The sequence below is a fragment of the Chaetodon trifascialis genome, chromosome 23 (genome assembly GCF_039877785.1).
Source record: "Chaetodon trifascialis isolate fChaTrf1 chromosome 23, fChaTrf1.hap1, whole genome shotgun sequence".
Lineage (NCBI taxonomy): Eukaryota > Metazoa > Chordata > Actinopteri > Chaetodontiformes > Chaetodontidae > Chaetodon > Chaetodon trifascialis.
Genome location: NC_092078.1, coordinates 19,210,630 through 19,282,718, shown reverse-complemented (window position 1 = coordinate 19,282,718; position 72,089 = coordinate 19,210,630). Strand labels below are relative to the sequence as shown.

At 40.4% G+C, this 72,089-nt stretch overlaps 2 protein-coding genes and 2 non-coding genes across 4 annotated transcripts in view; 1 reads left to right on the top strand and 3 right to left on the bottom strand.

Moving 5' to 3' along the window:
- Positions 1-4,164, bottom strand: part of LOC139351164 (eukaryotic initiation factor 4A-I) — a 9,411-nt gene extending 5,247 nt beyond the window's left edge. The window contains exons 1-5 of the mRNA XM_070992908.1: positions 4,056-4,164; positions 2,776-2,818; positions 2,485-2,617; positions 1,837-1,976; positions 692-860 (exon numbers count right to left, since the gene is read on the bottom strand). Coding sequence (XP_070849009.1) covers positions 692-860; positions 1,837-1,976; positions 2,485-2,617; positions 2,776-2,818; positions 4,056-4,078 — 508 coding nt within the window. The 5' untranslated portion in view covers positions 4,079-4,164. The remainder of the gene's footprint in view (positions 1-691; positions 861-1,836; positions 1,977-2,484; positions 2,618-2,775; positions 2,819-4,055) is intronic.
- On the bottom strand, positions 269-401 carry LOC139351869 (small nucleolar RNA SNORD10). The gene has a single exon (XR_011603610.1). It is a non-coding gene; the product is annotated as a small nucleolar RNA SNORD10 (small nucleolar RNA).
- Positions 1,295-1,434, bottom strand: LOC139351868 (small nucleolar RNA SNORD10). Its single transcript, XR_011603609.1, has one exon. It is a non-coding gene; the product is annotated as a small nucleolar RNA SNORD10 (small nucleolar RNA).
- A 28,677-nt stretch (positions 4,165-32,841) lies between the features above and the next one.
- Positions 32,842-69,753, top strand: senp3b (SUMO specific peptidase 3b). Its single transcript, XM_070993089.1, has 12 exons — positions 32,842-33,188; positions 34,778-34,903; positions 37,538-38,239; positions 42,997-43,110; positions 44,518-44,629; positions 45,800-45,947; positions 48,758-48,805; positions 60,089-60,166; positions 61,919-62,056; positions 64,180-64,263; positions 64,469-64,519; positions 67,930-69,753. Exons 2-12 carry the CDS (start codon positions 34,816-34,818, stop codon positions 68,038-68,040), a joined length of 1,674 nt encoding a protein of 557 aa, XP_070849190.1. The 5' UTR covers positions 32,842-33,188; positions 34,778-34,815; the 3' UTR covers positions 68,041-69,753.
- The last annotated feature ends 2,336 nt before the right edge of the window (positions 69,754-72,089 follow it).

Sequence of the window (72,089 nt, the reverse complement as noted above, 5' to 3'; positions counted from 1 at the left end):
CAAAATAGTGGATATATTCACAAAAGAAATAAGCTTTGCATAAGTTTTTTTCAGGTTTGGGAAAAAAAAAAAAAAAAAAAAAAAAGTGGTTTAAATGGTGAACCTCTTGTTGCTCTGTTCCAATGCTACTGAAACAAGTTACTGCCATAAACTTCAGAATAAGGATTACTTAAGAGGTGGTCAAACGTGTCTTTGTATGGTTTGACATTGAGTACATCTCAAAAGATTACAAATTACCACACTGTTTTATTTTGTACAGTGTCCCAACTTGTTTGGAATCAGGGTCATATGATAAAGCCTCTGGACCCTGCTGAGAACTCAAGCTAGTAGACTGCCTACCTAAGCAACACCACAGCAGGGTTTATTGAGTCAGCTGACACGCATGGGTTTCATCATTACACAGGAGTTCTTTCCAATTGTACACAAAGTTGTAAGGCTGGTTTAACTCATCTCATAAAATGTGATCAATTCATCACATCTTCCATTTCCCCACTTCATATTCAGTTGAGCACAAATACAGCAAACAACTGCGTAAAAGTGGATAACAGTCTCTGCAATATAGATTCACATATCCATATAAATTTAATTCAACATTCAATATTCTGGAAATTCATCTCAGAAGCAGTTTCACACCCCCCCATCCTACTCACAACTCAGTATTTTCTAGAATTAATTTGCTTTGAAGACTTACAGAGGTTTCTGCGAGTTAACATGTCGAAGACACGGCCAGGGGTTCCCACCACAATGTGAGGGGCTTCAGCCTGCAGCTTCTGAACTTCACTGCGAATATTGGTCCCTCCAATACAGGCATAGCAACTGGCCCCCATGTAGTCACCAAGGGCCAGCACCACCTTCTGGATCTATTACAAAAAAAAAACAAAAAACATTTAATTGATTCCTGTTAAGGACAACTAAAACAGTAAACATCAAAACAAGGCATGTCACAGGCTACATGTTCGCATTTGATTGAGGCAGCATGTGAAATAAGTATATTTGCCATTAAAGAAAAAAAAAATAAATAAAAGGGACATGTTTCGGATTCCAGTAAAAACCTGGTGCAACACAACCAGGGCCCAAAGGGGGGGGGGTTGGGGGTTGGTTTAAAAGTGACCTATTTAGTCATGTCCTATGCATGAAAACAGTGTTGAGAAAGTTAACAATGAAAGAGCACAAATGTCATTGACAAATGTCAAAGACATTCTTCTGATGGAATCCATCAGTTAGTGCTGTGCCAGCACACACACCTTTATCAACATTCAACACTTTATAGCTGACTCCGAGTGCAATGGGTGCTGTATTCAGAATTGGTGATTTCAGATCATGCTGCTGGACCCCTGCTGTGCCAAGGACTCAAGTTAGCAAAACGCCAACCAGAGCAACAACATAACAGGGGTTTACAGAGTCAGCTGACACGCATGGGTTTCATCATTATACAGCATTTCTTTCCAAATATAGGTACCACCATGTATTGGTCTTCATACATTTGTGTGCACAGCAGAGATACACTATCTGAAGTGCAAAAAACTGGGTGCCTGGTTTGATCCATGTCTTGTGGAGTGACTTGAAGTTGATCTTTCTTCCATCTCCTTACTTAATATTCCGAACAAATGGTAATCCCATTCAGATTAATTTATAGTCCTTTAACTGTAGTCAAATATGTGAGACTGTTGCATCAAACCTGCCAAGAGATATGCAATTACATGACACTGCAAGCACATTGATAAAGCCAAATAACAGACTGGGTGTGTTTTGTATCAAAAATCTTGATCAGTTTCACAAAGTGCAAAACCTTCAAAAATACAGCTTCAGTGCAGTTATGTTTGACAGTGAGCCCACCTGCTGAGCTAGCTCCCTTGTGGGAGCCAGGACCAGAGCCTGAGTGTCTTTCATGTCCACATCAATCTGCTGGAGAATGGAAATGGCAAAGGTGGCAGTCTTCCCAGTGCCAGACTGGGCCTGAGCAATCACATCATAACCTAAAACCAAATAGACACATGTCACATTGAGTCAACTACAATGTATCTACACCAAAAACAAAAACCAGGGTCCAAAATTAAAATATTCCAAGCACAAAATATGGGTAATTTTCCATTTAGAGTGGAAATTTTGGAAGGCTATCCACTACACTGTCTGTAGTATTTGTACCATACCAGTCATGTAATATCAACCTACACTGACTTTCTACAGTCTCACACACAGGTTACCAATGACAATTATGTAATATTACAATTAATAAGCACAAATCAGTAATGGATTACTCTGAAGATTGTGACTGAAAGTAACTCCTAACATGCAATAGATTACATTTTGAGTGTACTACTGTGTAGGGCTGCCTCTAAATGTTGATTTTTGATGTGTCAATGGCGGTTTTGCAACCACCCTATAAAAATCCAAAGGAATAATGAAATAGACATGAACACCATGTACAGACATATACAAAAAGTATGAGTTGAGATTTCTTTGGAGAAGGTACACCATACTTACCCTTGATGCAAGGGACAATGGCTCTCTGCTGGATGGCAGAAGGCTTCTCAAAACCATAGGCATAAATTCCCCTGAGCAGAGCTTCACGCAGACTCATCTCATCAAAACTGTCCACGATTTGATTCCAGTTGCTCTGAATGGGACAAGGCAAAAAAATTCAGGCATTTACAAAAAATAAAAAAACTGCTTGTGCTCATGCTTATTTGACACCATGCACTTGAATTTGCATGTCAGTAACTGTGAGATATAAGAATTTTTAAAGAACCAGTAAGGATGCTTTAGGGAACCCACCTCAATGATTCCATCTGGCTCCATGGCCTCTGGGCCATTGTCTCTAAGGATGACAAGACAATGAAGAAAATCAGTGCTGGTATTCCTTGCAAACTTACTCCTTTCAGACCTCAATTTTATATTCCCTGACCTTCAGAAAAAAAAGACTCCTCCACAGACAAAATTATGAGAGTATATGTGCGCGCGTGTGTGTGTAGAAGCGTATGTGTATATCTATAGACAGCGCCAGAACAAACGCATTCTCAGAAGTCCGCCATTTCTACTACATATATTCAAGATGGTCGTTCCTCAGTCAGGGCTCGGAAGTCGGAAGCGAGTCGATGGTAATCACGGCCACAACTAGCTAACATAACCTACGATATGCGACTTTGTTTCCCCTTTCTTAACATGAATGAATAGGGAATGGTGGCTTTAAAGACGTGGTTCGAATTCAAATTGCACAATAGCAATAAGAAAAGCTCAGTTGGTAGTAGTCCCGGCCCACTATAGCCAGTGCCAACAGGCCCTGCTCGTCTTTATGCTGCCTATGTCAAGTCAGCGAAACCTATTAACGACGCGTACACCGCCACGTGCCAGGCTTTTGTTTCACGAGGATAACATATACGTTCACCGCCAGCGGTATTAGGGGAAAGGCTTAAGGGGAAAACAGCACATAGCGGCCTACTCTACCAGCATTGTCTAACCTGCCGCTTAACACTACCACGACCATGTGCGCCCCTTGAACAAAATGAACGTCAAAATGGGATCTTCCGATTTATTCGGCAAAGTCTAAGACATTTCCTCCGCTATATGACAAGCAGCGACTTCCGCAGTTCCGATATGTCCTTAGATTTAAGTGAAGCTTTTCACGACAGAAACATGAAAGCGGAAAAAACCATGAAGGCCTGGACCACGCTCGTTCACGTGCTACCCGAGGCGCCGGTTACCATTTAATTTGCTTAATGTTACGTTCGGGACTAACAACAGTTGCCAATATTCATGCAACCTAAAACAAACGTGTGAGCTACAATTTAGGGAGTTAAGTATACTTTGAACTTGCCAAATCCTGAGTTCACTGTATTCGTATTGGAAATGTGAAGACCTGTGAACGTTAGTCTGAGGCAAACTATCGGCAGGCCTTAGCGTTAACGTTAGACGAGCACATAAGGGGAGCATGCTTTGCTCCCTGTCGAACGTTACATCGCTACAAGTCATCCACAACAAAGAAAACATATCGATGTAAATTAAACTGTAAAACGCTAAATGCGGACAGAATTTAAAACAAAAAAAGTTTTCCTCACCTATTATCGTATTCAGCCGACATTATTCCAAAGAAAGACACTGCGGCAGAAATGTCTTATATACGTTGACAACACACAAAGAGGCTCTCTCATTGCAACAGATCACCGTCATTTAGCTGTAATCCCGCCCACAAATTATCTTGATTGGTCAATTCTTACGCCATGTAAAATGGGCGGATCATAGCGTCCATACTACTGCACGATTGTGTTCCCGTAAGCATGCTAAGAGGGCGGGGTTTACATTTTAGAAGCATACTGTCTGAGATAATCAAGCTCCTTTCACCCGGGCTACGCCTTGGCCATTTACTCAACGTTGCTGCCATTTTTGAGTGGTCAAGAATGATTTCTAAACAAATATTGGAAAACAGGGTAGCTGCTGTTTGTTTTTGAATAATAATTAAAAAAAAAAAAAAAAACACTATAACGTTTACACTTCTAATTTCAATGAGTCATTTTAGTATTCAAGGGTTCATGATTTACGTGGAGTAGAAAAAAGGTTTTATGTCCAGTTTCTCTGAATCTCAGTAGTTATGCTATTATCAACATTAGGCTTATGAACTGAACTACTTAAAGTGGTGGAAAATAAATTATTGTCATAATTAATGATTAAATCCAACGTTTTTGAATGGATCTGGCTTATTTCCCTTGGGTAATACTTATGGGGATTCCCATACATAATATAATGAAATATTCTGGACAGTGCTTTTGCAAAAAGATCAGAAGAGAACAGAACTCTTGCAACATTTGGTAAAATCGTACAATATACACAACATTGTATTTATCACACGTATGTACTGTATATATTACACTATTACTTTTTTTTTGTTACTGTGCTACTTATGCACTACTGTATTATGTTATTATACTACTTAACTTATTATATTATTACACTATTCACTGGCCATAATTTAATGCGCAATTTTTATTTACTATTTACGATAATATACTAAAATGTATACTATTTACTATTATTAATCTGAAATATTATTTGTATTTTATTATTATTACTATTACTATATATACTTTAGAAATACATATACAGTGCTGTGCAAAAGTTTTAGACAGGTGTGGAAAAAATGCTGTAAACTAAGAAGCTTTCAAAAATAGAAATAATAATCGTTTTTGATGATGATGATGATTTTTGATGATTACCAGACAGCAGGACATGAACCAGCAAGGTCTGGTGGGTAACAGTCCCTTGTAGTGCGCTGGCCAGCTGGGTCTGAAGAGAGGAACCGGAAAAATTTCCAGCTGGTGGGCGAGCTCCTCATTCATAATGCTGGCATCAGCCCCAGCGTCAATGAACGTAGCCAGAGTGTGAGCACCTTCCAGGAGGAAGAGTTTGGATTGGACCAGGGGTCATTGAGGACAGGAGGACAGTGCAGAGATGTGGCTCACCAGTGCCTCCTTGGGGACTAGTGAGCCCCTCCTTTTGCTGCGGGACACGAAGTGACCAGCCTGGCCGCAGTACAGGCAGAGGTTGGTGGCGTCACTGTCTCTCCTCAGGGGTCAACCTGGTGCAGCCAAGCTGCATGGGTTTCGGTCCCTGTTGTGGAGGTGTTTGGAGGGTGGGGGAGGTAAATGAAACAGGAGCCTCCCTGGATCTGACCAACTGCTGGTGGACAGATGAACCACGGTGTCTCTCCTGCCGATGCGCCTGCACACGAAGGTCCACTCTGTTGGCTAATTCAATCACTCCATCCAATGATGAAGGTAGTTTGTAAGAGACCAACTCGTCCTTCACATATTCAACTTGCCTGTGCAAAAGCATCTGGAATCACTGTGGAATTCTGGTCATTCTGGTGAATCTTAGTCCGGAAATCAATGGAGTAATCAGCCACCATCTTCCAAGAAAGTCCCACGGACCTCCGCTGTGAATGACCGGAATGAGCTGCAGTCTAGCGTGCCCCTCTCCCATTTGGCAGTTCCCCACCGGCGGGCCCTCCCCACCCCGTATATAAGTGTAGGTCAAATGTGTATTTACAGTAATTTTACAGCATATTACTGTTTTTAAAAAGGGTAATAAAACCTGCAGCTTTTGCAATTCATTTCTATAAATCCCACCATATAATAATAAAACACACACGATAGTATATATTCAATTAAGTAAAGCATTTTATTTTTATTGTTATCCATTTTTACAGCAGTTTGCGGTTTATTTTTATTGTTATACATTTTACAGCTTTTTGAACATTTGTATGAAAAAATGACAAGAACATTCAAATATAGAAAAAAAAAAATACAGGTGAAAAAAACACATCATGCCTCCGTTACTTCCCATTAAGTGATGCTATGTCTGTAGAGGCATCTTAGTTGTGTGGTCTTGACAGGCTGGCTTCATTTTTGTTGTGAAGAGCAGCTGATGCCGTCAAGACTTTTACTACTTCACAGACTTCAACTGCTTGTACTACTATTTTTTAATCTATTTATTTGTTCTTATTTTTATTCATTGTAATGATTTTAGCCCATATATTTTATTTCTGCACACATTTTATTTGTGCTTACTTACATCTATTTTATTTTGTGCACAGATTTTGTGGCTGGAACCTGTGGTAGCTCACACTTTTTGCAGCACATTGTGCTTCCACCTACAATGAAATGTACTATGTAAATGAATTTTTGCTTTTTGGGTTTGCCATTACACAATTATTACGTATTATTATTATTATTATTATTATTATTATTATTATTATTATTATTATTATTATTATTATTATTATTATTGAGTGGCCTTAAGTACTTGAATGAAAAGTTCCACCACTGCTAGGGTGTTTTAGGTAGTTGCTTGAGTGTTTATTATGGTGCTCCATATAGTTGCTATGGTTGCTAGGGTGTTGCTATAGTGTTTTAGAATGTTGCTCTGGCAAGCATAATAATACAAGCGTGAATGTGCAATAGCTGTGACCACAAACACTTGACCTCCGTGGCAAATTTCAATGTCCTAAGGCAAAAACTGTAACCACCACAGGGTGGGAATATTTTGTGGACTGATCAATGAAGTGACTTATAGAGCTGCTGGGTGCAGCTAATAAGGTTTATAAGCAAAGAACAGGGTTTAGTGCACTGTTTTACCAGAACTGAAGCAAGCACATCATAAAGAGATAATAGTGATGATAAGACAGCTGTAACCTACCTAGATGAAGGCCCACTCAAAGTCCAGCAAGCTCTTCAATAGTGTGGCAACATGTGGGTTGACACTTGGCCCTTTTCTGAACCATATATATATATATATATATATATATATATATATATATATATATATATATATATATATATATATATATATATATATGTGTGTGTGTGTGTGTGTGTGTGTGTGTGTGTGTGTGTGTGTGTGTGTGTGTGTGTGTGTGTGTGTGTACATTATAAGATACTGAACCCCAAACTGCTCCTGATGGCTGTGCCACTGGTGTGTGTGTGTGTGTGTGTGTGTGTGTGTGTGTGTGTGTGTGTGTGTGTGATAATTGTCTCATTGGTCTGATGACAGGGAATTTATCTATGATTATTCAGCAATCAGAAAAAAATAAATATCTTACAAACTGCAATATTTTCAGGTAAACCAGTAAAAGTTTCAGAAAAGTCAAACAACTTGGAAGGAGGTGCTGGCTTAAATTTAGTGAAAAACCTTTTTAAGTTCAGATACAGGACACTCATTGGGCTCTATTTTTGACTCCGCCAGCGGGGCAGCCTGCGCCGCTGGCGTAGTGGTAAACCGAGGCGCACAGAGGTGCGCCAGGATGGGCGTTGCAGCGCAGTAGGGCGGAGGTGTTGGCATAATAGGCTCTATTTTAGACTCCGCCGCAGGCGCGGCGCAAAGTCAGGTCCGCTGCGCCGATGGGGCGTGGCGGCGCAGACTTAGGTATTTTCGTGAGCTGCGCCGCCGGCGCATCTCCACCTCCTTCTCATTTCAGTCCCATCCAGCAGCGCAACTCGGAAAGAGGGAGGGGAGAAGGCGTGGAGTGGGTTTGGCACCATAGATATACATAGAAAGGCTAGATAGCTTACAGACGCTGTGAGCCAATGAGGGCTGACGTCGCTACGCAGCGGCCATCTTACCTAGGGGCTGCTGGCTCACTGATAACATTACTGCCTACGGAGCATGTACTATTTAATTAACCATAACTTGCTCAATTTTCAACCGATTTTTAAACCGTTTGATTTGTTATAAACGCCAGAGATGTAGTTATGTTATTGCATATTTACAGATAATTATAACCATGGACTTTCATATTAAATTAAAAAAGTAGATAGTAGACCATTACCTGCCATAGCTGCACACATATACAGTGAAATTAAATCGTCAGTGTTTATGTTAAACGTTTGATATTTTATATTTCTAATTAATACATATATTAAATAAAGGGGTAAGTTGACCCACATGATATTTCAAACTTAACCTGAATAATGTATGTACATTATATGAATTGTGATTCATATTGGCAATTTACCCCAAGGCTTTTGGTTCATCTTGCCCCATGACCATCGTTTTGATAAAACCTAATTAATTTAATGATTCAGAATGATCTTTTGCTAAATGATTCACATAGTTCTATACATTGAATATCACTAACATGCATAATGTATAAGTTTAGACCTGGGTCCATTTGCTTTAGCTTAAAACATAATTATACCACAGAAGTCAAAGAATTCCACAGCCAGTTGGAAATGATGTTTGTGTTCTTATTTTAGAGTCTTGTGACAACTCATGTGTATAGTTTTAAAGATCAAGGGGATGGTTTGTTCATCTTACCTGTTCTACCCTACATATATTTTATTATAAATTTTTAAATAAACACATTCAGTAACATGACATCAAGGTTTCTTTTATTAACAGGTGCGCACAATTACAAAACAATTCAAGATTCACTCCAAACCAACAGTAACACTAAACCATGCAACATTCACTCCAAACCAACATGCACCCAAAACCAACATATTAACATATAACATAGGCCTTTATAGCCTTGGGGCAGGAAGGCAATGCGTACAGGTGGTCAGGGGCCTTCCTCTTCAGGCTCTTTCTACTCTCTCCAATGACTGCCTGAGGCTTTGGAAAAATATATAAATAATAATAATAATAATAATAATAAGGACAGTATTAACGGTAACTTTTTAACAATTCATGTTCACCTATCAGTGCTGAGTTCAAGACAATGCTATGTTCTTTAAATCTACAAAATAAAACCCAAATCAGTGCTCTTGTAATAAATTGATTTTAATAAACTGGCTTGGCTAAAGGCGAAATTATGTTTTGGGTCTCTAGACAAAATTGTCAGTTTTGATTGTAAAGGTTCCCTTCACCTTGTTGTAGTTTGTACATGCTTATTCATAAAAGTGTATGAGTGACATGAGCAAGTGACAGCCTCTGGTTCTCAATCCTTTTAAACAGATTACCACCTCAAATAATATCCGGTTCTTCAAGTAACGCCATCATATCCCTTCCTGGGCACCACTGAGATAAATGATTTAATGATAAGCCAAATGATGCTCTTAGTTGTGTACAAATACTCACATCAGGTGGAGGCTCATCCTGGTGCAGGTCCATGGGCAGGTTTTCTTCTGCTTTTCTAGAGGCAGCAGTGCTTCTTGTTGCTACCAGCTAAAATATACAGTTAAATATTAAAATGTCCTTAATGCACAACACTTTATGTATTCCTAAACTTGCAGAAATCATGACAATACGTATATCACATATTCTTGGCCAATGATACACATGCCCTTTGGAGATGAGCAGGGAAGTTGAAAATGGTTGGCACAACACCAGCCTTAAGCCGGACAGTCTGCCCTGTCCTGTCAAAATCCTCACTCCTGAAATGTTCGCTGCACAGTTTGCAGTTTTTTGATGCAACAAACCGTCCCTTCTTAGAGCAAGTTCCCATTGCCTCCTCTTCTCTGCGTTTTGGGGAAACCTTAAAAACATGAGAAGATACCAAGATATATGAATTATTGACAACATTTTACACCCTTCTTACCTTTAATATTAATGGTAAGGACAAAAATACTGAGCTAAATTATGATATTGTTGGGGTAATTCATGTAGCCTATGCTTGAATGCCATTATGAAAACCTAAATAACAGTAACATGTTAAAAGAAATGTAAAAAAAGAAATATTCAATGATTATTATGTAAACAAATGGTAGAAACATTTCTAAAATGTCAGGGTCAAAATAACTTGTATTATACAAGTACAAATCCATTAAGTTAGCAACAATTATCCTAAATATGTCCCTCAAGTCATTTCTTACGAGTGAAAAGTGATTCCACGGGCTCTTGTTTTGAAGGAACGTTCGTTTGAGCATCCACATGCTGCACAAAAGTGTGGCATCTTGTACTGTAGGGGGGTATTTCTGCAAACACAAAGCCAGCCAGTTACTGTATCACAATAAATCTAAATCGAGGATATATTTCACTAATGAAACAGCTTGGAAATCATGTTAAAACGAAGGAGTAATTATGCCTTTCCCACCTGTACAGAATTAAGTCCAGGTTACTTTGTAATAGTCCAAGTGGCTCACATGTTTCATTCACAACCTCTTGTTTCTTTGCTAGCTAATACCCAACTGCATCCACACAAAATGTCATTTAGACAAAATATCACGGAAACCTATATAATAATTTAAACTCCCAGATTGCAGCCTTGCAAATGGCTGTAACAAACACACAACTATGCAGCGATTTTCGAAAATAAAAACTGCAATTTCAACAGGTCTGCACGGCCTGAATCATAGCCGCGTTAATAAGGTTTTTAATAAACCAAACTGTTTGTAAATCCGTCAAGAATTCAGCAAGTTAAGGGTATTTTTGTTTGTGTAGGTCGCTCACCTTCCATCGACTACGAGAGAGCGCTCCGGAAAAGTCCCCCTAGGTAAGATGGCCGACCGGTGACGTCGCCGGCGAAAGTCCCATCAGCCATCTAGCCTTTCTATGTATATCTATGTTTGGCACAGCTGAGTCAAATCTTCACCAATCAAAGCAGCTCCTTGCCTCACCTTTAAGAAAACCGCTGGCTAGGCACATGGCAAGTATCCAGGAGACTGACGTCACTCATATCTCCTGACATCTGTTTATATTACTTTGCACACCCGTTTGTATATACTGTTTATTTTTTCTCAGTATATATATATATTGTTTTATATGTTTTATATATTTATATTATGTTATATATTTTGTGGTATATCTTGTTTATATATATATTTTGTTTTTATATTTGCTTTTTATGTATATAGTTCTCTCTATTTTCTTTCTTTTCTAATTTTATTCTAATTCTATTCTTGTAAGGAGCACTGCAACAAAAACAATTTCCCCTTGGGATAAATAAAGGATTTCTATGAGGTCCTTAGATGGTAAATCCTCCTCCTCATCATCATCCTCCTCAAAGCAGTGATGTACTCCATCTTTGTAGATAACGTTAAGCATTACAATGATAACATTTGTATTTGGAATGAAATGACGTGGGTAATAGCGGACAACGATCATCACTTACGTTTTTTTCATGTGTCTGTCTCTCTCTCTGTCTCTCGAGTGCTCTGAGATAGATGCAGTATATATGCTCTGTAGGATGCCACGGCTGTTTCTGGTTGGCACAGCGACGTTAACCGATTAGTTCGCATCCCTGTTTCACTTGTGTACCTTCGGTCAGGGTGAGTGACCATTACGCGTGCCGAACGCGCTTGCAATGTCATCAGATGAGATACTGATCAAAATATAGAAATTTAGGTCTGACTCTATGTGCTGACTAAGACAGTTGCATTGAATCGTCACTGTTGCTAATTATTGATCGCAGTGTGTGTTCGATGACTGACCGAGTACTGCTGAAAAGACCGTTAAGACCACGCTGCCGTCTTGTTGACGGTGTGATATATGGCGTCATCACGTTTTCAGTGGATAGCCGTTATCACCTAGCAGCCACCCATCCAGAGGGGTGTCCCCCTGAAAGACTGTAGGGATGCTAGAATTTGCCAGGATGAACGAGTCATGTGCCGACCCGCGGAAAGTGGCATATACGTTTGTCACCAGGCAATTTGAACGCGCTTTCGATGTGGTCAGATGAGATACGGATCAAAATATATAGATTTAGATCTGACTGTATGTGCTGACACAGATAGTTGCATTGAATCCTGGCTGTTGCTAATAATTGATCGCAGTGAACTGCCAGACACTGTGAAAACCTGACTGTGAGGTGTTGGTGACGTGAGCGCACGACTTCGCCAGTTAACGAAAATCCACTTGCGCCGCTGGTGCACAGAGTTGACCAGGTCTGAGGTGGCAAGCTTTCAGCACACTTTTAGGCCGCCGGCGCAGACCAAAATGGTCGAAAATTCCAATGCTGCTCATTATGCCGACACCTCCCCCCTAACGCAACGCCCATCCTGGCGTACCTCTGTACGCCTCGGTCTACCAAAATACCAAATGTGCGCCATGCGCCTGCGCCGTTTGTTGTTCTCCCAATAATGCTCAAATGCTGCTTATTTTTATTTATTTGTTTGTTTGTTTGTCTGTTTGTTTGTTTATAATTTTTGACGCGCCTATTTTTTCCATTATTTTTCCTTGGCTTTATTGCCTCGTCAGCACCATAGGCTGTATAAAACAAGGATGTAGTCTCCTTGACGTTACCCACAGTTTTCTGAAGAGCCATTGTCAGTAATGTCTGTATTTAAAAATGCCTACTATTTTTTTAGTACATACTGATTTGACCAAAATGCAGTATGTGGTATGAAGTATGCAAACAACAGCAAAAATGCCAAAAACACCTTGATGTCATACTTATTCAGCAAAAATGGTTTACTGAGTTTGGTTACTTGGGATGTTCGTTGTCATTTTAGTGTTCCTACTGTAATCTCCACAGTTCACAGTTTATTACTGTAAAATGTTTTATAAAACTGTAGAATTTCAAATGAAAACCCTGGAAATTGCAAGCACAGTAATGTCTTGGACAAGTGAATGCCTTACAAAATTTGTCTTTTATTGAAGTCAATACAGTATCAAACACATGCAGTAACTGACAAATTTAAAACAACACAATCCATGCAAACACCATTCCTCATGCTGAACAGGTTCTCACTTCAAATAATATAATTGTCATAAAACACAATCCACAAGAACAATTAATCATGTCAAATAGGTTCCCAACAATTTGTATAAAACTTCAATCTACCCAACTTAATGTACTCTGCCTTAAGTGTCCACCTTTCATGAGGTATGATCCTGTGCAATAGTGGCAGATATTTGATTGTTTCAGGCACACTGTCTTGTATTTCCATTTTATTACCGTATTTTCCGGACTATAAGTCGCCCCGAGTCGAGTAGAATATATGGTATAGTATATATAGCAGAATATAAAAGTCACGCTGGACTTTAAGTCGCATTTATTTAGAAATTTATTTCACAAAATCCAAGACCCTTTCTCTGTGACACTTCGGCCCATGAGGATGTCAAATGAGAGGGTGACCTCGTCCATGTTGTTCATATGATCACATTGAACACGTTGTGTTCAGTTACCTGCTTTTCAACGAACTCACAGAAACTGTCGATCTTGGATTGGAAGTCTGCTGGCCGTTTCTGACACACCATTGTCCGTGCTCTGTTAGAGAGGCGATTGTGTTGCATGAAGCTGTAAGACCAAGAAGGCCCACCTGCAAAGTCATTTATATTCATCTCCTTTGCAACTACTAGGGCGTGGAGACATTACTGCACCATTGACAAGCCTCTCCTGGCAGCACGTTGTTCAAGCACCCATCGTGGACTCGTTCTTCCAGCTCAGGCCATCTTGCATTCAGCCCGCGATTAGCTTTCTTTGTTTTCTTCAAGAGTAATCGTTGCCTTTCACCTGTCCCTCACAAGTTTCTCACTCACTTCAAACTTTAGTTAATGTTTCAGTTAATGTTTTCAGTGGTACAGGAGCAGCATATAGTTGTCACAAGCATAGAGTGCCTTCCCACGGCTATAGATGGTAATGTTTACTCCTTGGTTCATGTCAGTCAGTATGAATTAACATTTAAAAACATGTTAAATTATATATATTCTGATATGTAAGTCGCACCTGACTATGTCGCAGGACCAGGCAAACTATGAAAAAAAGTGGGACTTATAGTTCGGAAAATACAGTAGTTAATATTTATGGCTAAAATGTTGATAACCCAACCTTTATGAATAAAATAACTAGCTACCCAGTCTAGTCCTCCTCATTCTTAATGTGGGGAGAAATATCTGATTTTATATCTAAAAACGGTTGCATTGACCCCTGGAGCTCTATTTTCGACTCCGCCGCTGGCGGGGTGCAGGCTGCGCCACCGGCGCAGTGGTATTTTTGAGCGGCGCAGGCAGGCACGGCGCATTTGGTATTTTGTTAGACTGAGGCATAGAGAGGTGCGCCAGGATGGGCGTTGCGGCACAGTAGGGGGGAGGTGTCGGCATAATGAGTCGGCGCATTGGAATTTTCGACCATTTCGGTCTGTGCCGGCGGCGTAAAAGTGCGCTGAAAGCTCGCCACCTCAGACCTGGTCAACTATGTGCGCCGGCGGCGCAAGTGGATTTTCGTAATCTGGCGGAGTCCTGTGCTCAGTTCACCAACTGTAACAGGGATACCAGGATCCAAATGCAGCGCCGACAGAACGGAGAAGCACGTGAGTCCCACAGGTACTGTTGTCCAGAGGGGCAAGGCGAAACTCGTAGTCGGGGTCACAGAACAGGGGTCTTTACAAGGAAACAGGAGAGCAGACGAGGTCAAAAACAGGCTGGGTCTAAACCAAGTAATCTGTCCGAAAGCATACGCTGGATAGTCTTGCATAAGGGCTAAGAACAATCTGGCGAAGAGTGAATGTGAGTGAGCCACTTAAGTATGGCACAGATGGAGATTGGTCTCAGGTGTGCACTGGCTGAACAGGTGTGCAGATGAGAGAGAGAGAGAGAGAGAGAGAGAGAGAGAGAGCAGAAAAAGGAGCTGGCTGATGTGACACCAACACCTCACAGTCAGGTTTCCACAGTGTCTGGCATTTCACTGCGATCAATTATTAGCAACAGCCGCAATTCAATGCAACTATCTGAGTCAGCACATACAGTCAGACCTAAACTTATATATTTCGATCAGTATCTCATGTGACCACATCGAAAGTGCGTTCCGCACGCGTAATGGTCACTCAACCTGACTGAATGTACACAGGTGAAACAGGGATGTCTGGTGATCTGTGACTCAAATTGCCTGTTGACAAACGTATGTGCCATTTTCCCCGGGTCGGCACATGACTCGTTCATCCAGCGAATTCTAGCATCCCTACAGTCTTTCAGGGGGACACCCCTCTGGATGTGTGGCTGCTAGGTAATAACAGCTATCCACTGAAAACCCCCTGCAGTTTGCATACAGAGCCAACAGGTCTGTAGACGACGCGGTCAACCTGGCCCTCCACCTCATCCTCCACCTGGACTCCGCAGGAACCTACGCCAGGATCCTGTTTGTGGATTTCAGCTCTGCCTTTAACACCATCATTCCAACCCTGCTCCAGGAGAAGCTCTCCCAGCTGAGCGTGCCTGACTCCACCTGAAGATGGATTACAGACTTCCTGTCTGACAGGAAACATTGCGTAAAGCTGGGGAAACACATCTCCGACTCAAAGACCATCAGCACCGGATCCCCTCAGGGCTGCGTTCTTTCTCCTCTGCTCTTCTCCCTGTACATGAACAGCTGCACCTCCAGTCATCAGTCTGTCAAGCTGCTGAAGTTTGCGGATGACACCACTCTCATTGGACTCATCTCTGATGGCGACGAGTCCGCCTACAGGTGGGAGGTTGACCATCTGGTGACCTGGTGCAACCAGAACAACCTAGAGCTCAACGCTCTAAAGACAGTGGAGATGGTTGTGGACTTTAGGAAAAACTCAGCATCACCTGCCCCCATCACCCTCTGTGACTCCACTATTGACACTGTGGAGTCCTTCTGCTTCCTGGGAACTATCATCTCCCAGGACCTCAAGTGGGAGCCGAACATCAGCTCCCTCATCAAGAAAGCACAGCAGAGGATGTACTTCCTACGGCAACTGAAGAAATTCAGTCTGCCAAAGACAATGATGGTGCACTTCTACACAGCCATCATTGAGTCCATCCTCAGCTCCTCCATCACCATCTGGTACGCTGCTGCCACCGCCAAGGACAAGGGCAGACTGCAGCGTCTCATTCGGTCTGCAGAGAAGGTGATCGGCTGCAATCTCCCGTCTCTCCAGGACCTGTACGCCTCCAGAACCCTGAGGCGTGCAGGAAAGATTGTGGCTGATCCCTCCCACCCTGGACATAAACTCTTTGAGACACTCCCCTCTGGCAGGAGGCTGCGGTCCATCAGGACCAAAACTTCACGCCACAAGAACAGTTTTTTCCCATCTGCTGTCAGCCTTATTAACAAGGCCCGGAACCCCCCCTGACACTTCACACTTCACCTCTGACTCTACTGTCAGTGACATTGCCACAACCATATGTGTTACTTTAACGCTCTACTTGGACTCACTTGAAAAACCAGTCTGTGCCTCTGTTAAAAAAAAAAAAAAGAAAAAAAAAAGACTTGTGTACATATATTTATATTGTGAGATTTTTATTTTACTACTGTTACAGTTCTTCTATTGTTGTATTTTTTACTTATTTTCTTATTTTTATATTATTTACTTACTGTCATATTTTTAACTTTTGAATTGCTTCTTCTTGATAGATGTGTCATGCACCAACCTCACCAAAACAAATTCCTCGTATGTGTAAAATCGTGCTTGGCAATAAAGCTTTTTTCTGATTCTTCTGATTCTGATTCTGAAAACGTGATGACGCCATATATCACACCGTCAGCAAGACGGCAGCGTGGTTTTAACGGTGTTTTCAGCAGTGCTTGGTCAGTCATCGAACCCACACTGCGATCAGTAATTAGCAACAGTGACGATTCAATGCAACTGTCTGAGTCAGCATACAGTCAGACCTATATTTACATATTTTGATCAGTATCTCATCTGACGACATCGCAAGCGCCTTCGGCACGCGTAATGGGCACTCACCCTGACCGAATGTACACAGGTGAAACAGGGATGCGAACTAATCGGTTAACGTCGCTGTGCCAACCAGAAACAGCCGTGGCATCCTACAGAGCGTATATACTGCATCTATCTCAGAGCACTCGAGAGACAGAGAGAGACAGACATATGGAAAAATGTAAGTGATGATCGTTGTCCGCTATTACCCACGTCATTTTATTCCAAATACAAATGTTATCATTGTAATGCTTAATGTTATCTACAAAGATGGACTACATCATTGCTTTGAGGAGGATGACTAGGAGGAGGAAGATTTACCATCTAAGGACCTCATATTTAGACATCAGAATCAGAATCAGAAATCCTTTATTTAGGCCGTAAGGTGAACCCTGTTATCGTTTCATCTCGCTCCGACGTCTGCGAACTACACAATCTTTAGCTCATAAAAAAGAACGACTTCTGTTAAGTATACAACTACAAGTTCGTCGCAAATAAACCTGCCGATTATTTACGGCGAGGCATTTCATGTCGAACTAGCTTCTTCACAGCATAGTAAGATTTTGGTTCGCAAGTGGTGGCACGAGTCGTCACGTGATCGTGCTAGACCAATCGCGTAGCTCCATTATGACAACAGCCCGGAAACATGGCGACGTCCCTAGTTTCCTTCAATGTTACCGATATAGAGGAATTCTACCAAAAGTCCTCTAAAGTGGGCCAAATGGATACTAAACAGTGCTTTATACATAACTGCCTCCAAGAAGAACAATGAGGCAAATAGACAATAAGGTGAAATTTTAATGTTCATGTCGTTTTGATCAATAAAAGGCAATAATTGTAGATCAATGACAAGGACCATTCATTTATTCATTCCTTCATTTATTCGCTCATAACTAAATACAACACTGATCAACCATAAAATAATCTGCATGGAAAACATACATACATATTTACAATATATACAACAGCATACGAAAATGAATGGTAATGTTACCAATGTAATCAATGCAATAGCCTACAATTCTCAGACAATTGCCTACATGCTAGTCCTCACTGTCAGTGTCAGGACAGTAGTCATCTTCCCTCTCCTCGATTTCCTTTGTGTTTGAACAGTTGCAACACCTGCATAAGTCTGTGCAACAGAGTCCTGCAGAGACGCATGAACATCTGCCTGTCTCACAGGCACTCTCTTTGCAACTGCAGTGTATCACATGCAAAACACTGTCAGGGGCTGGATTTTTGTCATCCATGTGACTTGTAGGTTTCGATCTTCCATCTTCCATCTTCCAGAGATCGTCGAAGTCTATCTATCTATCTATCTATCTATCTATCTATCTATCTATCTATCTATCTATCTATCTATCTATCTATCTATCTATCTATCTATGCCATGTCATCCAGCAGGTGATGGAGATAGATAGATAGATAGATAGATAGATAGATAGATAGATAGATAGATAGATAGATAGATAGATAGATAGATAGATAGATAGATAGATAGATAGATAGACTTCGACAGTCGCAGGGCACATACACACAACCATTCACACTCACACCTAGGGGCAATTTAGAGTCACCAGTCAACCTAATGAGCATGTTTTTGGTCTGTGGGAGGAAGCCTTAGTGCCCGGAGAGAACCCACGCATGCACGGGAAGAACATGCAAACTTCACACAGAAAGGCCTGACCCAGGAATCGAACCTGCAACCTTCTTGCTGTGAGGCACGCGTACTACCTGCTGCGACACCGTGCAGCCTGGACTCGAAGTCGTTCTGCTCAATGTTGATGGGATGGCCTTGCTTCTAAAGGAGCTTTCCGTATCATCTCCTCTCTCTCTCTCTCTCTCTCTCTCTCTCTCTCTCACGTGCCAGACACCTTTCCACTTTTGCAATTGCGTTCTTGTCAAAAAACCTTCGATAACATGTAGGATGGAAGGCAGCGTCCTCGGGAATGCTTTCAAACTCCGAATCAAGGCAATGTTTGGAGTTTTCAGCTACGTCTTGGCACTCACCCCTCAACTCGAGCCACTGTCGTAGGCTGTTCCTGTAAGTATTCCACCGTGCGATTGTGAAATCCTGACTTTTTCATGTTTCACTGAAGCTATGTGCATATAGCACTGTTTATGTCCCAAAGATTTCGTTTTTCTACCACTTTCTGGTGAGTTTTCCTCTTCTTCCGTACTACTAGACGAAACTCTGGACGCCGCCATCTTGGCTTGGTGTTGATCTTCTTCTTCTTCTTCTTCTTTTGTTTCTTGGCAGTTTCGATGCTCCACGGCGTATTACTGCCTTCCACAGGTTAGTCCGTGAATCTTATTTCATATTCTCCCGTACAATCTTGTATCACGCAGGAACTGTAAAATTGTTGTCTCAATCTGCTGATGATTGTTATGGAAACCAAATAACGTTCTAACAGAAAATGAAACTAATCCCAAATCTGTTAAGGATTTAAATAAATCTCTCCTCTCAGCACAATAGAGACTACATTCAAGCAAAATATGTTTCACAGTCTCAGGGTGTCCACACTCACATAGCCCAGTACTATGTTTCCCAATTATGTACAAGTCGCTGTTTAATCCACAGTGCCCCAATCTTAATCTACACATTTTAACAGAGTCTTTCCGATTTCCTTGACAATAAATTACTGTTTTAATTTTGGGGTGAAAAGAGAAATAGTGTCTTCCCTTGCTTTCTCTTTCCCATTCTCTTTGCCATTCATTCTCCACACACTCTTTAATTATTGCTCTCATTTCCACTCTTCCCATAGAATTCTTCACATCAATCTCTCCTTTCTTGAGGGTTGCTTTTGCTAATAGGTCTATCTCATTTCCCTGTATCCCTGCATGCCCAGGAACCCAGCAAAACTTGACCTCACACCCAGCCTTCCCAGCTCTGAATAGAACAGACAAAATTTCAATTACTATCTCAGGGCCAGCGATTGATTTGCCACCCCTCAAAGCCATGAGAGCGGCTACCGAATCAGAGCATATCAGTACTCTGGACATTTTTAAATCCTCTAACCACCACAATGCCCACAGGATTGCTAATAATTCTGCAGTGAACACAGAGCTCTTATTAGTGATTCTTTTGTTAAATCCATATCCAAGCTGTTCCACAAATACTCCAAATCCTGCCATACCGCTCTCAGGATCCACAGATCCATCAGTAAAAATTTTAAGATAATTTCTTTCCTCTATGTTCAGTAGATGGTCTACTTTAAGGCCTATGCCTTCATTTGATTTTTGATTTAGGAATGTCAAGTTGATATCCACCTCTTGAAATAGCCAAGGTGGCACAGGTGACCAGCTCAAGCATATTGCTATACCGTCTTGTCCTAATCCCCGTGTTTTGGCATACTTACTAATATCATCAAGGAAAGTCCTGTGCCGGACTCTGCAACCAAAATCAAAGAACTCTTGCAACAAACACCTAGCAGGGAAGGATTGAGGGAAGCCATTTACTTTTGCCCAATACTGCAGCCCCAGTTTTGTGCGCCTTAACCGCAAGGGCATTTCCCCCATTTCTAAAAGCAGCGCAGGGACAGGAGAAGTTTTAAAGGCTCCACAACACAGCCTTAATGCCTTGGCCTGCAGGACATCTAACTTGCTCAGCACAGACTTAGCAGCTGATCCATAAACAAAACAGCCGTAGTCAAGGACAGATCTTATCATTGCTTGATAAATCAACTGCATGGACCCTCTCTCTGCCCCCCAGTCACACCCTGCTAAGCTTCTCATGACATTTATCACTTTTTCACATTTTGTTAACATTCTTGTGATATGAACTGTCCAAGTCATGTGTTCATCAAACCAAAGGCCTAAGAACTTGAAGTTTTTAACCCTTTCTAATGGGGACCCATGCATGGATAACCCAATGCTTGGAGGCTTCCGTTTAAAACCAAAAATCATATATTTGGATTTTGTGGGTGAGATCTTAAAGCCCCATTTGTCTGCCCAGTCCTCCACTAAATCTAAGGCTCTTTGGACTTGTTTTACAGTGAATTCCACATTCCTTCCTCTCTTCCAAATGGCACCGTCATCTGCAAATAGAGACTGTCCAAATCCTCTCCCAATATTCATAAATATATCATTTATCATTATATTAAATAAAACAGGACTGATTACACTTCCTTGTGGTGTACCATTATCTATTCCAACAGTCTTTGAAATTTTTCCCCCCCACTCGCACTTGAATAGTTCTTTTCATTAAAAAATCCTTAATCCAATTGAACATTCGTCCTCTCACTCCCAGGTCATAGATTTTAATCAAAAGCCCTTCCTTCCATAAGGAATCATACGCTTTCTCAATATCCAAAAATACACTCACAACTACCTCTTTATTATTAAGCGCTTTTTTAATGTCGTGATCTAAAACTGCCACAGACTCCATAGTTGATCTCCCATTTCTAAACCCATTCTGATATGTGACAAAAAGCCCTTTGCTTTCTAGAAAGTACACTAACCTATTAGTTACCATTCGTTCCATAATTTTACAGAGCACTGATGTTAAAGCTATTGGCCGATAAGAACCAGGATCTGACGCATCCTTGCCTGGCTTGAGAATAGGAATTATAACTGCATGTTTCCATTCAGCTGGTAGATATCCCTCTGCCCATACAAAATTGAATAAAGACAATATTTCATCAAGAACCCAATAATCCAGATGTTTAAACATTTCATATGACAGCCCATCTCTCCCAGGAGTGGTGTTAGCTCCTGATCTAATGGCTTCCCTCAATTCCTTCACATTAAAAAACAAATTAATTGGGTTGTCATTCTCTAAATTGTTTTCCAACTTCCACTGATTGATTGACATCAATTCTGCCCTTTTACAACCTTTTTCAGTTCTTTTATTCTTTGAGCTGTGGACTGCTTGAAAAACATCCACAAACATGTCAGCTTTTTCTTGATTGGAGACTGCCTCCACCTCTCCCTTCTGTAAGACTGGGATTAAGCTTTTTTTATAAAGTCCAGACATTTTGTGTACTGCTGTCCACAGATGTCTAACAGGAGTCTCTGGTCCCAGGGTTTCACAAAACCTCCGCCAACTGTGCTTTTTTGCATTCTTAATTACTCTCCTTGCCACCGCTCTTAACCTCTTATACTCAACTGCGTAGCACAACATTGGACATTTTCTTAACTTTCTATAAGCTTTGTTTCTATTCCTGACAGCAATATTACATTCTTGATTCCACCATGGAACCAGCTTGTGAGGTTTGAGATTCTGCCTCACAGGAATTGAGAAGAGAGCAGCCTTGTCAACCCATTTAGCAAGAGAGAATTTATATCTGGCCACACTCTCTTCCATTTCTATTCTCAATTTTTGCCCAAATTTACATAGAATTGGAAAGTGATCACTACCCAGTGTGTATCTGTCAATCACATCCCATTCTCCAATTCTGGCTAAGTTTGAAGACGCCAGAGACAGATCAATATGACTACATTTATTTCTAACAATATTAAATCTAGTTGGCCTACCATCATTAATGACTGTCAAATTGTACTTTTCCACAAATTCTTCCATGACTATTCCATTTCTATCTTTGTTATCACTTCCCCATAGCGGGTTGTGGGAGTTGAAGTCCCCTACCCAGATAACAGGACCATTAACACATTCCATTAAATTGTCAAATTCAGACAAAACCAAATGTTTACAGGGATTATAAAAATTTACAACTGTTATAGGCGTATTACTTGTCCACACTTCCACAACTATACACTCTAAATCAATGTTTAAGCTAATTCTCTTGTACTGAATTCCTGATCTAATAAAGGTTGCGCAGCCCCCACCTGACCTATCAGACCTGTCTCTTCTCAGACACACATACCCTGGAATGACAAAATCTAGGCATGGTTTTAACCATGTCTCCTGGACACATATTAACTCTGGTTTAACCTTAAATTCATCTACAAATCTTTTTAATTCCTGACCATTAGCAATTAAACTCCGGGCGTTCCACTGAAGAATGTAAAACATGAAAATGCTAGTCCACAGCATCATTGCTTTCGACCTGCACCTCCATACTTTCAGACCTTGACGTCTGTGAGCTATCTAACTGCTGTTTCTCTGACATATAACCATGGAGTTTTTCAGGAGAAATCTGCTTTACGCCCAGGAAGCGATCAGCTGCCCCAACTACGACCTTTATCACATCTGATCTCCTTGTTGCTGACTTAGCTCCAACCAGCACATCTGCAATAAATGCCAGAAAAGCATCTCTGCTCAAAACAAGCGCATCAGGGGGCAACACTGGGAGGGCTGGGAACGCCTGCTGGCTCCTCAGCACTGGGTTGCTCATCTTTATATTCTGAGCTCCAAGCTCTCCACCAGCATGTTTAACTGCCTCCACATAAGACACTTTATTTTGATCTCTATTGAGCTGCATCTGCTTGGCTTGGATAAAATGTTCACAGCCCCGAAATGCTGTCATATGTCCCCCCCCACAATTACAGCACCTGGGGGTCACTGTCTTGCATACTTTTATTTCATGGTCCTGCCCACACTTTGCACATCTGCGTTTGCCCCACCAGGCACTGGCTGTGTGTCCAAACCGTTGACAATTGAAACAGCGCAATGGTGGCTTAACATATTCTCTTACACGGTAAGCCATACTTCCCAGGTACACAACCTCTGGCAGCACACTGCCTGCAAACGTCAACAGCACCGGGGAGTCGACTCCCTCCTTACTTTAAAAACGCACAACTTCAACCACACTTCCTCCTTTAATATTGTCCAAGATTTCCTGTTCAGACAGTCCACCGTACACTCCATAAATCACGCCTTTGGGTCCCCTTTTGTCATTGGGAACCATTCTCTCAACTTTCATCACTAGTTTTCCCACATCTTTAGTGCTGTCATACTGTTTTTTGGTTTGCACAGCAAACTCTCAGTATCCCGTTTGACAGAATCTTGGCCTGAAATCCTTTCCCTATTTGGCTCTCTAGAGCAGTAGTGACTTTAAGGGGGTTTAAAACTCTAAATCCTCCCTCTCCTGGTTTCTGGCCTTTAACTCTGAATAACACGACCAGTTCTTCAGAATTCTCGTTTCCAGTTTTCCTCTGTTTATTTTCTACTCCTGCCTCTGTTATCTCTGGCCTTTCCTTTGACGCTCCTCTCTTTTGGCTTCCTTTCCCTACTGTTTGCCACCCACCTCCCTCAACCCCTCCACCCTCTTCAGTAGCCATAGCTACTGTTACCCTACAACGTCACACACCACTCACCACACACTTTCACTCACACTCAACTAGCTAACTGTCGAAAGGGAAACAATCCTCCTTCTGATTGAGTCCGAGTGGAACGCTGCGAGAATATCGGTCCGGACCTATACAGGCCTTTGGTCGATATCTGCACAAGCAATTCCCCTCCAAACCCTCTCAGTAACAACAATAACACCAGCAGATTAAATCACATAAGACAGCGAGTGAATGAAAGAAATTCAAACTTTCCGCGCAACGTCGTCCCACAAGCCGCAGTGATCATTGTCTCCATCTTGGTGTTGATCAAATTAGGCTTCCCTATTGGTTTAGAACGATCACGTGTCGACCGTGGCACCTCTCGTGGACTAAAATCTTATTACGCCGTGAAGACGCTAGTTCTGTATAAAATGCCTCGTAATAAAGAATGGGCAGGATTTTTTGTGACGAACTTTTTGCTGTAAGGATAACATGACTCCTTCTTTTTATGAACTAAAGATTGTGTAGTTCGCAGACGTCGGAACGGAATTCAATTTCTGAAAGACTTTTCGTGGTTCACCTTATGGCCTAATTTATCCCTGAGGGGAAATTGTTTTTGTTGCAGTGCTCCTTACAAGAATAGAATTAGAATAAAATTAGAAAAGAAAGAAAATAGAGAGAACTATATGCATAAAAAGCAAATATAAAAACAAAATATTTATATTGAGTATATATATATATATATGTCAGGAGACATGAGTGACATCAGTCTCCTGGAAACTTGCCACACACCGCCAGCGGTGTTCTTAAAGGTGAGGCGAGGAGCTGCTGTGATTGGTGAAGATTTGACTCAGGTGTGCAAAACCCACTCCACGCCTTCTCCCCTCCCTCTTTCCAAGTTGCGCCGCTGGGTGTGACTGAAATGAGAAGGAGGTGGAGATGCGCCGGCGGTGCAGCTCACGAAAATACCAAAGTCTGCGCCGCCACGCCCCATCGGCACAGCGGACCTGAGTCGAAAATAGAGCCCCTGGTGATTGTATAATCCCATTGTCAAGCAATGTTCTTTCATTTCACAGATGCGCCACTTTTTCTCTCTGATTGATTATTATTTTATTATTGCGAAGGCAGTTTCCAAAGTGTCAACAACTACATCTCATGCTATTGTTATTTCTGACCATGCCCTCTCTCTTAAGATATCCAGTTTCCACCACAACCTCTGTACTCAACGTTGCAGAGGTTCAACACTTTGCTACTGTCAGATGATAATTTCCAATAAATTTGTTTCAAATTCAATCAATAATTGTATTACTATTAATCAGAACAAAATGCAACCTGTCACATGCTCTCTGCTGCGGGAATCCTTAAAAGCTAACTTATGGGGACAAATGATCTCCTCTGTACATATGAACAAAACATGTAAAGCGAAAGTGGAGGAGTTCTGTGTTAACAAATCTCTAAACTGGATCAACAGCTTGCCACCTGCCCCTCTCCCAAATTGTTCAAACATCATATAGAGTTGCAGACTGAATTTGACCTGATCGCTTCTTCAGACACAGAGTGCCTCCTTTTGTGTTCCACATATTATGAGTATGGCGATAAGCCAAGCCGGCTCCTGGTTCACCAATTACGTTGCCAGGCTAAATCACACATGGTCCCTTAAATAAACGATTCGTCTTGCAATTTGCATACGGACCCTTCCACCATCAATTCTGTATTTTGTTCTTTTTATTCTTCTTTATATAAGTCTAAATCTCCGTCTGACACCATCAAAATGCATTCTTTTTTGTATAGTCTTAATTTCCTTACGTTTTTTCCATGTGTCTGTCTCTCTCTGTCTCTCGAGTGCTCTGAGATAGATGCAGTATATATGCTCTGTAGGATGTCACGGCTGTTTCTGGTTGGCACAGCGACGTTAACCGATTAGTTCGCATCCCTGTTTCACCTGTGTTCATTCGGTCAGGGTGAGTGACCATTATGCGTGCCGAACGCGCTTGCAATGTCGTCAGATGAGATGCTGATCAAAATATATAAATTTAGGTCTGACTGTATGTGCTGACTCAGACAGTTGCATTGAATCGTCGCTGTTGCTAATTATTGATCGGAGTGCGTTCGATGACTGACTGAGCACTGCTGAAAACACCGTTAAGACCACGCTGCCGTCTTGTTGACGGTGTGATATATGGCGTCATCACGTTTTCAGTGGATAGCCGTTATCACCTAGCAGCCACCCATCCAGAGGGGTGTCCCCCTGAAAGACTGTACGGATGCTAGACATCACCAGGATGAACGAGTCATGTGTCGACCCGGGGAAAGTGGCATACACGTTTGTCACCAGGCAATTTGAGTCACAGATCATCAGACATCCCTGTTTCACCTGTGTACATTCAGTCAGGGTGAATGACCATTACGCGTGCCGAACGCGCTTTCGATGTGGTCACATGAGATACGGATCAAAATATACAAATTTAGGTCTGACAATCGCAGGGCACATACACATACATATGTATGTGCTGACTCAGTTAGTTGCATTAAATTGCAGGTGTTGCTAATAATTGATCGCAGTGAAATGCCAGACACTGTGGAAACCTGACTGTGAGGTGTTGGTGACGTGAGCGCACGACTCCGCTGGTTTACGAAAATCCACTTGCGCCACAGGCGCACAGAGTTGACCAGGTCTGAGGTGGCGAGCTTTCAGCGCACTTTTACGCCGCCGGCGCAGACCGAAAAGGTCGAAAATTCCAGTGCGCCGGCCCATTATGCCGACACCTCCCCCCTACTGCACCGCAACGCCCATCCCGGCGCACCTCTGTACGCCTCGGTCTACCAAAATACCAAATGCGCCGTGCGCCTGCCTGCGCTGCTCGAAAATACCACTGCGCAGGTGGGGCAGCCTGCGTCGCGCTGGCAGCGGAGTCGAAAATAGAGCCCCTTGACTCAAAATGAACTGGGGAGGAAATCATGCTTGCTTGCTTGTACTAAGTAAATTTGGTGTGGGTAGTACATTTATTTCATGGATACGCCTCTTTTACATATCTTCACAAGCCAGTATCTCCACAACCGGCATTCAATCCAGTTTTTTCCCTCTGTCTCATGGCACACGACATGGATGTCCCTTATCCCCCCATTGTTTGCACTAGCAATAGAGCCCTTATCAATCTGTCTAATGACCTTGTCCATCTCTAATGGGATATCATGACTTACATATGTAAGCTGTCACTTATGATTTATTATTATATGTGTCAGACCCAAATCACTCTATACCAGCAATTTTATCACTCTTGCAGAGATTTGGGTCTTTCTTGGGTTATAAGGTTAATATTTCCAAAAGTGAATATCCTGTTAATGCTCTTGTATTACAGCTACAACTATCTGATGTCCCTTTCAAGCTGAGCCATTCTGGCTTTAAGTACCTGGGGATTCATGTAACCAGGACATGAACCTCTCTCTTTCCTACCAGGTTTTCCCCTTTACTGAAATCCGCTCTTCTAAGACCTCTATCATTGACTGGGAGAATTACCACAGTTACAATGAACATCTTGCCTAAATTCCTGTTTCTGTTCCAGTGTCTCTATAACTATAGATCAAGCAATCTCTTCCTTTTTATGGTGTGGAAGGGCACCCACAATTCGTACATCTGTACTTCAAAGATTTAAAGTCAGTGGTGGTTTATCTGAACCAAATTTCCATCTATATTATTGGGTGGCACACATCCATAAAATTTTGTTTTGAATTAGACCAGCGGATGCACCTTGGTGTAAATTAGAGGCACAGTCATGTGTCTCATCTTCCTTACTGGCTTTACTTACCTCTCCCATTCCATCCGAACTCTCTGTCTTCGGTGGTAAGCTCCACTGTTAAAATCTGGTACAAATTCAGGAGACATTTTAAATACACCTCAGCATCTCTTTTTTACTTTACTGAGGAATTATTTATTTCAACCGGTGATCACAGACCCCACAATTTTGATGTGGCAAGACAAAGGATTGAAATTTTTTATAGACCTGTGCAAAGATGGCATATTTCACAGATTTGTCCTGCAAGTTTTCTGTCCCACTTTCACATTTCTCTTGATTTTTTCAAGCTTGACATTGTATTAAATCCTTGTTTCCATCATTTCCCTCTTTGCCTTCAGGCCACCTTTTTCAGTTCTAATTCCCTTCAAAAGTATTTCATCTCTAAGGTATGCGCGCGCGCACACACACACACACACACACACACACACACACACACATATATATATAGTCATGGAAAAAATTATTAGACCCTTGTTTTCTTCAATTTTGTGTTCATTTTAATGCACACAAATACATTTGTTTGGACAAATATAATGATAACAACAAAAATAGCTCATAAGAGTTTAGTTTAAGAGCTGATATCTAGCCATTTTCCATGGTTTTCTTGATAATAACCAAAATCACTTAAGGTCTTACATCAATAGCTATGGCATTGTACTGCCAAAAACAGTGCCTTTAGGCATTCCATGTTTTCTTTTCTGTCTGTTAGTCACATGATACACACAGGAGTTAGTATTTGATTGCATAACCATTGTTTTCGATGACTGCAGCCATGTGTCTTGGCATGCTCTCCCCCAGCTTCTGACATTGTTCTGCTGTCATAGCAGCCCATTCCTGTTGCAAAAATCCAAACAAATTTGCTTTGTTTTTGGGCTTGTGGCTCTCCATTTTGAGTTTGATGATGTTCCACAGGTTTTCAATTGGATTTAGATCCGATTCCCACTGTGGGCGCTGGGGGCATGTCCTCCACCATGCCTTCAGTGCCTGCTGCTCGAGGAAAAAAGGGGCCTTTCTGTGTGGAGTTTGCATGTTCTCTGCGTGTTCACCTGGGGGATCCTCCATAAAATGAAAACCCCCTCTAAAAACATGCATGAAGATCACCACCTGACCAATGGTGATGACTAAGAAAACTGGGTCCCCGGGCGCCGGTCGGATGGCAGCCCACCACTCCTGGTCTGCTCCTGGTCCGGAAGAAGGATTTGCTAGGATGGGTTGAAAGTGGAGGAAAATTTCACCAGTGCATGGCGTGTGTGCGCATTTTCATGTGTGACGAATAAAGGGGATTGTCCCTCTGATTCTTCTTCTTCCTCTGTTTCTTGAGCAGGCCAAGGCATCATTTGAATGTTCTCGTTCTCCATCCAGGCTTTAAATGACCTTGCCATGTGGCAAGGGGCATTGTTTTGTTGGAAAATCCAGTCATTCAAGGCAGAAAAGAGTTTATCAGCTGGTGGAAAAAGACTGTTTTCAAGAGTAGCCCTGTACATGACCTGGTTCATTTGCCCTTCACACAGTTGCATTTGCCCTGTTCCACCCATACTGAAACAACCCCAGATCATCACCGATCCACCCCCATGTTTTACTGTAGGGGCAAGACAGTCTGGTTTATAGGCTTCTCCAGGCTTCCTTCTAATCAGTAAGTTGGCTGGAGTGGGCATCAACTCAAAATTGGATTCATCACTGAAGAGAACCTGAGCCCAATCATAATCAACAGTCCAATCCTTGTGATCCCTAGCAAATAGTAACCGGGCCTTCTTCTGCCTTTCGTTGATGAAGGGCTTCTTCTGTGCCCCGTGTGACTTCAGACCAGCTTCAGAAGTCAGTTTCGAACTGTCCTTGCTGAATGAGTCACATTTCTCGACAGTGCCCACTCATTTTTAAGGTCCCTGGAGGTCTGACGACAATTCCTGACACAGGAACGGATGAGTACACGGTCCTCTTGTGGGGTAGAAAGATGTTTCCTGCCTCAAAAAGCTAGCAATTTGGTGGTACCATGTTTGGCTTGCTTTTTCTTGGTGTTATGAACAGCTGTCTTGGAGATCTTCAGTTTTTTTGGCTACCTGTCTCTCTCTCATGCCAATTTCTAGTCTGTAGTAGCAGTACCACTTGTAACAGTGTGACTTTTATTAACATGACAAGGTTTTTGTGGAGACTTTGTCACGAACAGAGTGGCACCTCACAGGTGACAGCCATAGTGCAGAAACAGGGGTGAAGTCCTTGTAGATCCCTGGTACCTTGAGAACAGACAGATCCAGCAACTCTCCATTTATATGACGTGCTTCTATTTGAAGAAAACTCATAGGGCCTGGTTTTACACCCTGGAAAATTAAGCAAAATATAGAAATGATGAGATGAAGACTGTATGTATCATGATGTGTGTGTAGCTGTATCATGTGAATTACAACCACATTATTCCCAGACTTGCCATTTCTTATGTAGTCTGATATCAATTCATTTTTTCATACTAATAAAGAACAAGAACTCATAAACAACAGGACAGGCAGAAAAACTGTTTTAATGCCAAAGCCTTGAGACTGTGGGAAAAAGACCTAAAAAATATACACATGGGAATTGGGAATTGCGAATGGGTATATTACAACCCAAACAGTGGTCTTATGCATAACCATGTTGCTTTGAGTGACAGAACACAGAAAATAAAAAAAAATATAAATAAAAAATGAAACTGAAAATAATACATCAGCAGCACAATAATAAGTTCCACAGGGGACACAACACAAAGCATAGGTCGAAAGTCTGTGCATAGCTCACTCACCCATCAAGTATGCCCTGCTCCCTTCATGGACCTTGTCACTTTTTGCTTTTTTGGAATGACGGGCCTGGAGCATTATGATTTTGTAGCAGTGTCAGCAACACGGCAATGTCTGACTAACCTCAAATAGGTGGTCATGCCTTCTGTCAGTTTCTTTGTATTTAGAAAGGTTAGAAATATGAGATTTAGGGGAAGTATTTAAACAGGAGGACAGCTGGAGAGAAGGGTAAAATAAGGGATAATGGCGTTGCTTTGCTTGTATGTGATTTCAAAGGTCACATTTCAAATTGTGAGTTGATGGAGAAGGGAGGTGGATTATTTTGGTTGCGGACACTATCCTTCGTTCAATGTTCACCTAGCTAACTTAAAAATTCCCTTTTGCTAAAATTATTTGGGAAGGTGATTTCAAAACCACCTTTAATCAAACAATTGACAGATGGCCACCAACAGCAAATGATTCTGTTAATGAACTATATAGTGTGTTTAAGTTTAGATGTTATAGATATTTCATGCCGCAAAAACCCAGACCAAAGAATATTTACTTACTGGAACAAAGGTTTCTTGCTTATTACTAATGACATTACTAACAAGGAAGTCTCTATCAATCCAGCAATGTTAACTGACTCACAAATTACAGTATAAATGCAGCGTACTGTACGTACTAAATAAAACTAGAAATTAACTTAATAAATCATGACTGGAGAATGAATACTTTTACCAAGAAGCTCCTAAAATCATGAAGAAATACTGAAGACAAGTGAGTATACTCAACAATGTGGGAAGTTTGAAATTAGAAATTTGGCTACTTCATTTGGGAAAAAAAAGATTGCTCAAATCAAAATGAAAAAAGAAATAATTACAGAAATCCTACTATCTGAATTAACCAAAGCACAGACACAACTAGATAATATCTATGAGGAGAAATTTAAAAATATCAAGACTAAGATGGATGGAACATGGTGAAATAAAGTTGTTGGGTTTTGGTTTTTTTTGCATTTAGAAAAGAGTAGAGAAATGTCCTCAATTGGTAAAATTATTAATACTATAACCAATGAGAATCCTGACAATATTTCACTGTACTGTCGTAGTGTTTTTATGTTTTTTTTTTTTTTTTTAACTTTGCATACTTCTGCTTACCCAACCTTGTAAAGTAAATATTTTCTTGATAACGCCTCCAGTAAAGTCTAAACGACCTGTCACACTGATATAATATGTATTGGTTTATATTGATGATAAAACTCATCATGAGGCATCAGATTGGAGAAGAAATAGCTTCACTGGTGACCAAACGCCCTAAATAAGAAAAATGTAGAAATTAACAAATCCAAAATTCCCTTGTAGAGAATAATTTTCCCCCACTGCAAATGTTCTGATCTTCTGTTTATGGTGATTTGAACTGGAAAAATGCACAGAGACAATACTGTTATAACAATAAAGTGAAAGAGACATCATTTAAAATTGGACATAAATTATATCTCGTAAAGAACATTCTAGCATGGTCTAAACTGAATATGAATTATTCTTGTGATTTTTGTAGTCTAAACAAAGAAAAATATTCTCACTTAGTTTTCCCATTGTATTATTCCAAAACATGTATTCGAAACTTTTGATCTAGAAAAATAGGTCAAAACAGGTTTTTATGGTAGTTTCATTTATTCTAGAAATAACTTTGAAAAATGTAAGGTTTGTAATGCAACTGTGTAATTTTGTGACAAATTCCACATACATACTTGACTTTTTTTTTTAAGTGATACCAACCTCTGACCTCTGAATTCTCTGATTTCACTGAAAAATTGAAAAGCAACAAAGACTTAATATTTCAACCATAAATTCACAGACTATCTGTCTTACTTACTTACTTACTTACCTTATTAATTAATTAATTAATTTAGTCCTTTTCCTATGTACTATGTGCATAATTCAATGTAAAAAGCTTCTTGCACAGTTCTCTTTCTTTGTTTTAATCATTATTTACATGTTACATTTACATGTTCCATGACACGTTGTTGCTATGTCACTGTTGTTTGAATTTGACTGTTATCAATAAAGTTGAGGGGGGAAAAAAGTTGACATAAGAGCGAAAAATCTGCAGTGATCCGGCCCAGTGCATCCCTCGGACAGACCCAGTAAAATTGATATAGATTCTTCCTGTCGATTTCATGTTAATCGTTTGACTATAATCCACCGTTTCTGTTCAGTATTTGCGTTTGTCTCTGAACCGGAAGACCTTGACGAAATCAAAGTTCGCAGAGAGGTGACATCTAGCTGCTCCACACCTGATTTCTTTGAATGAGGTTTAACACAAATTAGCATTTGTTTCGGTTCGATACCCATACGAATTTAAATCCACCCAACTTTCAGTCGGAGGAAGCTGGACAAACATTCATATAAATCTGCAGGTTAACGGTAAGCATACAATTGCAACGCCTAGTTATGGAAGGAATACAGTAAGATGGTATTTTATGTTGTTGCTAACATGGTATCTGCCTACCGCTGACGCTTAGCTAACTCACGACAACATGGCTAACCAGCTAGAATTTTAGCACGGGTAGACAACAGATTATTGACTAACTCTGTTTATTTCATGTTGTTCTTAATGGCGGCGTCAGCTTTGGCTACTCAGACTTACTTACCAAACAAGGTTTGCAATTAGACTGAATTTTACTTTAGATTAAGTGGTGAAATTGTGACGGTGATGCTGCTAGCTCTCAACGCACACAAGCTAGCCTTGATAAGAACTATTTCCTGCACTGGAAAGAATTGTTCTCTTCATAAAGCAGCACGTAAAGACACTCTCTTGCGAAGTACACAAGCCTCATGAAATGATTCACTGTAATTCACAATTTACCCAGTGGCTCAGATGATCTCTTAGCTGTTCGTTGCTGCAGTTAATTAATTCAGTTTAGCTAGCAAGCTAAGTTACATATCCTCTCTCCCATCAGGTGCACATGGTAACTAGAGTCCTGGAGTTAATACAGTAACTTAGTTATTTTTCTGCGTGTGGAAGGACTTGAACATAAAGCTAAACGATTAAATTCTATTCTCATAGAGGAGGGCTTCAGTTCTCTTTAAAGCAATTCCATGGTTTTGCGAATTAACGCATTTGAACGTTCCGTTGGCAGGTCATAGGTCATTAGCGCTGCCTATTGTTTAACTTTTTTCAGGATAAGTGATACTAGTTAACGACATTTGTGCCAGTTGCAAAGGATGAGGAGTGCTTTGAATACCAAATGGACTGTGTAGCTCAGTGGGAACAGCTCTGTCTTGATTAAAAAACTGGCTTGGAGTGAAATAAACAAACTGATATATTTCACTCACTGTGCTGCTCGACTCCTCTCTTTGCCGGTTGTTAACGCAGTTGTCATTCCTGATGTAGATATCTTTTACATTACACAATATTTTGAAGATGTGATCCACTGATGGATAAAAGGTGAAATATTTGGTCTTACATTGAACCCAAATTTCAATTATAATGATTTTCACCAGATCGTTTGTTTTATTAAATGATATCTAGTTAAATTAGGGATGTGATGATATTTCATGTAGTAGAAATATGTTGATACATATTGTGGAGGAGGAAAGTTACTCAACTAAATCTTACTAATTACCAAAATGATTGTAAAGTTCAAAGTGACATTCTCTCTGCCCAAGATAACTCACTGCATTTATGCAGAACGTAATGGAGTTTGCTCTGACCTCCTGAGGTGGTTTTCACTGGGTCTGTAAGACACATAACACTGGCCGAATTCCTGACTGACCTTGCTGTGACAGCAAGCAGGTACTGTGTGACACAGACTAATTTCCAAATTCAGTTCAACAAACTGAATTCTGAGCTAAGTGTGTACCTCCGATGTGTGTGTGTGTGTGTGTATATATATATATATATATATATATATATATGTGTGTGTGTGTGTGTGTGTGTGTATATGTGTGTATATATATATATATATATATATATGTATACCTCCATTGTTGACTGTGTTTGGTTTTTGTAGGTGACGAGCTGGCGCAGGTCGTGGGTTGTCCGTGGATAATGAGAGACAGTGGCGGTAGCCTGGCCCAGAACCGCTGGCAGGGAGACCTGGGTCTGACTGCTGTTGGGCAGGACGACACTGGAGGAGGTAGGCATTTTATTTCTGGTCAATATTATGTTTTCATTATAGTTAGGTTTGCATCATTACGAATAATATTATAGGTGCTAATGTGATGAGCCTGATCATAAGTGGCCAAGGGTGCCTTCACATGAAGCATTTTGCCCTTGGAATGTTTTTACAGCAAATTGGCTTGACACATAGTCCTTTTTAAGAAAAAGAGACCTAGAGACTGGGCAGTATATTAACTTCTTCTGTGCATAGATTGGATCGTGAGTATAAACTGTGTGTTGGCGTCTCTGAAAACCACCTTAAGTTGTGCAGTTCATCGCTTAAAGAGGCATCAACAACTGAAATCCAAAGATTCAAATTAGTGGCCACAGCTAGGGTCTATGGGCAGAGATTAAGTTATTTGCTTCTTCCTTGTGGGTTTGTTTGGGTTTTTGGTAGTGCTGTCAAAAATATTGCGTTAACGCAAATCAATTTTAACAGTGTCATTTTTTTATCGCGAGATTAACGTTCTTTGTGACCAAGTGCACTTGTAGTTTTTTTTATAAGCTGTGGCCACTGCTAGTAACATAAGAAAAACTACAGGATCTGGTTGTAAACCAGAAACAAAAGAATAGGCACACCCCACACACATGTTTGGTCTTGCCTGCTTGCTAGCTGTGAAAGAGTAGGCTACTGGTTTTTGTGGATATCAAGTGCGAAACGCCGAAATGGATGCGAAGAAGATTCTGAATGGAAAGTTTAGTTTCAAAAAGTTGCCCAATGTGTCGACTGACAAGATCAAAGTTATCTGTGTGTATTGTTGGTGTGAACTGAATTATCACCATAGCACATCCAGTCTGAAATACCACTTGATGTCCAAACACACGGCTAATGCGAATTCTCCGCCACTTCCTTGTCAAAACCAGGCGACAGTGGATGGCTTTCGACAGAGGCATATGGATGCTATTATGATCAAAGAAAACTTAAGAAAGAAAAGTTTAAGCCATGGTAAATTCAAGGGACATTTAGAATAGATAAAAATGTGCGATTCATTTGTGATTAATCACGAGTTAACCATGACATTCATGAGATTAATCGCGATTAAATATTTTAATCGATTGACAGCACAAGTTTTTGGATTTGCTTGATAACTTGAAAATACCTCTCCATTTTCAAATGCAATCCAGCTCAACTCACTTATAGATATCTATAATAGATGATTCATCTAACTTGTGACATGCCTCTGCTGCCACCAGGTTCTTACCTGTTTAACTAGAAGAAAATGGCAGACTTTTGTGCTGCTTTTGGATGTTCTAATGCAAGAAATGCCAAAACAAATAACAGGGAATAATATTTTACAAGGTCAAAGTTATTTTACTGATGTTGATATGTCACATTAAGTAATCCTTCCCTACTTTATCATGACTGCCCTGATACTAAGTTAAGCTAAAGTAGCCTATATCAGATAAAGAAAAAATACAGAAAATTTGTATTTGTTATACAGTAAATCAGTAAGATTATCAATCGCCATCAATTTTTATATACATTTACTGTATATGAGGTTAGAGCTAAATTTGTAGTGTTCATTTTCGCTTTTCTTCTTGGCAACTGCACAGACACGCAAATGACAGACTGCACAGCCCTGCCCAGAGAGTCCAAAAGATATGATCATATCAGCTGTGTTTAGAGCTGCAAATAATGATTATTTTCATTATTAATTGATCTGCAGATTCTTTTCTTTATTGACTGATAAATCATTTGATATAAAAAAAAAAATCTAAACAGGATGAAAATGGCCATCACTGTTTCTTAAAGCCCATAAAGATAATGAGGTAAGCTCAGATCAAATTGGTTGTTATACACACTTGAAAAATCACTTAAATCAATAACTGATTATCAAATCAAATCTTTATCAATCTTTTGTAAACAAGTCTGTTTTTCTGTCAGTCGACTTATTGATTAATTGAATCAGTGTTCGAGCTCAGCTGGTGTTATGTTGATCTTCAGGAGAATATTTTGCAGTCTTTCATTAGATAGGTGTGTGTGTGTGCGTGCGCGAGAGAGCGAGAATGGGTGGATGAGAAGCCAATCTTAAAGTGTTTGCCCCTCTCAGTTGAAAAGTGTTATCTAAGTGCAGTCCATTTGCCCGATTTCTGTTTTTTCACATCATCTTCACTGGAATAAATCCTAGAAAATTTAGATTGTAAGTAATGCAGATATACCCACTGTGCACACTTGAGGTTTTAGGGAGCATAATCAGTATTAGGGTTGGGGGTTGGTAATGTTTTTTCAAATCCAGATAATAGTAATGATTTAAAAAGATTCCAGTCTTCTTATGGAATCTGAATCCTTTCTAGTCTCTAATCAAATTTAATCAGGTTTAACTTTCAAAATTGTCAAGTAACTAAAGTCAATTGACAAAATATTAATCTGAAGTTATTTTCATAATTGATAATTTGTTTAACTTGTTTTGCAAGTAAATGTGCCAGATATTTCCGAGTACCAGTTTTTCAATGTATTATCTATGAACATGTTGCTCTGTGAGATCAAAGCCCAACAGTGTTCATTTGTTTCTTAGTAACTATATAAAGTACCTGTGTTAAGTGAAACAAAGTCAGTAATATTTAGTTGAAATGAAGGCCAGTTATTCATTTTTGTTATATTTGTGTTTAGGCGGGATTCCTGGAGACCATCTCATAGTCCCAGTGTCAGGACACAGTGTACCCAGCCCCATGCACCTCAGACTGGGGCAGAAAGAGAAGGTGTGGACAGGAGAGTATGTAGACAATGAGGAGGAGGATGGAATGGGTAGGATTGAGGCAATAGGTGATGATGAAGAAGAAAACAATCTTGATGGGGAGGACGAGGGTGAGTTTGAGGGGAAGGGTTGGGATAACAATGAGGAAGAAAAAGAGGAGGAGGTGGAAGAGGAAGGAGACCAGGCCGAGGTGGAGTGGGAAATTCCAGACTTTCCCTCCCAGTCCAGCCAGCACCCTCATTCACAAGAACACCAACATTATGGACCTCAACAGAAGGTAGAGGAAGGTGGAGATGTCACTGTAGAGGATACTGTCTCCCAGGCCGAAGCAGGGGACCTGTTAAAGTCCCACCTCAGCAGGTACCGGGCTCCGAGGAGGCTCAAGCGTTGGCAGCATTTGCGATCCCATGGAGGCCTTGGATTTCGGCTCACCCAGCATTGGAAGAGCTGGCGTCAGCGGGCCCAGTGGGTCTGTTCCCAAGGGCACAGGTGGAACAGGAGAGGGCAACGGTACAGTCTGTACGGCAAGCAGAGGAGGATAAAAAGGTATCAGCAATCACCATACACCGATGGAGAGGATGACAGCAACAACGGAAGGTTCACAGAGTCTGAGAGAGGTACTGACATACACTACACTTATAAAGGAGGCTAGTTGATGTGCACAGAATATGTACAAATCACATGAAAATACAATGTGTTGGTGTGTCCCTTAGTAAATCTTTTTAAAATTGCGCTGTTCAAAACAAAGTTACAATGTACCATTCAAACAAATAGTAAAGGTCAACAACATCCAAAACATAAGATATAAAATAATTGAAATTGTTACTAGGACTGCAACCAACAGTTACTTTCATTGCTGGTAAATCTGTCCATTATTTTCTCGATTAATCAATTAATTAGTCAACATTTTTGGACACAAGTACACAGTACTGTCACTTCATGAGCAGGTGTTTGTTAAACAGGTAACAGGCTCCAGAAAGAAAACACTGCTGCTCTGTCACTCAGAACTGTGTGCCTTTACTAGTGTAAGCGCAATGCACATGTGTGCGGACACAAATTCATCAAAAGTCTCTACAACTGTTAAAGCCGACTGACAGCTGATCCAGCTGTGATCAGCTGCCGCCATCTCCAGAAACTGACGTGGCTTCACACGACGCGTCAGAAAAAAGGAATTTCTCTAAAAACATATATCCTTGCGTCTTCTCTGCTCGCTTGGTTTGCTTTTATCTTTCCATGCATCCTCGGAAGGAGGGACATCAGTTCCCAGCTCTCTACCACTATGTGTCCCAGTTCCTCCAGTTGTGTTTTGCTCTGCTTCATTCTGCACCCTATCATATTCTTCCTCATCTTCTGCGTGCCTCAGTCATTTCTTCTGTGTCCCCAGTTTCCAATTGTCATCAATTTCCGTTGTCATTTTGCTTATCAACCTTTCTTACAGGTCAATCCTTGTTTTCTGTATTCACTTTTCTCAGTCTTAAATCATTCAGATTGCTCCATGTTTCACAGACAACCACTGCCACTATGGGTAGAGAACAGTGACTTGAAATTTGGCTTAAAAAATACAATTTGGTATTGAAAACAACTTAACTGAAAAAGTAAGCATTAGTTTAGGGAGTTTTTTGAAGGGTTTTTTTTTTTTTTGCTTGTTTGTTTTGTCCCTCTCCCCCTCCACTCCCCCAACCTAACATTATATTTGAAAGTGTTACATGAAATGAGGGGAAGCGCATACATTAATTTTCTATTAGTAAGTAAGTATATACACACACACCCTTCACACATTTCATTTTAAGCCTAAAAGTATGGATGCACAGATCACATTTTTTGTCGCTGATGCTGATTACTGATCATCGTTGCTATAGCAGCTGGTAAAGCAGTATTAGGCTTATTGGTCAGTTTGACTGCCTTGTAATGTATTGGAGTCTCCACCAGGTGGACTCATTAGCTAGGTTATAAAAAGAGACTTTGTGGAGATCCACAAAAAGTAAATTGTCAGGGTTTCTTATTCTGGAAACAAGATCATTTTACGAAGTTCATTCAATCAATATAGTAGTACAAAGAACTTCCAAGGAGCAATGCAGCAAGTAGTCTACAGCAAGTCTGGAGTGAAAAGTGAAATAGGTAGTGAAATCAATCTCTTCCTCCTCTTACATCATGCGCAGGCTGTCAGTGTGTGGATGTTTGGCGTGTAGGGCACAGAGCATGTGGGTGGAATGGAGCAGTGAGAATTTCTGCTTCATGCTCACATAGCTGTTCATTCCCTCTGCTCCCCGGCTCAAAGCTGTTCCAGGACGTTCCACTCAATATCGCTCAGTGATCAATTTAGGTTTCATCCCGCTCCACTATTGTGATCACCAACTAGAAAGCAGTAATCCCAATCTCATTGTCTATTTTTACTGAATATTGGATGATAATGATGGACAGCTGATTGATATGGACATTCCTGCCTGGAAGTAAAATGCACTGGTTGTAATCAAGTTTGCTGTGTATCATAATATACTGTAACGAAGCAGTCATGTCTTGCCAGCCTTTTCATGCCACAAACATTGGAACGTTGAAGTCATTTGGTGCTTGGAATGCAGTTTTATTTCTGATGTAACATTTTACAAAAACAGTGTTCCACTGAGTATAATTACACTGATTCTAGCAGAACATTTCCTAGGTTAGTCCTTAATGTGAAATTGCAATCTTGATTAACATTACAACCAGTTTGTTTTACTTCCAGGCTTAAATACATATTTCGCAGATGTGTGTTGATAATTCAGAATGAATTTATGCCTTTGCTATCATGTCCTGTAACGTGTCCTGATATTGTTCATTAAGATGGTTGAATGCTGATTTTAGCTGTTGTTTCACTCCAATTACTACTAGTGGTTATCAAACATGTTGTTTAACCTTGAAATATGGCTGATGTCCCTCCAGATAAATGATAACGATTTGTCAGATTTCTTATCTTTATATAATTTGTAGGGCTGTCAGTTTAACGCGTTAATTAGATTAATTAATTACGCTGCAAATTAACGCGCTATAAAAATTAACGCAATTAATCATGAGTGGCAAGTCAATGCGCAAGCATTTTAAATTTGGCCCTTTGAGTGACCCGTAGGCTGCATCCTACCTGCGCTACTAGTCAAAAGCAGGGTGACAACAGACGTGGATGCGACACCGGAGAGCGAGGCAAGCCTACTTGGACCTTTGAACGGCAAGTTTATTTATAAAAAGAACAAAGACGGGACTATTAACAAGAACGCAGTGATTTGTACCTTGTGTAAAAAAGAATTTTCCTATCACCGTAGCAGCTCCAGCCTGAATTATCATTTAAACGCCACATGTAAACATGTAGTTGCTGCTAGTGCCGCTAGTGCTACCGTGAGCTCACTCATGGAAACACACGGAAGACGAGGGCCTAAAAGAGGCGTTTCAGATAGCGTCATCTGACTCTAATTTCCAGCTATCGTCGAGAACTACAGTGATGAAAAGAATTCACCAGCTGTAATGTGTATGTCAGTGAATTGTAATGTCCTAGAATTCAAATTCTTTATTTGGGGACCTTTAGCAGATATGAGATTAAAATGCGATTAATTAGATTAATTAATTACAAATCCTGTAATTAATTAGATTAATTTTTTTAATCGCCTGACAGCACTAATAATTTGCAACCTGGAACACAGTGGAACAACTTTAATTATATCAGCATTTGAGCTTCCCACCCTGAGCATGACTTAAGAGGGAAATGGTTGCTGTGTGAATATGGTCTATGGCAGGCCTTCTCAAAGTCCAGACCGAAAGCATCCGGACCAAACAGCAAGTCAATGCAGACTTGCGTTGAAGCTCTGTGCCCTCTGTAGCAATTTGCGTCATTGCAGAATGACAGTTTGAGGCAGGGAGCACCTGTTGTTTTATCCTTGATGATGTCATGGCCATGTCATGGGGATTCCCTTGAGTCCCGGTTGGTCTTGTCCAATGGGAAACCAGGATTTGGATTCAAGACAAATCTTATACTGAGGTGTGATTTTCAAGTTACAGTATGATAGGACTTGGCGGTATTCCTTTGTTTTGAGTCTGTTATCAGGCATTGCATTCAGCATGCAGGCCTTTGTTCAGGCTTTTGGATTTGTATGCAGGCATGTCCTTGTTCCTCCATGCGGTGAGATCCCAACAGTGGTAATTTGTCACACTTATCATAGAGAGCTGGTACTGAACTCTTTCCCAACAGAGACTCAATAATCCCCTCATGAGCAAGCACTTGGCAACAATGGTGAGGGAAAACTTCCTTTTAACAGGCAGAAACCATGTCAGAAACCAATCATGTTTTTGTTACCTTAGAATGAGTTCTTTATATCTACAGAGGGAGTGGGCCCTTTTCCACGGAGTCTGGTATTCAGTTGGTTGCAATGTGCAACTTCATTGCTAGATGTCACAAATCCTACACACTGGTCCTTTAAGTTGTCCTTTCAAGGCTTATTGTCTGGTTTTACCCAAAGTTAGACAGGAAGCCTGTTCAATTCAATTTAATCACTGTACATTCACTACTGACAATTGAGTGATAAGCTGGCAAAGTGTTTACTTTATCTTAGCAGGAAGGTGGAGGCAGGGAAACCAGTTAGCCCTGGCTTTGTCACTGTGCATTTAAACCTTCAAAGTTTCTATGATATAAAGAGTAATCCACTCAGGAATTGGAACTGGGTCTTGACCAATTAAAACAGCCAGGATGACATGCTGCTGCATTTTAGTATGTTCTCATCATAGTAGGTTTGCCACCTTTACACACTTTTAGAACTTTGAAAAGAGCCCATGTGGCTCTTGGATTTAAGGTAGCAAGATAATTATTTTAATTAATTAATTAATTTTAATTATGTAATTGTTAAGTATGGTGGAGATTGGAGTTGGTAAAGGTTTATTTACTGTCATCAAACAAAGTGTAATCTGCATAAAGTAGAACAACATGTGGGTAATCTCTCTCCTTTTTAATGGGGGTATATTTTATGGAGGATACCCCAGGTGAACACAGGGAGAACATGCAAACTTCTGTGTGGAGTTTGCATGTTCTCCCAGTGTTCACCTGCAAACTTCTGTGTGGAGCTTGCATGTTCTCCCCGTGTTCACCTGGGGTATCCTCCGTAAAATATACCCCCATTAAAAAAACATGCAAGAAGACAACCACCTGACCAATGGTGACGAAGGAGAACTGGGTCCCTGGGTCGGCTGGCAGCCCACCGCTCCTAGTCTGCCGCGGAGGAAGGCAGACGATGGATGGGTCAATGGGGGAGAAATAAGAATTTTACGAAGCATGGCGTGTGCATTTGTGCAAGATGTTGTGTGTGTGATTAAAATAAAGTATGTTTCTTCTTCTTCTTTCTTCCTCTTTCTCCGTCAGATAAACAGATAAATGGCTGCTCTCTGGACAAGCAAGAGGACAGAGGGAGACGGGATGTGGAGGCCAAACCAGTGGAGCTGGCCCTCACTGAGGAACACATGAATTGTGTGACTGGTATGGATCAGAGGCAGTTGTTTCATGTTTGCTGTCATATGAATTTAAACTGTTTTTGTTTGCAGGTACATCAGATAAATTTTAAACTCCTGTTATTGTGTCTAGCAGGATTTTGTCCACATTAGCATTTTCAGATTGTTTCTCATACCTTTGTCTTTGACTCTGCCAAAGCCGTAGGTAGACAAACTGCAGCGTCTGGAATATAAGGTTGAATCCCATTTCTCTTTTCAACCCCTAACCCTTAGCCCTACCCCTTGACGGAGTGCCAAGGGGTGGGGCGGAAAGTCAACCCCTCCGAATCGGGACACCCCTTCGACAATCGCGTACATCATCAGTAGTCGCCGCTGCCTCTTACGTAGGCAGATGTGACAAGCTTTTGCCGGAGATCTTGGGGAATCATGCCGCCTGCCGCTGTGGTAATCTCTGTTGCGTGGGCTATTGGGACACATGGATAACTGTGGTCTCATGATCTCTGATCTCATATAAACCAGTGATATTAACGTTACTTGGGTTACAACATCCATATAACATGTTAGCACGTATTGTCGCAATTCGTACACAACTTCAATGGAGTTACAGGCCAATGCTACCGTCACATTCGATTTGTGTATGACATTCCTGCATGTTGTATCCCATAACGCTATCAGTGTAACTGAATACCAGCAGCGAGGTTGCCGAAGTTATTATTGATAACGTTATCACTGTAGATTATCATCAGGGCTGCCCACAGAGCACCGCTAGTGGCATTCAGCCTAGCAACGGTAACCACGTAACTGAAGCCTCAACTACTGTCGATTTTTTTCGGGGGATTTTTTACAAGGAAAATGACCACTACACATTGAAACAACCTTAAAATAGACAATAAAGTGGTTTTCGTACATTTTAAAACTTTATTCATGGAGAAAATACTTACATTTGTGGCCTTCTTTAGTTGCAGAAGCAACCATCTTGCTGGTTTTGCAAGGCATTCTGGGAAATCTGTCGTACCCCTCCGTTTGGAGTGTGCCTCGGAAAAATCTCCATTTGGAGGGGCACTTAGCCCTACCACTTCCCCCTACCCCTCCGTCATAATGGGAATTGGGACACCCCTACCCCTCCACGTGAACGCGCAAAATGGAGGGGTAGGGCCAAGGGGTGAAATGGGATTCAGCCTAAGACTCAAGCATGTTGGCATGGATGCACATTAGGTGCAGGTTTTGATATTTTCAAGATTTTCTTGAAACTGCAAGAGAAACAGTGGTTTTCTTTTCAGGCTTTTGTGTTTGTTAGATGCTTGAATTACATGCAGAAAATATAAAAAATGTTAAAATGAAAGAGGGATGCTTCTTAAATGGACTCCATAGTATGCTTGTCCAGCTTGCTGTGCAGATGAAGGTTTAATGTCTTATGGCTTTCTTCTGTCTCAAGGCATTCTTGAAGAGTCTCTACAACAGTATGGCAGTTTGATCCCCATCCATGTGGATGATATTGTGGAGAAGCTTCAGGACATCTTTAGTGACAGCTTCTCACAGCCACACAGGTCAGCCACAGTGTTTACTTGCTGTACCGTCATTATGGATATAACCGTCCTTTTCTTCACTTGAATTATATGAAACAGAGAAACGTACTTTTCTCACAAATGGTAAAACACACAAATGCCATTTGTTGTTTCCTGGATTCAGTCATTTGTGGACTAATAATTCTGGCACTAATAATGGCCTTGTATGGAAAAAGATGCAGTATTGTAAGGCTGTAATTAACAATTATTTTATTGTTGATTAATCTGTCAATTATTTTCTCAAATCAATTAATTGTTTGGTCTTTCCGAAAGCCAAAGATGACATCCTCAAAAGTCTTGCTTTGTCCATAACCCAAGGATACTCACTTTACTGTCGTAGAGAAGAACCAGAACAAGAAGATGGAATTATTGTTCTTAAAAAAAATACAGAAACTGATTAATTCATTGTCAAAAGAGTTGACAGTTAATTAATTAACCAATTAATTGTTGAAACTCTACAGTATTGTTCAGCTGATATGTGCATACAGTGTATGTTACTGTTTTAAAATATTGTGTTACATTCAGGTCAGGTCAGGGCAGTGCCACATTACAGTAGCTCACATTATTTAGGTATAGGGTTGTCTTAAGACATTATAATAAATAACTAACCCTAACCCTCATCGACTTCATTGATTTTTGTAAATTTATACTTATTCTGGATTTGATGCTAGAAACACATTTCAAACCACTTTGGACAGGAAGACTGGAAAATCTGTGGAATGCTCCGAAAACACCTGTTTGGAACATCCACAGGTTAACAGGTTCATTGGTAACAGGTGATAGTATCATGATCGGTCATAAATGGGGCATCCTCAGAATAGAAGTTGAAATTGAACTGAAAAACCTGTGTTTACAGACACACATACGCTCGCTCGCTCACTCTCTCTCTCTTTCTCTCTCTCTCTATCTTGCTCGCTCTCTCTCTCGCGCTCTCTCTCCTCTCTCTCTATTATTTTTGAATTTTGAATATTTTGAATTGTAAGTTAATAGGCTCCAGAATTCCACATTCCATCTAATAATTTATGAGATTCAGGGATCTGGAGGATTGATTAAAATAGTGGGGGTATTATATTACTTCAGAAGTGACCCTTTGTAGTTAATTAAGTACATTGCTCAGCAATTTGTCAGTTTGTTTGTTTTGTCGTTCATTAGGAAAGCAGTGGTCCAGCACCTAATACAGTCTTTCCAGCGTTCATCGGGATCAGTCCTGGCTAAAACATTCAGGGTCAACTACAAACGCCATGTTCTGACCATGGATGACCTTGGCACTCTGTATGGACAGAACTGGCTCAATGACCAGGTACTGCATTACAATCTTCTAAACACTATGGCCTCAGCACAATATACCTTTTTCGTGGCATTTGGCTTGTTATAGCAGGATAAGCACAGGTGAAATTAAGTTTTGTTAACAATGGCTCAGTTCCATCAAGTGTCCCGGTAAGCCATGACAGTGAGCCTGAATACACAATACCAGGACTGGAACTAGCTCACCGAAATGGAATGCAGTCATGTTAATGTTCTCATTTACACCTGTGTTTATCCTGAAATGTCATGCTAAAATTGGTGTTGTGAAAAATGTATGATGAAGCATATGGCTAATTAGGATCATATCTTCAGGATTTTGCATTGATAAATAATACTAAGTGTGTGTATAGAATGTATGTACTGCCACCTGATACTCAGGATCTTCAGGACTGTTAAAAATGTGTCTTGAAAGCAGTGCCAAATAGAGTTGGGCAGTATACAAATTTTGATACCGTCAAACTTTCCCCACATTTTCCCGGGGTATACGGTATTACCGTGACTAATTAAAAATCACTTTGCAGGGCAGCATAACATGCGCGCAGTTCAGACGGTCAATGCTCATGTGAAGAAGCACCAGTCCTAACTTGTAGCATACCAGAATGACAGGGGGATCTCAGTTAAAAGCCTCTACCAAGCATTGCCACCCAAACGAAACATAATTCATACCCCACGAAATATGTGCAATATGTGTAATTATATGCGCATGTAACGAAAGCACGAAAACAGCGCACGTCAAAGGCACTGCTGATTTCACCACTTCATGCAAACCACAAAAGCTTGGTATCATATGAAAGCAGAGAGTCTGATGATCACGAAGATGTCTGCCTCCACACTGTGTGACGAAAACTCTGCGAGCTAGCAGCCAAAGAGTATCAGAAAAAAAACTTCGCTAAATCATAAAGTATGTTTTACCTTTGCTGTTTTGTGGTCAAAAGTTATATTCCAGCTAGAAAAAAACGCTTCTAATGTCTCCTCCTATGACTCTGCGTTAGTTTGAGATCAATCACGAAGGTCCTGGTTGTAAACATAAAAAGGAGGGGGTTTCTCGAATGGAGGGAGAGCTCTTCATGCAATAACCTATCTCTGGCGTTACTTCCTTCTGGATCGTCATTGGTTTTTCTATGGTGAATGTGGGCGGTTCGCTGAGCTATTGACCGGCATAACCACGCAGTTAGTTTCACCACTCTGTCTCATGAAAGAGCTGAGCGCTCACAGAGGACTCTGCTGAGCAGCCCGAAGTGTTATTTTACGGTTTTATTTGCATTTCACCCTTTTACAAGAGCTAAGAACAATAGCAAGCAGAAAAAAGGCTGAAAAAGTGTTTTCAACAGAGGAGTTTCTCCGCGTGCTTGGACGAGATAACGGTACTCTGCCCAGAGGCACCCATATGAGCGCCTGGACATACCTGTGTTAAAACACTTGTAAAACTGCTCAGGTTCTTTTTGTAGCATGTACTTTTGTACAGTCACTTTTTTCTCGAGTAAAAATTCAACCAGATACATTGAATGGAGTGGACTTCATTTTTGTTATGACGATGCTACAATTATGTTAGACCCCTATAGACCTAGATATGCGCAGCAATTTTTTAATGACGGTAATGAAACTGATACTGTTGCTATTTTTAGATACCGCGGGATACCTTATTACCGGATTACCGCCCAATCCTAGTGCCAAATTATATGATGTCACTAGATAAAAACATTTTCCTGGAATGTTTTTTGTGAACCGCTAAAGATCAGTTGGTGGTTACTTTGTGTCTTACATAAAGTAGTTTGTAAAACTAGTTTGATGTGAGATATATTATTTACATGATTTTCAATTTTGCATAAAACGTTTTGCTACTCTGTTTAGGCACAAATTATTGATAAATTAAGAAGACTGCCATTTTTGCCAGTAGAAATGTCTTACAGACATTCTCTGAACAGTGAGGTCAACTTGTAAACTGTCATTTGACCAATCCGATGGCTAGACAGAACAGATGGGCTCCAGAACACTATGTTTAATATATGTATGTGTAGATGTTTTTTAATTTATTTTAAGGGGGAATACGCAGAGAGAAACTTATTATTTGGATGGGGAATATATAGACATAAACAGACTCCAAACCGTCAGAAGTCACTGTAGAGCTGTTAAAGCCAACTGACAGCCGACTTGTGCTTTAGTCATCAGAAACTTGCATTTCTTCATATGACCATTCTGGAGAAGGACAGCTCACTTCTCAAAAATGTGTTTCTTTGATTCCTCTCTCTTTACTGGACTTAAGTTAACTGTGGCGAGGAAAGGTACAAGTTAGGAAAATGTGAATGCAATTAAGGGAATTGAGATTCACTGGGTGTTATGACTATACCATTTTGTAGACTGTTGCTGTCATTTGGCAATAGTTCCAATGATATTAATATTAATACTAAAATGCCTGTATTCTGAAAAAATGTTCCTCTGCCAAGAAAGTTAAATTGTTAGCACTGTGAGGCAGACAGTGGGGGTACACAAAAGTTCTACAGTGACTTCTGATAATTTGGAGTTTGCTTATGCCCATATGTTCTCAGCATAAAGTAGCTGCTCTACACTGCATTCTGACCATCCCTTATGACCGTCCTCTTCCTCATGCTAAGATCAGTGCAATTGTCATACTTCTTGCCAAACTTGAAGTTTAGTCCCTACAAATACAGCAAAGGATCTTTTGAACTTAAACAGTAAGTGAACTAAATGGGTTAAATACCACCTTTTGTAATCACTGCTCACTGATTAGTCCTTTTTCAAGCTGTGTCTTTACATATGGAATCTTATTCTTGTTAATTATTTCAGGTGATGAACATGTATGGTGACCTGGTCATGGACTTTGTGCCAGAAAAGGTAAGGAAATCAAAAAAAGAAAAGTATTAAAGGAATAAAGGAACCCTTTAATACTCTTTCAAAGACATTGGCAGGAGGGGGGGTGCACTGGAATTGTCAATCTCAGATTGCTGGACCTTGACCCATACTAACAGCTAATGTCAGATTACAGCCAAATTTCAATCAGATTGTTTAACATATAAGCATTACACAACTCCTAAAGCACAATTGCCATTGTGTGTAATAAGTTTACAAAGTGTGGAGGACAAGAGGATAACATGAAACAAAGGCCTCCCTTGAGATTTGTTATGAAGTTATGAGTTTTGAATTTCCCAAAAAATCTTCCAGACCTCAGAGCTAGCCTGTGAACATGTAGACCATATTTGGTGTGACAGTTCAAAGCCAATTTGATTCATGAGAGTTTAAGTAAAAAACATTGTCACAACCCGAGTGTGAGTTGAAACAGAACAGCATATTGTAATGAGAATGTAATAACTTTTGTGTACCTTGACTCAACCACTTCATCTTTTAACTGTGAAAAGTTGTAAAAGTTTTGAATGACATTCAAAATAATGGGCAAATGTCATTGAATAGTGCGTAATCATCCAAGGATTCAGGGGGAAACATTGTCTTCTTTCATATACACTAAGTTATTGACCAAAAATGTGAAAAGTTATTATAGTGCCACTGTGGAGTCAAGGAGTGTTTTTTGTCTGTTGTACATGCACTAAACAGGACTTAAAAGATGCATAGGCAACTTAGCATGTAACAGTTAAGAGAATGTGCATACCTGTGCAGAAACACAGACATTGGTAGTTCGGGAATTGAAGCTAGATTTTATAATGAAACGATAATCATATATTCACAATGTCTTAAATATGTTTATGATTGTAGTAAGACACACATTACCTATTTCTCTCTATTTTAAAAAATAAAGGCCATCCCAAATGTTAACCATTTACATTTATGACCCCTGCGATTAATTATTGAACTACTGTGCGACATTTCCCAAACGAGCACAGCTGCAACACACACTTTTCCACCTCCAGACACCTTACCGGCTGCCTCTCCACCTCTTTCATGTCATCAGTTGTGGAAATGATAGAAACACCTGCATGCTGTTTTTTTTTTTTTTTTTTTTTTTTTTTCACATTCTGTGTTATTGTCTGTTATATTGGGTGTATGATTTCATCAGCTGCAGTTTGTATGTGTCACACATACAGGTGGTCTTTAAAGCAATAGTATCAGCTGAGTTAAATCGGATAAAAATGTGATTTTTTTTTTTTTTTGTTTTGTTTTTTTACTGGGTCCAGTGTGTTTTGCCCATCTCAGACTGAAGTGTTAGATCTGCTCTCCTTTACTCACAGTCAGGTTCTACAGTGCAAGAAATCTGCTGCATACAGTATGTGTGTTAGAATTAGTGAGTAAATGCAATGAGTAAATGCAAAATTATTTCAGTGCACTGTTGAGTGACTTTTAGTTTTGACACTGAGGTTTGCTAAATGCACAGATTTATAACGCTCTGATGCTGATTATCAATAATTTAAACATATGAACCTAAGATTGTTTTTCATGACATTTTCAGCACGGACCCCAAATATTACTAGTGCACAAAGTTGAATTTCAATTTCTAAAACCTGCAACATAGGGTTAAGGAAGGCTTGTCAGAATTGACTTAGTCATGGGCGCAGCTAAAACATATTTGCCAGATTGGCTATAAAGAAAGATAACACCTATTGCATGCATCCAAATTCTCAGAAAAAATGTTTGCCAATATGGAATTCAGAACAGCAGAACAGGTCTGAGTTAAACTTGTTATGCAGCTTGTTAAAGTTACAAAAAAGGACCACCAACAAAGACCCTTGTTGCCCCAACCAGAATCTGTCCGAGCTGGGATAAATAAACGATTATTACAAATGGATGGAAGAGAGAGAAAGCTTTCCATTTGGAAACTTCTTAGGTGGAGTTCAAAGGTTGGAAGTGTAATTGGATTATGAAAAAGGTAAACCAATACAATGCAGGGAGAGAGGATTCACAGTAAGATTTCGATTCCAACTATGAATATTGGCTGCCCAATAGCAACAAATAAATTTGGTAGTCCATGCCCACCATGATCCCTACTCCTCTGCCCAAAACCAAATTGTTCTATGGTAAAGAATAAATACTTCCAATGGACCTAGCAAATGCTTTTTCTGCATTTAAAGTAGTGCTGTCAATTGATTAAAATATTTAATCGCGAGTAAGCTCATGAATGTCATAGTTAACTTGCGATTAATCGCACATTTTTGTCTATTCTAAATGTCCCTTGAATTATCATTTTAATAGTTATCAACATGCAAAAGTGGATAGGCTTGCTTTGTGCAAATGTTTTTTTGTTTTTTTTTTTAAACATATCTTTATTTATTTTTTGTGTTCAAACAACAACAAACACTTTGAACATATGGCAGTAATGAAAGTAATAAGAGAAAAAAAAATACAAATACAAAAGGGATAAATAGATGAATATCACATTTAAATAAATAATTGTTTAAAAAAGGAAGAATAAATTATATCAAGGATTATATCAAGGAGCAACAAGTAAATACAAGAAAGGAATAGAAGGGGAAAAAAAAAAGCACACTCTTGTCAGTACCTTAAATGTTATGTATTTCCCATTGCCACCTCCGTATCTCCAACTTCCAACAGTTCTAGAAACAACTTCCAGATGTCATAAAATTCAGAAGGCTTCTTTATGACAATAAAGGTCAGCTTCTCAAGAGCCAAGCTCGACGTTAAGTTGTTCAACCATTGGTTAAAAGAGGGGCAGCTAACATTCTTCCAACATAATGCAATACAGCGTTTGGCCTGCAGCAAACAATGGTCAACCATTTTTCTTTCTTTGTGAGATAAAGGACAGTTCTCTGGATAAATGCCTAAAATGCAAAGCTTAGGACATAGAGGTACCGGGGAAGTTGTGATTTGAGAGATATATTTTAACACAAAGCTCCAAAATTTTTGGATTTCTTTACATTTCCATAAACAGTGAAACAATGTACCCTGGTGGTTGTTGCATTTATAACAAAGATCAGGTACATTAGAATCAAATTTATTTAATTGTACAGGGGAATTATATGTTCGCATTATCCAGTTAAATTGTACCATTCTCAATCGAGTGTTGATACTATACTATACTACTCCATTCACTGAGTGAAATGTCCTGTTCTAAGTTACTAATCCACTCCCGTCTCTTACTGTCCAAGTTGTCATTATGATTTTCAACCAGCATATTATAAAACCGGGAAACCAATCTTTTCCCAAAACAGTCTTTTTTGACATGTGTTTCTAAGGTAGATAATGGAAGTTGTACTGAATTGTTTAAGTGAGACAAAATAAAACTTCGAAGTTGTAAATATTTAAAGAAATGTTTCTGTGGTATATCAAACTTAGTCTTTAAATCACTGAATGACATTAGAGTACACTCCTCATATACATCCTGCATTCTTATTATACCCTTGTTCAGCCATGTTTTAAAGCCCATACAGGACCGTCTCAGGAAATTAGAATATCGTGATAAAGTCCTTTATTTTCTGTAATGCAACTAAAAACATGAAAATGTCACACATTCTGGATTCATTTCACATCAACTGAAATATGGACAGCCTTTTATTGTTTTAATATTGCTGATTATGGCATACAGCTTAAGAAAACTCAAAAATCCTATCTCGAAAAATTAGAATATTTCCTCAGACCAAGTAAAAAAAAAATTTATAACAGCAAAACAAAATCAAACATTTGAAAATGTCAATTAATGCACTCAGTATTTGGTTGGGAATCCTTTTGCACGGATTACTGCATCAGTGCGGCGTGGCATGGAGGCAATCAGCCTGTGGCATTGCTGCGGTGTTACGGATGCCCAGGATGCTTCAATGGTGGCCTTTAGCTCATTTGCATTGGTGGGTCTGGTGTCTTTCATCTTCTTCTTCACAATACCCCCCAAATTCTCTATGGGGTTCAGGTCAGGGGAGTTGGCAGGCCAATCAAGGATAGTAATGCCATGGTCAGCACACCAGTTACAGGTGGTTTTGGCACTGTGGGCAGGTGCCAGATCATGCTGGAAGATGAAATCATCATCTCCATAGAGCTGTTCAGCAGACAGAAGCATGTAGTGCTCTAAAATCTCTTGGTATACAGTTGCATTGACTCTGGACTTGATGAAACACAGTGGACCAACACCAGCAGCTGACATGGCTCCCCAAACCATCACTGACTGTGGGAACTTCACACTGGATTTCAAGCAACTTGCATTTTGCTTCTCTCCAGCCTTCCTCCAGACTCTGGCGCCTTGACTTCCAAATGAAATACAAAACTTGCTTTCGTCTGAAAAGAGGACTTTGGACCAATCTGCAACTGTCCAGTGCTTCTTTTCCATAGCCCAAGTCAGACGCTTCTTCCGTTGTCTTGAGTTCAGGAGTGGCTTGACCATGGGAATACGGCTATTGTAGCCCATTTCCCGGACACGTCTGTGAAGAGTGGCTTTTGATACCTGGACTCCAGCTTCAGTCCACTGTTTTTGAAGCTCCCCCAAATTCTGGAAGCGGCTCTTCTTCACAATGCTGTTAAGGCTGCGGTCATCTCTCTTGGTTGTGCAGCGTTTCCTGCCACATTTCCTCCTTCCAACAGACTTTTTGTTAATGTACTTTGAAACTGCACTCTGTGAACAGCCTGCTCTTTTAGAAATTTCTTTTTGTGTCTTACCCTCCTGATGGAGGGTGTCAATGATGGTCCTCTGGACAGCAGTCAGGTCAGCAGTCTTCCCCATACTTGTGATTTAGTTTACTGAACCAAGCTGAGTGTTTTTAAAGGCTCAGGAAACCCTTGCAGGTGTTTCGAGTTAATTAGACGATTCAAGTGATTGGTTAGCCTACTGGTTAGCCTAGTTAGCCTAGATATTCTAATAATTTGAGATAGGATTTTTGAGTTTTCTTAAGCTGTATGCCATAATCAGCAATATTAAAACAATAAAAGGCTGTCCATATTTCAGTTGATGTGTAATGAATCCAGAATGTGTGACATTTTCATGTTTTTAGTTGCATTACAGAAAATAAAGGACTTTATCACAATATTCTAATTTTCTGAGATAGTCCTGTATCGTTCTTTGCCGGGGCAAAACAGGACAACCTTGGAGAGTCACACAATAATTTTTGTACTGCATGCCAAACCACAATGGTATTTTTTACAAAAGGATTAGTAGTATCTTTCTTTAATGTTTTTAAAGATGCTGAGTATAAATAGCTATTCAATGATAAACCTTTTGAGGATTGTTTTTCAATTTCTAACCAGGGCATGAAAACATCTTTAGAAAACCAGAACATTGTGGCCCTCAACTGTGCAGCCCAATAATACCATTCTAGATTAGGCAGTTGTAGCCCACCCCTATCGTAAGGTAGATATAAAAGGGAGAGTCTGAGTCTTGGCTTCCTATTGTTCCAGATGAAATTGGAAAGAAGCTTTTTGGTCTTGGGGAAAAAAGAAGGAGGAGGGGCTAGTGGAATTGATTGAAAAACAAATAGGAATTTAGGTAATATAGTCATCTTTATTCTGTTTATTCTTCCCAAAATAGAGAGAGGTAGTGTTGTCCATCTCGCGATTTCTTCTGACACGCTAAGTAACAAGGGTTCATAATTGGCTGAGCTGAGATTATTAATCTTTTGGGTTATTTTGATGCCCAAGTACTTAAATCCCTCAGTGGCATTCATAAATGGATGTGATGCTAAAGGTTTCTTCCTTTCGTTTTCATTTAAAAACATTATAGATGACTTTTCTTTGTTTACTTTAAACCCGGATATATTTCCAAATTGATTAAACAGCTCCAAGAGAGATGGTATCGATTCTGCAAGTTGTGATAAGAATACAATAGTATCATCAGCGTACATCGCTGTATTGTGTTCTAAATCTCCGATCTTAATACCATGAATTAAGGGATGAGATCTGATCGCTATTGCTAATGGTTCCATGGCTATTACAAAAAGAAGAGGTGAAATTGGTGACCCCTGCCTAGTGCCCCGAAATAACTCAAAAGGCTGAGAGATGAGATTATTAGAAGATACCATTGCAGAGGAATCAACGAATAAAATTTCGACCCAATGATGAAAGTGATCCCCAAATTCAAACCGTCTAAGCACCTCGAGTAGATAGGGCCATTCGACTCGGTCGAACACCTTTTCGGTGTCAAGTGTTAAAATTGCAGTGCCCGGGGACTCTTCACATTCATGAATTATGTTAAGAACTGTCCTCACATTGTGGAACCCCTGTCGCTTTTGCACAAAGCCATTCTGGTCTCCATGTTTTATGGTTGGTAGAACCCTCTCGAGTCTCAAGGCTAGAGCCTTAGCTATAATCTTTGCATCAGAATTTAAAAGTGATATGTGTCTGTAAGAGCCACTTTCGGTTGGCACTTTGCCTGGTTTTAGAATAAGAGTGATCAGAGCACTACGTAATGAAATGGGGAGGCAACCTGTTTTAAAGGACTCCAAATAAGCATCTAATAATGGGACAATTAATTTTGTTTTAAATAATTTGTAAATATCTATAGGAAGCCCATCTGGACCTGAAGCTTTACCTCCTTTCATGTTTGTAATGGTGTTGGAGATGTCATTTAAATTTAATTCTCTTTCCAGTTCAGTTTTTGTACCCTCAGAGATACAGGGAATGACCAAACCATCTAGGAAATTGCTTTGGTTTACCAGGTCTGGAGGGCTGTCAGACTTATAAAGGGTTTTATAATATGAGACAAAGGTGTTATTAATTTCTGTGGGATCTGTAGATAGTTCTCCTTGTTTGTTCCTAATTATAATGATGGCTTTGTCAGATTCAAGTTTCTTAATCTGCCAAGCTAGCAGTTTACCCGGCTTCTCACCTTGATCATAAAAGGATTGTTTCAGTCTTATTATACCATCTTCAGCCTTAAGCAAGGAGAGCTCCTCATATTTTGCTTTAAGGGTCAGTAGTTCCTGTTTTTTTTTTTTTCATAGAATCATCTATGCGAACCTCTCTCTCTAATTCTCTAATTTTAGAGTCCAATTCAATCATAGTCTGTTTGAATTTGTTAAATTTAGAACTGGTGTAACTTATCATTTGCCCTCTAATATAAGCTTTAAAAGCTTCCCATCTTATGGCTGCAGTGGTTTGATTTGTGTTTAAAGAGAAGTAGAGGTCAATATGTTCTCCTACAAATTTTATAAATCCAAAATTCTGCAGCCATTTGGGATGTAATTGCCAGTTGGTCGAATGTCCATACTCTTGTTCGACGTTGTAAAAAAGAGAGGTGGGGGCATGGTCAGATAAAACAATACTATCATATACACAGTTAGTTATATTGGGTAGCAGAGATGAGGAAATTAAAAAATAATCTATTCGGGAGTGGGTTTTAAATACTGCCAAGTAGCATGAGTATTCCCTTTTGTTGGGGTTTTGAGCTCTCCAAGGATCACATAGGTTCAGATCTTTCAAATATTGTTGAATTTTCTTTCTTGTTTGGGAATGCGATGTATCTATCCCTGCCGGGCGATCTAATTTCGGGTCCAAGGCACAGTTTAAGTCACCTGCCAATATTATCTTACCAGGGAGGGTGGCCAGCAATAAAAATAAGTTTTCAAAAAATGATGGGTTATCATCATTGGGGCCATATATATTAACCAAATTAATGGTTTCTCTCAGGAGAGTTCCCTGAACCACCAAAAATCTACCATTTTTATAATAAATAATGTTATTTATTTGAAAAGGCACTGAGTTATGAATTAACGCCATCACCCCTCTTGAATGAGAAGGGAAACAGGGTGCTAGTACTTTGCCTGGCCATCTCCTACGAACTTTAATCAAGTCTTCTCTGAGTAAATGAGTTTCCTGAATAAACACTATTGATGACTTAAGTTGTTTAACCCTGGTAATCACCTGTTTTAATTTAGTCAACTTTACCATCCCTCTAACATTCCATGAAGTGAATTTAAAATTTCTATTTGAGGTCATCTAATTTTAATACTGTTTGACATTTTGGGAGTGTACAAGTAAAAAAAACAAAAAAAACCCACACTCTGCCATGAACAAAACCCCTTAGCTGTCAACCCGAACAAGACAGCCCCACGTCTTTCCCCACCCTCCCCCTGACCTTGGGGTGCAGTTAAGTACACACACTGATCCAGTGTAAACAAGGGAGCAGATAGACCAAACCACGCAGTCATTTTAACAGACCAAACAAAACTCGCAGGACAATTGTGTCTCCTGGCAAAAAAAAAAAATCTACACAAACAAGAATATATGAAATGTTCATAATAGTCTCTCTTACATCTTAACCCACATAGTTTACTGAATAACCACTTTAAATGTGAAAACAAGGAATGAAAGCCCACTTCAGTAAAAAAAAAAAAAGGGGGGCGCATGGCAGGCTCTGTACAATAAGAGTAAATGAGAAGCCCATCTACATCTGCGGAGATTGAAATAGGCATATTACAATTATGTAAACAAAACAGAAAAGTCTCCGCAGAAGAAAAAGAAAAAAAATAGAGAGAAAAATCTTACACATGTGGGTTACTGGCCCATAAAGCTATCAATATCAAACTATAGCTGTTATAGGTGGATAGTAATGGGTTCAACCGTTCATTTATTTAACCTGTCAGTCTTCTGTGTTCTGTAACCCTTGAACGAATTTTTCAGCTTCAGTTGGGGTTTCAAACTCACGTGTATGACCATCAGACGACACTCGTAGCTTGGCTGGGTAGATTATTCCATAACGAATGTTCATCGCTCTCAGCTGTTGTTTTACTCGATCGAAACCCCTCCTGCGCCTGTGGAGCTCTGTTGAGATATCCGGGAAGAACATGACCTCTTGGCCGGCGTAGATAACGTAGACGTGGAATTGTTGGTTTCTTTGTAGATAAAAGAGCTTGGTCTGTACCAGCTCTATATGGAAAGTGTCCTGAGACAACTTCTGTTGTGATTTGGCGCTATACAAATAAAATTGAATTGAATTGAATTGAATTGAATTGAATTGAATTGAATAGATAACTTAACCTTTGGCCCTGGAAGTTCGCATCACTCTGACTTTACATGGAAGTTTAAAAACTTCACGATGATGACTCTCGGTGTGGTTGAACGATTCGGTTGCATCCGGCCGGGCAACCTATGAGCTCTTTCAATGAGAGGTGGACTTGGGAATGTTGCTGGTCCCAGCACTTCGGGGAGCCACTTCTTCAGGAAAGCCACCGTGTCGTTTCCTTCCGCCTTCTCTGGCACATTAATTATCCGTAGGTTGGAGCGACAAGAGCGGTTTTCGAGGTCGTCAAGCTTGTTCGTGAGGAAAGTCACTTGTTTGGCTAGCGCGTCTGCCTTGCCTTTCTCTGAGTTAACTGTGTCTTCTACATCGGTAATGCGTGCTTCTGCTTCATCCATGCGCGCTGAGAAGTCTTGCACGTCTCTCTTAACATCTTGAATGGCGTTCAGCACCACATCGAACCTAGTGGAGAAGTCATTTCTGATCTGGTCAAGTATCTGAATGACGTCCATGTTTTGCGCTGTTCTGGAGTCCACGTCATCCTCACGGGGCAGTGGCACGAAGCTAGCATCACATTCTGAGTTAGCTAGGCTATTAGCATCTGAGACGTCGTCGTCTTCAACTTGAGGAAATTGTGATTTAAGTTTGAGTTTCTTCGGCATTGTCGCGGGTATGCAGAGTTAAGTCGCCAAGAGTGAAAGTTGCACTGTTTGTGCAGTAAAAGGAGAGTTTACAGGATTTAACTGAAAAATCGCCAGGAGCTCACAAAAAGACGTGCGTTCAGTTCAGCGCCATAACCACGCCCCCGTGCAAATGTTTTTTAATTGAAAACAACAACGTGTAGTGTTATATCTCATTCTCACTTTGAGCAGTCATTCACATTTGAATGAACCGAATCTCAGACAATTTAACACTGTCAATAAACTGATGACAAAAAAATAAATACTTAGTAACTTACTAACAACTTACTAAAAAAGCCCCTTCAACAACTCTTTCTAAGGGATCAAAACAGGGTGATCCAAAATAAAGTTACAAAGTGCACATCATTGTAAACTAGGACTCCTTTGAACATAACAGCATCCATATGCCTCTGTCAAAAGCCATCCATTGTCGCCTGGATTTGACAAGGAGGTGGCAGAGAATTCACATTCGCTGTGTGTTTGGCCATCAAGTGGTATTTCAGACTGGATGTGCTACGGTTATCATTCAGTGCACACCGACAATACACACAGATAACTTTGGTCTTGTCAGTCGACCCATCGGGCAACAAGTTTGTGGGGTGTGACTATTGTTTTGTTTCCGGTTTACAACTGGATCCTGTAGTTTTTCTTACGTTACTAGCACAGCTTATAAAAAACTACAAGTTCACTAGGTCACAAAGAGCGTTAATCTCGTGATGAAAAAAAATCTGCCATTAAAATTCATTTGCGTTAACACATTAATAACGCAATATTTTTTTGACAGCACTAATCGAAAGAGATAACTACTTCAGGGGAATTTGAAGAGAATGCCAAACAAATTAAGGAGTCCATGAACATTGGAAAAGTTTGGTCCTCCAAAATCATATGGGGAAAGGCAAGCTCCAAGCACTTTTGCTAAAACCTATCTGCATTTCCAGAATTAAACATGAAGCTGTCCTACTTTTCAGCTGATGGCCAAGGAGCCAATGTCCCTTGTCGCCCTGCTCGTAAAAGATTCCCTGTGATCTAAATGGCAATATTTACACAGATGTTATTTGTTATTTGTCACTGTATCTGTCACAATACAGAAAATGTCATTTTTTCCTTTGTATTTCTTAGTTTCTTTTGTTGTTTTTCTGAATTTGCTCATGGGCCACTTTGCTGCCTAAACAGTACCTGGTGTTGCCAGGCAGTCTCCCAACCAAGTACTAACAAGGCCCAACCCTGCTTAGCTTCTGAGATCAGACGAGATCGGGTGTGTCCAGGGTATTATTACAATGACAGTAAACAACAACACAGTTTTTGACTTACACTTAGCCGTACAACCGATTCTCAATTGATGTGTTGAATAAATTGTAAATTAGAACTAAAATAAGTTTGTTATTTCATGAAACATCATTTTTGTGCCACACATTATATTATTTCATTGTTCACCTTTTTAATTCACTTTTAAAATGCTCATCATTAGGCATTGATGGGTCCATAATGATGACATGTTTGATCACATATGATAAAGTGGACACTTGCAGCATCACTCCTCATGACAACTATTTTCTGTCATCTGCTGCAATTTATACTCTTGTCTGTTTTCTTCCTCAGGTTCACTTTTTCAACAGCTTCTTTTATGATAAGCTAAGGACAAAAGGCTATGAAGGAGTCAAACGGTGGACGAAAAATGTAAGTGGCTGTCAGAACCTTCCCACACTTGGAAGAACTGTTTTTCAGTGAAATTGTTTGGTCAGACAAAAATCTGCATGGCGTGTGATGCATGCATGTAGTTGTTGTGTGACTAATAAAGGGGATTGTCCCTCTGATTCTTCTTCTTCTGTTGTTCAAGTTCAGATCTTAGGATTTGTTCTATATAAATATGTAACCATCTTGTCAGTTTGAATCACAAAGTGGGCCTACAAAAGCAGACATGTCCCATCCCTGCTAACAGAGAGCCCATATTTGCTAAGCAGTTTACATCAGTTAGCAAACCTAATAATTACTATACTGAACTGAAGTTCACCACAAATACAATTGTGTAAAGGATATTAGTACATGAGCTCGGGAACACATTCTGTTTACTCAGCATCCCTCCTTTCTTGGAATCAGGGTTGAGGTATATGAATGTTGTGCCATATTGAGGTGTGGCAATACCATAATTTGGTATAACCTAAATGCTCCTCTCCTTGACTAGTATATCGGCGATGATTGGACTGAAGGTTAACATAGACTTCTTTCAGCTTGTGACCTGAGAAAGCAAGGCCCGACAGTCTTTAAAGCTGCAGTAGGTAAGATCGAGAAGAGAGCAGACTTAGCCTGAAAATTTGAACCAACACAAGTTCCACGTCACTCCCCCTCCCTCTCTGCTGCACTCATGCCCTCCCTCCAAGCCCCTCCTCCCTGTGGCATCTGCGCGGCTGCCATGACAACCAGTAATGTTAGCCTTAGCATCGGAAACAAGCTAACTCTGCCCAGCCACTACATCACAGTCGCTAACATGCCAGACACGCTGCAGAGTGTTACTGTAACAATCCCCATATTAGCTTTATGGTTATTTGTTGTCTTAGCCGTATATGCTGTTGTTAGCAGCAGCAGTATGGGCAGTTTCTCCGGGTGGCTGTTGCTCCGCCATAGCTTTCACTAGCCTGCTGACGCCACTCACAGAGCTGTTTGACTGAGCGGCAGCTGGCAGCATGAGCGGAGGGACGGGGCGGTTCGCAACATGTGTGAGTAGTGATTGACAGATGTCAGACACTCCCTCAGACGCTCCTCTGGCTCTGATTGGTTGTTTTGTGTCGGGCGCAGTGGATTCTTGGAAATCACAGTAGGTGGGAACAATGGAGCCTCCCCCCCCACAGATTACATGTTTCATGTACTGCTGTCTGGGCATAGGGACAGTTTTAGCAAATATGACAAAAAATTACATTATACAAGTTACCTACTACAGCTTTAAGCGCCAATTAGTTGTTGAGAATGTTATGAAATAGATTCCTGAAAAGGTGCTAGTTTCCCATTTAACATGTAGCAGTCTTTTGTGTGAATTGTAAGTCTTGAATGAGAGCCACATCAATATTCTTCTTACATAAAAGCTCTGGCTCTGACTCCAACTCCAGTTCTAGGTCCAGCTGTGAGGTGTTGTCATCATCTGGTGGCCTTGTTGTTTGTGTTGCCTAGCTCATGACAACATTTTTCTGTGTTCTAGTGAAGACAAGAGCGCAGTCCCTTTGTGGTTCATGTTTAAGTTTCTGATTCCTGTGGTGAAGCTATTTTTATATGTCCACAAACCCCTGGTGTTCATTAGGTGGCTTTAAACTGCAAACAATGGAAGTGAAACAATGCTGATTCCACTTATTCCGTACTTTGAGTGGGTAGGAGGTGGCCTGGAATTATTCTATCAAGCCTATCCCCTCCTTTTACTATTTTGTCCCTTCCTCTCTTCAGGTTGACATCTTTCAGAAGGATCTGTTATTGATCCCCATCCACCTGGAGGTCCACTGGTCACTGATCAGTGTTGACATTCCTCGTCGAGCCATCACTTACTTTGACTCTCAGCGGACCCTCAACAGACGCTGCCCAAAGGTAGGATTGGACAGCCACACCAAGCCTTTACACTAGTAGATTATTACATTTATTATTTAAAAAAGATAAGTAAATTAAATAAATATAAAAGCCATGAGAGACACTCTGTGAATGGAATGTTGCAATGTGACCTACAGACAAGATTTCTATCCAGTAGGTAGACTGCTGTCATGTAACTTATGTGATGTGATGGCTAATGGGCTGGGCAATGTGTAGTCTCTAATGACTAAATAGTTAGCAAGCGCCATTGCCATTTTGGTTCATATACAGTACTTTTGACCCTGATACAGTATCAGATACTGAACTGGGCATTGCTTTATTGGGGGATAATATACAAGTCAGTGTGTCACTTGTGTGACATCTTTTACTGAATAGACTTAACATTTCATAACTTGGACAACACTGTTGGCACAAGGTCCCATCTTTGTGTAGTATTAGTCTAGTTTTTGCAAGGCAAGCAGTGCACATTACTGTGCACTGTCCCCACTGCTGTAATAGTTGTTCTGGTTGTAGTGGGTTTAATTCAGGGGTTCTCAGACTTATTTCTCATAGGTCTGCACCTGATTTTTATTCAGAGTCAGAGGTTCGGAACAATTGGCGATAAAGTAACGTTTAATCAATTAATTAACTTAACATCTCTTGATTGAGCCGCACAAATCTGAGGCAGATAAGGCTCAGTTAGTCCATATTTATTTCCAACTACATGTACACTAATTGTACAAATTGTGCACGAGAGAAGATGAAAGACATTGTGTATCTTCTATTTAGGAGCTGATAACAAATTCTCTGTAACCTTAATGTGTGACCTTGGCAGTAACAACACAGAGTATTCTCTCCAGTAGTTGCCGTGACAACAATGTCGACAATAATGAAATAAGCCACATTCATCTGGGACAGGATCACTGTGAATGATCTCCAGCTACACTGTATGTTCAACATCACTAACAATTTTATTGATCAATGCAAAATTCATCGAATCAAATTAAAATAGACCATATAACACTTCGTGACGTGTTGTAGCTTATTCATAACGGGGAGGCTACTCACCTACATCTGTCCAAGGGCCAGAAAAAAAAGACACTGTGGGGTCCAGATTTTAAAATAGAAAATACAATTTATTCAGGCCTGATTATCCTATTATTGTTTAATATTTTCACTGTCTTACAAAATTTAGGTCATTTTCATGGGCATATCATTGTAAATAGACCCCTAAAAAACCTGGAAAATCCAAAATTTCCATAGGATACTTGACTAGCAAAAGCTCTCAGACCTCCATCAAGGGGGCAGTCAGTGCTCAATGTAAAACCCACAGTTGAAGTATCAGTGAATGAGTCCTTACCTCAACAGCAAAAAAAAAAAAAAAAAAAAAAAAAAAACTCCTCTGCAGGCTCTCAGGAAGCAAACCAAAATACTTTCTTTGGGAGTCAATACAACTCTTGGCCAAACCAGGTCACATCCAGTGGACGAGCTTAATGATTCTCTGACAACCTCCCAGGGCACAGGTGTCATTCTAACAATATCTGGACATCTCGACAAGGAGGGGAACACACTGGACTTATGTAATGAAAGTATTAGTGATGCATACATCTCCAGTACCCAGCCACCGCTTGATTTTTATGACCACAATATTGTCTTCCTACTTCCGTACTATAGAACGGAACTAAAACATCACAAACCCAAGACCCACAACGTCCACCAGTGGGTGGAGGACAGTCTTGCAAAATTGCAGGGCTCATTAGCCTGCAACGACTCAAAAATGAAATCCTTAGGGCCAAACTCAGGCATAAAGAAAAACTGAAACTGGAATTTCAACAGTTGTCCATAACTTAGTTGGGGTCCAGGTTGACTAACCGTTCAGTCCAGATCTAGAATGAGGCCTGGACTTTGAGAAGCCCTGAATTAGTTTATGGATATGTATGGAGTATTAAAATGAACACTTTATACTGTGCACTATTTGTTAATTGTCATTATTTCTAACTTTTCTTTTTGTTTTGTTTTTTTCCTTTTTTTCCCAGAAACAAAGAATAATGTGGTAAAATAAAGCACAGGAGCCTTTGACATGTGTTACTTTGATTTATTGCTGTAGTAATTTAATTGAATCTTATGTTGTTTGTTGTTTCCAGCACATTTTCAAATATCTGCAAGCGGAGGCCATCAAAAAAGACCAACAAGAATTTTTGACGGGATGGAAAGGGTTTTTCAAAATGGTGACATGTTTTGTTTGTTGCTTTTGACTTTGACACAGATTCAGGTTACTCATTTCACAATGATTAAGATAAAAAAATAATGAACATTGATGATCACTCTTGGGCAACAGGCTGTTGCTGCAAGTCATAGATACATCATTGAGTTAAATATGCATTTCAATAGTTATATTGGGAATTCTAATGCATTGTCGAATGTGTGTTGCAGAATGTGGGTCGTCAAAACAATGACAGTGACTGTGGGGCCTTTGTGCTACAGGTGAGATTCCTTTACTCTCTTCATTAGGATAAACTTCATTGATCCCACACTGGGGAAAGTCACTTGTGAAAGCAACTTAACAGTGAAAAGCAACAGAAAAATGTGATTGTGTGAAAAAATAAAAATGAAACTATAAAGATATATTAAAAAAAATCAAAGCTAAAATATGAAAGCTAGATACACCATATACACTTGGCGCATTGGGATTTTCGACCATTTTGGTCTGCGCCGGCGGCATAAAAGTGTGCTGGAAAGCTCGCTCCCCAGACCTGCTCAAGTCTGTGCGCCAACGCCGCACCGCCGGGCAAGTGGATTTTCGGAAACCAGTGGAGTCCTGTGCTCAGTTCACCAACACCTCACAGTCAGGTTTCCACAGTGTCTGGCATTTCAATGCGATTAATAATTAGCAGCAGCCGTAATTCAAAGCAACTATCTGAGTCAGCACATACAGTCACACCTAAATTTATATATTTTGATCCGTATCTCATCTGACCACATTGCAAGCGCATTTGGCACGTGTGATGGTCACTCAACCTGACCGAATGTACACAGGTGAAACAGGGATGTCTGGTGATCAAATTGCCTGGTGACAAACATATGTGCCACTTTCCCCGGGTCGGCACATGACTCTTTCATCCTGACGAATTCTAGCATCCCTACAGTCTTTCAGGGGGACACCCCTCTGGATGGGTGGCTGCTAGGTGATAACGGCTGTCCACTGAAAACGTGGTTGATGACGCCATATATCACGCCTTCAACAAGATGGCAGCGTGGTTTTAACGGTGTTTTCAGCAGTGCTCGGTCAGTCATCAAACGCACACTGCGATCAATAATTAGCAACAGCCACGATTCAATGCAGCTGTCTAAGGCTGAATCCCATTTCACCCCTTGGCCCTCCCCCTTGGCCCTACCCCTCCGTTTTGCGCATTCACGTGGAGGGGTAGGGGTGTCCCAATTCCCATTATGACGGAGGGGTAGGGGGAAGTGGTAGGGCTATATACCCCTCCAAACGGAGATTTTTCCGAGGCACACTCCAAACGGAGGGGTACGACAGATTTCTCAGAATGCCTTGCAAGACCGGTATTTTCTCCATGAATGAAGTTTTAAAATGTACGAAAACCACTTTATTGTCTATTTTAAGGTTGTTTCAATGTGTAGTGGTCATTTTCCTCGTAAAAAAACCCCCCGAAAAAAATCGATAGTAGTCAAGGCTTCAGTTACGTGGTTACCGTTGCCAGGCTGAATGCCACTAGCGGTGCTCTGTGGGCAGCCTGATAATCTGCAGTGATAACGTTATCAATAATAACTTTGGCAACCTCGCTGCTGGTATTCAGTTACATTGATAGCGTTGTGGGATACAACATGCAGGAATGTCATACACAAATCGAATGTGACGGTAGCATTAGCTTGTCGCATCTGCCTACGTAAGAGGCAGCGGCGACTACTGATGATGTACGCGATTGTCGAAGGGGTGTCCCAATTCGGAGGGGTTGACTTACTACCCCTTGACTTACTACCCCTTGGCACTCCGTTTCAAGGGGCAAGGGACAAGGGGTAGGGCTAAGGGGTAGGGGTAGAAAAGAGAAATGGGCACAGTCAGCACATACAGTCAGACCTATATTTTGATCAGTATCTCATCTGACCACATTACAAGTGCGTTCGGCACGCATAATGGTCACTCACCCTGACCGATTGTACACAGTTGAAACTGGGATGCAAACTAATCAGTTAATGTCGCTGTGCCAACCAGAAACAGCTGTGACATCCTACAGAGCATATATACTGCATCTATCTCAAAGCACTCGTGAAACAGAGAGAGACAGACACATGGAAAAAACATAAGTGATGATTGTTGTCCGCTAATACCCACGTCATTTCATTCCAAATACAAATGTTATCATTGTAATGCTTAACGTTATCCACAAAGATGGAGTAAGTCATTGCTTTGAGGAGGATGAGGAGGAGGCCGAGGATTTACCATCTAAGGACCTCATATTTAGACATCAGAATCAGAAATCCTTTTATCCCCGAGGGGAAATCGTTTTTGTTGCAGTGCTCCTTACAAGAATAAAGAAGAATAACATTAGAATAAAATTAGAAAAGAGAGAGAACTATATATATATATATATATATATATATATATATATATATATATATATATATATATATATATATATATATATATATATATATATAAAGCAAATATAAAAACAAAATATTTATATTGAGAATATATATATATAAACAAAATATACCACAAAATATAGAACAGAATATAAAACAATATATATATGCTAATATATATATATACTGAGAAAAAATAAACAGTATATACAAACGGGTGTGCAAAGTAATACAAACAGATGTCATGAGACATGAGTGACATCAGTCTCCTCCTGGGAGAAGTTTGGGCGTCGGACACTTTCCTGTGCGGTCTCAGTCATCTTCAAAACTTGCCATGTGCCTCGCCAGCAGCGTTCTTAAAGGTGAGGCAAGGAGCTGCTGTGATTGGTGAAAATTTGACTCGGCTGTGTCAAACCTACTCCATGCCATCTCCCCTCCCTATTTGCGCCGCTGGGTGGGATTGAGACGAGAGGGGGAGGAGATGCGCCAGCAGCGCAGTGTACGAAAAACCACGCCCCATCGGACCTGACTTTGCGCCCTGCTGGCAGCAGAGTCGAAAATAGAGCCCATTGTGTTTTATTTTCCTTCAAATGACCTCTTGATGATGTCGGGGGGCGCAGTTCCTCTTCCACAGAGTCCACCATGTTGCACTGCTATGTTTCTGTAGTAGCCCAGAGCAGACAAACCAAACGAGAGAGTGCCTTTCATGTGTTCAGAGCCCACCATAGAAGATGGTGAGGCGATGGGGTGTCGGTTGCAATCAGTAACCTCACCGCTTAATGCTGCTAAATCCTACACACTGGACCTATAAACAGATATGATTGTTAATACCGTTAGGGCTGCATGATTAATTGGATTGATATCTCAGTGCTTCATTCACAAACATTTGTTCATCCATCGTGGGAGTCTCAGAAAGACGGCATAGGATGTGGTTTTGAGACTGTAAGCTTTTTCTCTACATCATGTGTGTTTTGTTAATTGAACCAATACTGCCTATTTGGGGAAGTAGGCTGTCTGTTCCTAAAGGACTGTTTCTACTGCACTTACAGTATATGTTGTCTGCGTCAGCCATCTTACTCCAGTGAGTGGCTGGAGGCTGTCTTGCAGTAGCATCAAGCATGCTGATCACTTATGAAGCTGATAGCTTAGTATCATAGGAACACACACCTACTGACTTGTGTTATGCAGTGTGAATGTGAATTACAGATGTGGTGTTCATTTGTTGTTCCTGCTGGTCAATAACTTGTTTTTTGTTTTTTCCTCATTTCCCTTCCACCATTTTGCAGTACTGCAAGTGTCTGGCACTAGGGCAGCCGTTCAGTTTTGGCCAGCAGGATATGCCCCGACTGAGGAGGCAAATGTACAAAGAACTATGTCACTGCAAGCTCACCCTGTGACCCACAGCCGTACCCCGGCTGCCATCTCACCCTTGTTCCACCCCTGACCCTATCAAGATGGAGGGACAATGATATAACAAGAGGAAAAGAGGAGCAAATGGTTGACTGGAAAAAGAAAAACTTTTCTAAAACATTTTTTTCTCTGCTGACAACCAGAGAGAACTACTTCTTCTTTTGGAGGTGATGTCATTGTTTCACTTTGTTTTGTCTCACTTTGCTTCCCTCTCCACCCTTTGAAAACTCCGATTTAGTTTCCATGTCATGGTTATTCCTTTGTGGTTGAAAGAGGCCAAGACTAGCTTCCCTTTTGGGAATATGCTAATCTTCCATCCTGTCATAGTCCACTTGTGTTTTTCAGTCTGATTGGGAGCATGAAGAAGATCATGAAGATATGTAAATCCAGTCCAGATGAAGGTTTGGACCAGAGTTAGTCAAACCTGACAGCTACTTTCATGTAAGAAGCCTGAACACTGAGTGCAGGGGTAGCGTGTGTGTACGGCAGAATTATTTGAACCAGTCTGTGTAAGCTTGTGGTTAAATAGTACCAGTGGATTTCCATGCCTTCCATCCATCCAGTCCATGTATATTGTGTTCCATATCAAATGTCAAATGTGAAACTTTCAGTCGACGTCTTTTGAAAACAAAGAAAAGCATCCAACATGAAACACACTCCCCCATGCTACAACCAATGTTTAGTTGATGACGCTATGTAGTTAGCACATAATGTTCGCCACTGCAGTGCGACGTGGCATTTCCAATGTATAATATTAAACAGTTTCCTACAAGATGTATAGGTGAATTTAAAGTGATGCAGAAAATGGAACTTCATAGTTGAGGCATGTGGATATCAGAAAACACTCATTCTAGTACATTACAGAATTTACACAGCATCTTTGGAACACACCACATATTGACCCCGTGTCGGATACTTGCCGTTGCCGAAACGTTGCCCCCATCTCTCTTCCCTTCATAAAAAGAACATGTGGGAGATTGCCATTGGGAGAAAGCCCAAACAAGCCAGAATTGCATATTGGCCCTAGAAGGGGTATCTTTACATTACATATATCTTTTCCTGTGTTTTATCTCTGTCAGTAAATGTGTTGATATGCTTATTGCTTTAAACAAATTGTGTTAAAAGGAGGATTACTAATTTGTGTTATTTTCAGAATAAGTGCAAAAGAGATCCTCTGGTTCGTATTTCTTTGAAAGATTAATGGCCATTTTGATGAGGACCACGATTGCTGCACAACAGATCCAATATATTCACAATGGAGTTACACAGTACCCTCCTCTTTTTTATAATGAAAGACAAATTTTTTGAAAGCTGTATGTTTTCAGTTTTTTTTTTTTTTTTTTTTTTTTTCCAAAACAGGAGTTGACAGTTTTATATGTCTTCTCACATTGATCATGGTTGCTAAAAATAAAAATGCACAGCAAACAAGTCATTGTGCATATTATCAATGCCACTGCGTGAGCATCAGGTTGTTACACTGACATGATGATCTACATGTTAGCCTGACTCCAGCAGTAGAGTGTAAAGTATTACATTTACTCAAGTACTGTACTGAAGTACACAATTCTGGTACTTAAGAATTTCCATTTCAAGCCATTTAATACTTAAACTCCAAGATGGAAATGTTGTACTTTTTACTCACTACATTTCTCTGACAGTTCTAGTTAAGTTACTTTGCAAATAAAGATTTATCAAACACATGATGGACCTATGAAATATGATGTGTTTTGATAGGTGGACGGCATAAGAGAAACAGGAAATACAGGAACAGAGAAAGAAAATAATGAAAACTTGGACTTAGACTTAGACTTTTACTTTAGAAGAAGAAGAAGAAGAAGAATCTGAGGGACAATCCCCTTTATTGGTCACACAACACATCCACATGCACACACACGCCATGCACTGGTGAAATTTTTCCTCCACCTATCCTGGTCGTCCTTCCTCCGCGGCAGACCAGGAGCGGTGGGCTGCCATCCGACCGGCACCCGGGGACCCAGTTCTTTCGTCACCATTGGTCAGGTGGTGATCTTATTGATCCCAATTTGGGAAATTCTTTTGTTGCAGCAGCAGGTTAACCATACACATAAAATTTATACAAGAAGAGTAACGATGAGAATAAGAGAAACGAATGTTCTCAAAAAATATAAGTATATAAAAATGAAATAAGAGTAATTCTTGAAATATAAAGTTATAAAATATGCATTATAATTAGTGCTGTCAATCGATTAAAATATTTAATCGCGATTAATCTCATGAATGTCATAGTTAACTCGCGATTAATTGCAAATTAATCGCACATTTATATCTATTCTAAATGTCCCTTGAATTTACCATGGCTTAAACTTTCCTTTGTTTCTTCCTTTCTTTCCTTTGAACATAATAGCATCCATATGCCTCTGTCGAAAGCCATCCATGTTCGCCTCGTTTTGACAAGGACGCGGCGGAGAATTTGCATTAGCTGTGTGTTTGGCCATCAAGTAGTATTTCAGACTGGATGTGCTATGGTGATAATTCAGTTCACACCGACAATATACACAGATAACTTTGAGCTTGTCAGTCGACCCATCGGGCAACTTTTTGAAACTAAACTTTCCATTCAGAATCTTCTTCGCATCCATTTCGGCGTTTCGCACTTGACATCCATACAAACTGGTAACCTACTCTTTCACAGCTACCAAGCAGGCAAGACCAAACACATGCGTGGGGCGTGCCAATTGTTTTGTTTCTGGTTTACAACCAGATCCTGTAGTTTTTCTTATGTTACCAGCAGTGGCCACAGCTGATAAAAAACTACAAGTGCACTAGGTCACAAAGAACATTTATCTCGCAATAAAAAAATGACGCTGTTAAAATTGATTTGCGTTATCGTTTATAACGCGATATTTTTGACAGCACTAATTCTAATATATAATACATAGCATATAATATTATAATAAAAAAATGTTCCTCTGGTAATCGAACCATGAATGTGGTGATTATACAGTATGCATCTATGGTGAGGAAACATGTTCTTAAGTCAAGTGCATGGGAAAAGTGTTGACATACGTTTACTTATTTTTACTTTTCCATGCACTATGGACACTGAACTCATTGAGTTTTCCCTGGTCTTTTCTACTGGTTTTTGCATTCTGGGGAACCCAAGTGTAGCCATGGGCCCACTATCCACATCAGGGATCAGCTGATAGGGCTCCTTGACCAGGGAGAGACCTGATGTTTCCCCCAAACTGAGCATAAAGCGAAGCTGCATTAGGATCATCAAGGGCAGAGCTGAGCATTTTACGGCCCGCTGACCACATCCGTCCTTAGTGTATCCCTATCCGGCCCGCGTGAGGTCAATCATAAATTAGAACATAAATGAAAAACTACTTATGCTGTGCACGCAATACAACTGTGTTACTTTTATTTTGAAAGGCGTGCCTTTTTTTTCTTTTTTGGGGGGGGATAATTTACAATTACAATTACAATTTGTCATTTGGCAGACGCTTTTATCCAAAGTGACATATGAGATTTTCATACAACACAAGCAAAGTTCTAGACGGGAGAGAACAACAAGAATAAGTGCCCAGACACAACTTTCTGGTCCAACTGGGCATAGGTGCTACAAGACAATGCTACCAAGTGGTGCAAAAAGTGCATAGAATCAATAGAGGGTTTAAGAACAAGGTGTTCAGTAAAGAGCTAGGTCTTTAGTCTTTTTCTAAAGATCGCAAGGGAGTTCGAATGGAGTTTGGTAACTCGTTCCACCACCTGGGAACCACAGAAGAAAAGAGTCTAGCTAGAGACATAGGGGTTTTTGGAGGTGGCAGCACCAGGCACCATTCCTGGGCAGACCAAAGTGGGCGGAAGGGAGCATAAACCTGAATGAGGGAGTTCAGGTAGGTTGGAGCGGTTTTGGTAGCAATTTTGAATGTAAGCATCAAGAACTTATATTTGGTGCGGGCAGTAACTGGAAGCCAGTGGAGGGATATCAACAGTGGAGTGACATGTGCTCGTTTGGGCTGGTTAAATACCAGACGAGCCGCCACATTCTGTATCA

Excerpts from the sequence above, each read along its gene's own strand:
- senp3b (XM_070993089.1), top strand. The coding sequence starts at position 34,816 with ATGAGAGACAGTGGCGGTAGCCTGGCCCAGAACCGCTGGCAGGGAGAC. Across the intron at positions 60,167-61,918 it reads TCAAACGGTGGACGAAAAAT|GTTGACATCTTTCAGAAGGA; the intron begins GTAAGTGGCTGT and ends TCCTCTCTTCAG. Across the intron at positions 64,264-64,468 it reads GGAAAGGGTTTTTCAAAATG|AATGTGGGTCGTCAAAACAA; the intron begins GTGACATGTTTT and ends TGTGTGTTGCAG.